This window comes from Ambystoma mexicanum, chromosome 7q, assembly GCF_040938575.1.
Source record: "Ambystoma mexicanum isolate Mex_15411 chromosome 7q, UKY_AmexF1_1, whole genome shotgun sequence".
Lineage (NCBI taxonomy): Eukaryota > Metazoa > Chordata > Amphibia > Caudata > Ambystomatidae > Ambystoma > Ambystoma mexicanum.
The window spans coordinates 442,960,719-443,032,807 of record NC_090941.1 but is presented as its reverse complement, the minus strand read 5'-3'; the positions used below and the strand labels follow the sequence as shown (position 1 = coordinate 443,032,807).

Here is a 72,089-nt window from a genome sequence, read left to right as displayed (position 1 = left end):
TTGCAATACATTACATGTGAAACTGGCTACATCTACCTTTGGCACCATATGTCAAGGGACATGGAGATAGATGCAAGCCAATTATTTCCATGCATCACACAGAAGCCAAATAATTCTAAAAATAAAGTTTTATTATATCATTTCACTAATAAAATCAACGCATCTAAATACATATAAAAAAACCTTGTGCAAAATAAGTCAATGTACAGCACATTACTACAAGTGTAAATAGTGCAGATGGGGTTAGTATAAAGTGCCAAATAAAGTGCAACAATCACTTTTTCATATAGCTCAGATTCATTTTCATAACATTAGAGATCAGGACTGCCCCCACTTCAGTTCATTTAAAGTGCATAATCATATTCTGAATGTTCTTGGTTACAATAAATCAACTTGTCATTGTCAAGTTTTTGGCCAGGGAAATGCCCTCTATTCCATCTAATAATTTTCAAATTAAAAAAAATATATTTTGTACAGAAATTTCAGGTCAAAACATATTGGTCACCACACTGTGTTTCGGGCTTTTTATTAGGATATGGGCATCTGACACTGTTTCTCAGGAAGTTTAAACACAGGAATTCATCAGGACAAATGTCGTTCTCACACAGGACAATCCAATCACTATCACGTGTACTTTCATGAATTGCTATAAATCAAATACAAAAAACATGAAAATATAATAAAATTAGGGCTTGGAACATCTTCACTCAGTTTGGTTTATTTATGCCAGTGTCCCATGCCCCATCTGACTTTGGTGCTTTAAGTTGCCAGGGCACACAACCTTATTTGTTCTTCATATCAATCAGATCCATTTAGACTGCTCACATCTAGTGCATACTATCCCTTATTCTAAATCTGCAATGAAAGAGTGGCAACTATATATTTGAACGATTCAAATATTCAACATTCTCAATTGATATCTCACATTGTTTAGTTTGTGATTATTAATTGACCTGCACATAATTTTCAGCAAGCTCAGCAGTTTGTGTGGGTATGGACCATGGGATTCCATCATGACTAAAACCTGTGAAAACATAACAGAGCAAACTACTGGTACTCTATTTTTATAGTTGTAATGTGCCAGAAAAACTCATTGCTGTCCATATAATGGCTCACTCTGCCATGCTTCTGCAAACCCTACACCAAGAACCGCTTATATTGCATATTGTGGTCACCACAAGGATGCAACTATTTCGAAACACATCTGTACTCTTATTCAGTCCGATTACTAACTGTTACTGGATAAAATTCCTGTCTGTGTGGTCGCTTCTATGCTTACCAGGTAAATGTGTCACACACATAAACTTCTGCTGGCTGACAGTGTGTTGCAGCCAAAAACACCAACTGTATAAGAGAGACATTGTAATTGTCTTCTACTCAACCCAGCTGAATGAAGTATCGCTCCTGGGCCTAACCAAACTTAGATTCGTTTCTGCAGGTGGCCATCTTGGAAACTGACCGAGGGCGACAGTAGTAGGTTCCTTAGGGAAATGCTCATCGGAGCCTTTCATCCTTCTTCATTCATCTGGATTGACGCTGACATTCTCTGGACAGTGATGTCAAAACTAATCTGATGATCTCTTCTTTTTCCTTCTCCTGCACTGCGACACTACTGTACCCAACGCGTCCCGCTGCCCGACTCACCCCGCAGTGCAGGAGAAGGAAAAAGAAAAGATCGTCAGAACAGCATTTCCCTAAGGAACCTACTACTGTCGCCCTCGGTCACTCACTGCTTAGGATTGGCCATGTGATACACACTAAGATTCTGTGCAGCTCCAAAACCCAGTAAGGATCTCTACATATGGGAGAAGAAACATCACCTCTGGAAATGAAAGCAGGAACCCAGGAGTGACAGATGCCACAGTCATTATATCCTTGCCTGTAAATCCTGATGCTGTCCCAATACAATATTGACACTATGGCTACTAGCACGTGATGATATGCCTGAAAACCAGAGAATATATAACAAAGATTAAGTACCCTGAAGACAGCACCAACAGGAGATACTATGTGGATTGATTTCTATGTGTATTCTTTTGATCAAGATTTATGTTGGTTCTAGAAACATATTTTTGACATGTTGGCACAGTCTCTTGCCCGTACAAATCAGGAGGGGCAATATTAACAACAGTGGTGGTCAAGATAGATACACACCCTATAGTTAGACACAGAAAGGGTTTGAAGTGTTCTTTTGTCAGGTGGACAATATATATACACATAGATATGTGTTTCAGAATGTGTTCCGATTATAACGTCAAGCTTTTTTAGAGAGATATATTGTAATGTGTAATGTGTGTTTGATGAATATTAAAATATGTATATTTTTGATAATTACATGGTTATTCGCCCCTTTTTTTGGTTAGGGGGTGAACATGACGAAGTGCATATGCATCTATAACTACTCACTCTGAGCAGAAAGGGAAGGAAGCTGTTTTGTGGGATTTTGTAGTTTTTGATCTCCTGCATGGTTCCATGTGCACTGCCATACTGTGAAGTATCCAGGAATGGGGCACTCTGACCATGCATGGTCAAAGCCTGGTCCTCATTGGTTAGGGCCACTCGCAATAGGGATGCATGCATGAGTGCTCCAATGGCAACAAGGTCCTGATGATTGTTTTTGCGAATGGACAAAATGTCAGCCTGCATGCTGACCATTGAGGCCTCCATCTGCATGTTGGGATATTCCCTCAAGGCTGTAATCTCTTGGCGGTCGATGTCTCTTTATGCATGCATCAACATGATGAGATTGTCAAGGTGGAAATCTTTTGGCAGTGGATGTCCCTTGAGGGACATTGGTCCGTTTCCATAACATCTATGTTAAGGCCTGCATGTGAACAACCCTTCAAATAATGAGACTTTATTGCTGGGCAAGATGTCAGAACGTGTCGTTGGCACACTATTTTATTCTTGCAAAGTCTAAATTTCAGATCCTCAGCTCCTATATATTCTCTGGTAGGTAGCAGATTTAGACCAAGGCACAATATGAAGCGTTGTAGATCGAGAGAGCTATATTTGGTCAAGTATCCACAAGGAGACCTAGCTACAAAGCTCTGGTGTGAGTATTCTCTATATTTAGATGTCATGTTTAGCTTGCCCACGTTGTAGGACTTGTCTTGTCCTTAGCCTTATCTTTTATCAGCATTTGAAATTAGGTTTATCCAGAAGCGTGTCTATATTGAGGTTTAACAGGGTTGCGATTTCATGTATGTCCTGACACAGATCTACCAGATAAGAGTTTGTGTCACCTAGTGGCATCTTCACACCCAATAGATTCAAGATATAATGTGTTTTGTAGTGTGTAGGCATACGTTTGATGTAAAGCAATACATGCTGTACCACCCCAGGAAGTAATGAGTGAGCATTTGCCATATTTAAGTCTTAGCACTTCGACTATGATGGAAAGGGGAAGATTAATTATGGCTTGAAGTATTTTTGCCTCTAACTTATCGAGGCATCCCACAAAGCAAAATGGGAGGGCAAGGAGTCTGTATGTTATGCTCGGGACTATACTGGTATGATAAATCTCCAGTAAAACTTGCATGTTTTAGCCTCCTCTTTTCACTATAAAATGTTTTGCCACCATCCATTTTTTCCATGCCTTAATTAAGTTTGCATCAACGTAATGGTTTTTCGTCTGGTGTAATCTTATCGAAAAACATAAATAACTATATTCTGTCACCGTCTTCAATCTTTGGTTGCCAAGTCACCAGGCAAATTAGTTTTTCCTGTTAATTTTTCCCCACAGACACATGATCTTTGTTTTCCCTATATGTATTTGCATTTGGTTTGTGCTTGCATAGTCTGAGATGGCATTTATGGATCGTTGAAGGCCAATCAGGGTCTTGTTTAATAAGAATGTGTCGTTAGCATATGTGACACAGGCAATTGCCTCTTCATTTATTTTTGGTGAAAAATTTCTGACCATTCCTATTTGGCTTGGAATATCCATGATGTATACATTGTAAAGTAGGCTAATGGGCATCCCTGTTTTAAACCCCTCATGTCTAAATGTATCTAGAGTAGATTCCCGATTGGCTCAGGCGAATAGTTACCATGGTGTCAGTGTATAACTGCTGAATATGTGCAATAAGAGTGGATCAATCCCCCGTTTACAGAAATGTTCCCATAATAGAGGTTGTGAAATCATGTCAAAAGCCTTACTAAAGTCGACATAGCAGCAATAAGATGGTTGTTTCCCCTTTTTAATTTCTGCCTTAAGATATTGAACAGGGCATACATTTGTGACAGAGTTGTACCCTTTCCTACATCCTTACAATTATTTAAGTGCACAGTATTTAGTGCCAAAACATCAATGTCAAATGGAACCAGTGAAATCAAGCATCCAACTTCTACACTGCACACAATCTAATTACAATTAGCGTGGATACTTTACTGGATCAATTAGGGCTGGAAGAGAAGGACCCCAAGAAACAGTACTGCACCATTTCTGCGCATATTATGTGGTGGAGAAAGCATATATATCATGCACACATGTCACTCAACTGATGTGGCAGCATAGGTGTCCATGCCTCCCACACCAACCACCTATTCACTTGTGATGAGGTCACTGGTGATCTCTTCGAAGGGAGCCTGCTCCTTAACATGTGGTGGCCCACCAACAGCAGCCCGGGCATATGCCCCATTGCCACAAGATTCTCTGTTGAGTGTGTGGTGAGATCACTCATCCTTTTATCCACCTCGCCTGCAGTGCACATCTCCACCCCACAGGCATTTATCATATCTGTGACCTCCTGCCACAGCCTCCTCCGCTGGGTCGTAGAAAGGTTACTGCCAGCCCAAAGGTACAGGTCTCCCTGATGTTCATCTACATATTCTGTGAGATTTGCAACTGGATGGCCCCAGTGGCGTAACAGGGGCCTCTGCAGACCCCGCGGTGCGGGGGCCCCGTGATCACATGTCCTGGGAGGGGGCCCCACTTGGATTAAAAAAAAAGAAAAAAATAATTTTCCGTTTTTTTTTTTTTTAATGTTTCTTTTTGAATTCACTCTACATTTATAAAGAAATAATTTCTGTAACAGAAATAATTTCTTTATGAAGGCGGAGTGAATACAAAAAGAAACTTTTTTTGAACTCCGGGCGCTACCTCCACCCCTTGACATGAAGACCCTAGGCTGGAGGACTCTATATGATCGGGTGGGGGAAACCCTATGACTTCAGAAATAAATTGTTTATTTTTTAAGTCACTCTGACTTCATAAAGAAATTATTTCCGTCCTTAACAGTCAGAGTGACTTAAAAAATAAACAATTTATTTTTGAAGTATTATGGCTCCCCTCAACCCTATGACGTGTGCGTGTGTGAGTGTATGGTGAAAGAGCGCACACAAATGTATGGGTGGCTGGATATGTGTGTGTGCGCGTATGGTGAAAGGGTGCACACTTAAATGCATGGTTGGCTGCCTGGGTGTGCCTGTGTGGTGAAAGGGTGCACACTTTAATGTATAGGTGGTTGCCTGTGTGAGTGTATGGTGAAAGGGTGCCCACTTAAATGAATAGGTGGCTGCCTATGTGAGTGTATGGTGAAAGGGTGCACACAAATGTATGGGTGGCTGGGTGTACGTGCACGGTGAAAGGATGCACACTTAAATGTATGGGTGGCTTTCTAGGTGTGCATGGATGGTGAAAGGGTGCACACCTAAATGTGTATGTGGGTGCCTGGGTGTGTGTGCCTGTATGGTGAAAGGTTGCACACTTAAATGTATGGGTGGCTGCCTGGGTGTGCCTGTATGGTGAAAGAGTACACACTTAAATGTATGGATGGCTGGGTGTGCGTGTGTATATATGGTGAATGGCGTGTGCTTGTGTTCATTGGCGCAACAAACTTACATTTCAGGGGACTAACCCTTCAAATGTTGGAAGAGGCGCTAACTTCATGTGTGGTGGAGAGGAGCAAACTTATTTGTGTGGGGGCATCTAACTTCTTTACGCATTTTAATGAGACTATTCTAGTGCAGTTTCAAAGTTACAAGCAGTTAACTCTCTCCTTGAAGTCTGAAAGCACCCACTTATGGACTGATGTGAGAATGACTGGTCTCCTGTTCCCTCTCTACCCTTCCAATCACTCCCCTGGCATGCAAGTACTAAACCCACATCATAATTTCAATTGCCTAAAAAAATTGGCATTTGAATGCAGGTACTAACAGTGAAACACAGGTGCTGCTTAACATCTGTGTCCTTTTCTGTCCGGCAACTGCTCTGTAGGTCAGCCAGGTCAAGTCAACATAGGCCACAATTTCGGGGGGGGGGTGCTGAAGCCTAGTCAGCTCAATGTTGTTGCACCACGACTTGATTACTTAATTACTTATTGGTAATCTTCATTACTCCTAGCCGTTTTCTTCCTCATCCCAGTAGTTGTGTATGAGGCAGTACTTGTGTATGAGGCACTATGCTTCATACACAAGTACTGGGATGAGGTAGAGGTACATGAAGGTAATGCCTGATTTAGATACCTGTAATCTTCATTATTCCTAGTCCCACCCTTCCTCATCCCATTACTTACCTATGAGGCAAGGAGCCTCATACGTAAGCACTGGGACAAGGAAGCGGGACATGGAGGTAATTCTGGGCCAATGAGCTGATTTTGGAGGTTGGGGTAGGGGATGGGAGGGAGAGGGGATGTGTGTGTGGGTTGGGATTGTGCAATAAATCATAATGGCCGTCCATGTCCATTCTACGCAGGCATGATATATGATACTAGTGGCTAGAGAGGCATTTTGGTGCAGCCAGTCTAGTCATTCCTCAGCTTGATATGACTTTTTTAACTGGGCATTTCTAATAAAGCAGTCCTGCTAAGTGTAACTACCTGGCTAGACTGGTATTTGGGTTATGCCAGTCTAGCCATTTCTTATTGCAGCATTGTATATTTTTCTGGGCTTCTGTGATAAAATTATATGATATGATAAGTCACATATAACACGCCTGTTCACAAGTGTTTTTTAGGCGTGACAAGAGAAGGGAAGGAATACAGACAAATGATCTTACTAAGCCTTGTGTCATTCAGAACGTGCAAGTGGAAGGATGAGAAGTGCAAGGGGAAAGGGAGGTGGGAATTGCATGGAAGAGGGGAGGGGAAAACAGGGCAGCAATGCTCTGAGTAAGTGCAGCCAATGCAGCACGGCTCTGGGTAGTGCAAGGAGAACAAGGGACTGTAGGGTTACAGTTACAGCCCCTAACTGCGTGGTAGCCCGGATGCAGTGCAAGGGTGACTGATCAAGAAAGAGCCTGGACTCAGTGAGACTGAGGATAGCCAAGCAACCCGTTGGTACAGCAGACAGGTAGGTCAGGTAGGTCAGCAGGGGAGGGAGAGAGAAAAAGCAGAGAAGAGGAACATGCTGGTCCGGCTTAAGTTTGGGAGGGGCAGGGAGGCCATTCCAGAGGGAGGCACCTGCAGAGGAGAGAGATCTATCCCCCAGTCTCTGCCTGGAGAAGCATCTAACCCTTAGGGCTCGAGAAGGAAGTTATTTTGGAAGAGAGTGTTGGATGTAGTGCGGATCCCAGCCCCCGAAAGCCTTGTGCACAATGCAAAGGGTCTTGAACTTGATCCTTGCTGCCACCGGGAGCCAGTGGAGAGATTTCATGGCTGGAGAGATGCAGTCCTCGGGCTTGAGGCCAAGGATAAGTCTTGCAGTCCTGATCTGGATTAGCTGCAGAGAGCGGAGAGTAGAGAAAGGCAAATTGAGAAAGTGGCTGTTGCAGTAGTCCAACCTAGAGAGAACCAGGGCTCTGGAGACAGTGAGCTTCTAGGGGAAATTGAGAAAGGGAAGAGTCCCTCTGAGAAGGTGCAGATGGTAATTGGACTTCTTGGCAATGTCCGAGATGTGAGGAGAGAAAGAGAGAGTGGAGTTGAAGATGACACCAGGAATGAGCGAGAGATGAGAGTAGGCTGAGGGGAGCCCGAAGGAAAGTTGAGTGTCATCCACACAACACTGAAAGTTAGAGGAGAAGGTAGAGATCAGATGGGCCAAAGGGGCCAAGTAGAGGTTGAAAACCAGGGTGAAAGGTTAGAGCCACGTGGAACGCCACAGGTAGAGAGAGGTGGTGGAGTGAAAGGGACCAAGTTGGACCTGGGAGGGGTGGTCCAAGAGGGAGGAGGTCAGACACTCCAGGGCCTGATCCATGATGCCCAAGTTCTCACAGAGTCAATTGATCAGGATGGCGTGGTTGACCGTGTCAAAAGCAAAGGAAAGTTTAAGTAGGATGTGGAAAGAAGGAATGCTGGAATCGAGGTTAGGGATCAGATCTTCACAGGTGTTCAGGAGAGCAGTTTCCGTGCCTCTGGCAGATTTTAAGACAGACTGATGGTCATGGAGACAACCAACAGATTCAGTGTGGAGAGTAAGCTGGGAGATTGCCAGCTTTACCAAGAGTATGGGAGAGGGGAAAGATTCAGTGGGGAAAGAATGATTACAGAAATCGGCCAAGGCTGGAGCAAGGGTGTCAATATGGTCCTTGATGGTTCTGGAGGAGTGGGCGAGCACCTGTTTCAACTACACTTCCATAGATGGAACTTGTCTAGAAACCTTGTCAGGTGTTAGAGAAAAAGAAGAGAGAGGGGGAGGAGAGAGAGAGATGGCCAAAGGGGGAAGCGGGAGAGGAAGAGGAGATAGTGGACAGGATGTTCTGAGTTTTAGCAGAAAAGCGAGAGGCCAAAGCCATAATGAAGGCCTGTTGAAGTAACAAAAGAGGTAGAGACCGCAAGAGGATTGGCCAGTTCCATGCAGATTTTAAAGAGTTTGGCCATGTTATTAGTGGCTGCAGAGACACAGGCTTGAATGTGTGCTCTCCTCTTGATGAGTCTTATTAATTTGACTGGCATTTTGGTGCAACCAGTCTAGGTATGTCAAAATGTGGCCTGGCATGCTTTATTGTAATGTTATTACGTGTCTACACTGGTCTACATTGTGCAGCCATTTGGACATGTTTTCATTGTGACATGGCATTTTTAATAGCAACAAATGAATGTTCATGTGCACTGTTGGTGACTTGCCTGTATTGGATTGGTGTTACCCTACAAAACAATAGCAAACACTGAGCCAATTTTTCTCAGGAATTGTGATGTATATTGCATTAAACACATATTTATATCTTTCTCGTAGTGCGGTGTGCAGGATACGACTTCAGCAGCACATTCGTGCATATTGCGCAAGTGTGGTAATCTAGGCCAGCCCAGTGTGTGGTGCGACCCGTGATCTGTTGCTGAGTCGGGGGAGCCCACAGCATGGCTCGCAGGGGCCCCAGATCTTTTGTTACGCCACTGGATGGCCCCTTCTGTCAAACCTGTGCCTGTTCCAAGGTACCTGGCTGTGCATGCTCTGTATGCTGGCGCCTTTTAGCCCTAGTGACCCTTAATGGTACTGGGGCACCTGTAGCCTTAATAGACACATTTTGCGCAGGTGGTCCCTTTTTCTTCCCATGTCTCCGACCTATCTGTGAATCCCTCTCACTCAAATATTAATGTTGCAAAAAGTTCAGGGTAATTTGTGTTTGTGCTTCATAGCCCTTAATCGCTCCGCGCCTCTGCCTGTTAAGAAAACACCACACACGTGCAATGTGCACCCTATTCTTAGCATTATGCAGCAGATTTGCACAGGTGCGGTGTTTGTGGCATGAGGTGCAGAACTTACACTCATAGGGCCATTTCTCTAATTTACTCACTCTGCTGACTCATGAAGTCATTGGAGACACCTGTGCCTCGCTTGTCTTCCAGACTTCAGCCATTGTGTGCCTCCTCCTGCTATGTTTTGACTTCTCTCATCAACATCTTCTGCTGCCTGGAAGTCTGTTACTGGTTGCTGACACGTGCACTGCCTTGGAGTGCCTGATTTTCAACCATAGCCTATTCTTCTGTGGGTCCCATGAAAGGCTCTGTGGCTACCTCATCAGCCTCATTAGGACACCTACCTGGTACCATTGCAGCTCAACTGTTCAGGGACAGCCAGGAACCCAGTTCATCCCACCAGCCTCCCGTGCGCCATGTCAACAACATATTCCTGCACACCCAAGGTGGAGAGGCTGAGGGCTGTCACCTTCTCTGCTGCTGACGTTTGCATCCTGGGTGAACATGTCCTGACCCATTATGAGTCGCACTTCAATCCGGAGAAGCATCTTCGGGCCGCTGGCTGGCGTAGTATCTGGGTAGACATCCCGGCTGCCATCAAAGCATAGGCGTAGCAGTCAGCACTCTCAACAAGACCAAGAAACCCTGGGACAACCTAAGAATACAAAATCAGATGTGGGCAAGGGCAGCCATTGAGGGGGTGCACTCTGAAGGCCCCCATCGAGTGACACCACTTCTGCTCGGAATATTGGAGCAGGTAATTCCAGTGCTTCATGTCCAGGTCCTTAACCTAGAGGCCTTTAACCAAGCTTCTCATAGGTTTTCACAGTGTGAGCAGTGCAGCTGTATTACAATGTCCTGGATGAGAATGCATGGAGTGAGCACACCAGTACTTTTCACAGCAGTGTATGCCAAAGTGCTGACTAGCATGCTGCCCCATTCACACATTGTAGGAAAAATAGGTGAAGCAAACACATTAAGACGTTTTGTTAGGCAGCTTTGGGTGACAGCAAAGCGTTATGTGCATGCAATGAGAAATGAGGATGGCAAAACCACGTAGATGGACAGAACACAGATTGTGAGTTAGAGGCCATGTAGTATATATTCATTGAAAGTTAATGCTTCTGTTTGTGATATGAATGCGATCAGACAAGATCAACATCACACTTATCTTACAAATTTGATTCCACAGAGATGTGTGGTCCATTTGTGACACTGATCTGGCCAAATGGACAAATGCTGTCATGTGTGAATGATGAGAAAATCAGGCCCATTAATCCATAGCCACTTGTATTTTGCAAGACCATGCATGTGTACCCATTTTGCACTGTTTGGCCACCTAGTGCCCTGAACCTCTAGCATAATGTTCTGCAAATAACACAAAGGTAGCATGCAAAGGTCCTTTTAGGGAAAAACACGTATATCACCAGTAGGATTCCTGTTCAATGTGCCAATCCTGATGGCTGGATGTCAGAGCTTACAGTCTGAGGCACTTCCATGACCATTTGTATTGCATGCCATGTACTCACAGATGCAGGTATCAATGTTGACAATTATTATTAAGGACTTACGGAATTGAAATCCTCCCTCTCTCCAGCTCCTTTCACAACAGGGCCATGCTTCCAAATGATGCAGACAGAGGGCCTAGTCCATGTTTACATCATCACATGACTACGATCCTCATGTTCTCTTCCAATATGTGAGGATTCATCCCGTTATGTTGAGTGGTGAGCCTTTGTAGTACACAGAACTGTGCAATTGCTCTTATAGAGTTCCTGTATGTGATGTTGATTTATGGAATGCAATGTACATCATATCCACTGAGCAAAAGGGACAAAACATGTTTGGAATTTTCTTGACATGCTTATTTGACTAACTGGACACACTGATCCACCATCCAGGCCAGTGAGGCCACTGAATGAGGGGACATACATGGTTTGTCATCCAAAAATAATGTGGGTTTAGGACCCGCTGAATGCAGCTTGATCCTCAGAAATGGTTGCTCCCCCATTGACCCTGTGTGCCCATACACTGCTTCTCCACCTATTTATTATAATGACACACATGTATCCAGAGCTGCGTATATTCAACACATGTCATGTGTAACCCGTTATTCTCAAGTGTCAACAGTGCAACATTTTAGCACAATTTTGTACTCTTTGCACATCCTATGCAGCCACTTGACAGTGAGACATGTAGTTGCATACTTTCATATAGGCCTGTCAGCGATGCATGCCACAAGATGTGGTGGGATCAAGCTGTTACTTTGATGCCAACAGCACATGGGGACATGTGCCCCTTGTATGAGTCTGCCTGCAAGAAACACTTAGGTTACTGCTTCACTGCAAATTAAACGTCAATGGACTAATTGGCATGGGTATTTTGGCACAGGTTAATGTGCCATGATCACTTGCGAATATTTCAACATTATAACCTTTAATTTACCTTTGACTTGCGAGCACAATCTCTTCCTGACTTTCAAAAGTGGGCCTGTGTGTGTGTGAGGCATTTGCATTTTGACTAATGATTACTGCGTGCTACTTAGACAGTTGAAATTAAATGATATTTTATTTATTTTGCGCACGTACACAAGTGTTTCAGAGCGTGAGAGTTGAAGGAAGCACACATGCATAGGTACTTATGACTGATTCCTTGTGTTCCCTCTTCCCTTTAACACAGTGGCTGCAGCTGCAGAAAAGGGAACGAGATCTGCTGGGAAGATGCCTGCCAGAGCGAAGGCCTACAGACAACATTGCAGACACCAGGCACACCCATTCTCAACCACCTCCTCTGAGGATCATGTGTCTGGGGGAGCGGCATCGTCTGACGTTATTTCTGCTGAGGAAGAGGGCCTGCGTCACAACGTCGTTGTGTACAACTCAGCAGCAGAGGGAGAGGGTACTGCTGACAGCAGCAAAGAAGGGCCACACAGCATGGCGATCTCAGTTTTGGAGTCAAGGTTGATGGGGGAGGAGGTCATTGCAGGCCAGCCCTCTGTGTCCGGTGGGAGCACAAAGAGGGATGTGCAGGTTGCACACCTAGCCCTACGGCCTGAGCAGGCAATTGTGGAGGGGTCAGCACATCTTCCTGTCCCAGGGCCATCTGCTGCAGCACTACCCATTTTTCAATTGTGGCCTCCGTCCAGACATAAACACACTTCCTGCTGATGAGGCCATCCGTCATGCAGTGCTATCACTGCTGGTGCGTCGATTGAAGCAACAGGAATCTCACTGTGATGCAATTGAATCGACTAATGAGCTGGTTGAACTGCATCATGGTCAAGTAGTCCACCTCTTTACACAACTCGCAACTGCACTGCTTGGCCATGGCCTTTCTGGGCAGGCCACTTCAATGGTGCCCCCCTCCTCATCTGTGCTCCAGTATACCTCAACTGAGGCCTCCATGGGAGCCAATGCCATGGCCTCCTCTGCCCCTTTCCTGCCGTTTGAGAATCTGAATTTGCCTTGGTCTCTGGTGGAGGTATCAGTCACTACACATGCAAATGAGGCCGTCCCAGAGCCTGGCCAAGCACTGAAAAAAAATGAAACAGGCAGTTCAGGAAAGCAAGCAAGTGAAGTCAGTGCAAGTGTGGTACTCCACTAATGCAGACATTGATCGAATCAGATGGAGTACCTGCACCACAGATGCATTGCCAAGCAGCAGAAGATGTTGCAGCTGAGGAGGCAAATCCATGGAAGGATAACTTCCAGGAGGAGGCACCATAGTTTTAATATCCAGCAGGCAAGCCAGGAGGCTAGAGAGTTAGTACATGCCCTGGTGTTGGGCCAGCTCCAATTCCTAAAGCAGCAGGATGAGAAGAGGCAGCAGGGCATGTGAGGTGACAATTGCCAGAGGCGAGGCTGCTGAGAGGATGGTTCAGGTTGGGGCTTACATTCTAAAAGAGTCTTGTAGGACAGCAGAGGGGATTGAGGCCACGATGAGGGAAGCTGCAAGCCCTCCACAAAACAACAGAAGCCCACCTGCAAGAGGCTGATGCTGTGGGGGAATTAGCCTGGGCATTGGCTGACATTCCTATTGACTAACTCACTGCCTCCTTTATATAGCTCTGTTGTTTTAGGTATCCATGTATTCTGTTATTATATTTTCATATGAGTTACTTTCCTGTTCATATTTTTACATAGCTTGCTATCATGTTTATGAGAATATATTTTAAATGTATTTTTCTGTACTACATTTAGCAGTCTCTTTGTGCCATGCGCAGCATGCTTTGGCTTGGTGCTGTATGTTTGCTTTTGTGGTTCTTTGTGCATGTGCACCTATGGATATCACATGACCTCCAACTGAGGATACCCTGTGCATGTCAGGAGATTAGATGGCACACTCTGTGGCTCATAGTGGTAATAGCCTATTTGCAAGGGCGAATGTATGCATGCTTGAGGTCTATGTGATACTATGTAAAATGGATTTGTGTCAGCGGTCTTCCAAAGCCAGTAAAAACGGAAACACCAAAGTAATCCAAGAAAGAGTGTACACCAAGCAAGAAGTAATGCAATTCACTTAGGCCTAGATAACAGCTGGGGTAGTCCTGTGGAACTAAATTGAATGAAGCGAGCTGACAAAATAATGCCACAGCAGGCAAAGTTTTTATACATAAACAATGTAATATGCATACACGACATTTCAAACATTTTAGAACACCTTACGAGATCTGATTGGTTGTACTGCATCAGTCCCCTGTATCCAGATATAATTGAATGTTTGTAATTGGTTCATGCCTTCCTTGCCCCACTGTACGCCACCACCCCTTGTGATGTCACAGACCTTCCCACACGGCCCTACAATTATGTTACTAAGCATTACATGATTGTGCTGACCACTGGAACTTTATTAATCTGCCATTGGTCAGTTCTCATCGAAAGACACAAGACAACTTGATTTTGTCAAAGGGGGGAAATTCACACAGAGTCCGACCAATAGGGTACCCCACAGACATCAGTAAGGGCAAAAAGCACTGTTGCACCCTAGGGATACTGAATCATCTCCTGTTGATTAGTTCCCCATTGCTTGTTCCCTCACCCCTTATCTCTCTAACCATGCTCATCTGCCAAGGGTGATTTGAAACCCCGCAACCCACCATGGTTTGAATTTGATTGAATTTGATTTGCCTGTATTTAATTTCAAATTCCCTACACATTCCCAGCGGGCACGCAGCCACTTTCTCCAGCAAACCACCTTAAGCGGAGTGCTCGAGACATCCATGTCCACCCAGCACATGGGGCATGTAGCTGCAAAAAGAGAGATGATTTACATGTGTGAGGCCTATATTAAAAGAAATATTATTCTATTGTTCACAGCATGCTACACTACCCTGTGTACATGCTACCCCTATCCCTCATGCCTATCCCCTATGTGCCCCCTCTCCCCATGCCTCTTCCCCATGGACTTCTCCTGCTGCACCTGCGCATAGGTTACACAGTACAGTTAAACAGTACAGCGGTCAATGATGTCCTCACACCCAGAAATTGCCCCTCTTTTCCCCGTTGCATCCACCCATCACTTACGTAATTGAGAGGCGCACCCCCCGTTGGCAGCGCTGTATTTTCACCTTTACCATAGCTTCATGGTCATTATACATATATGGACAGTGATTAATCTAGTTGACATGTGTTTAGTATGATGAATCTGGCAGAGTCCTCCCAAAATCCCAGCCTGAATTATCTTCTCATGTTGCCTGGGGAAGGCAGCTGCTACCTGATCCTATCCTGGGTTTTGGCTTAGGTATGGCAGAGGACTGGGGGTAACTACGAGCTCACCGTCTCCGTTCCCAGGGGCCAACAACCCTACCCCAATAAATGAATGGAGGACTAAGCCAAGGGCAAGTTAGAACTGTTGTTTATTACACACATTGTCAGGGATCATACAGGACATTTGAAAATTCCCAGAATCACCGCTCTCGAGCCAGTGTTGGGCCATTTTGTTTCCCCTCAACGTCAGAGAATGGGGCTTCCCCAAAAACCTAACGGTCTGCTTGGTTGGGTGATCGGTGTGGTATCACATATGGACTGCACCTATAGATATTGTGTTATTGGTCCTGGTGGCTGGCCTGTCCCCTCCCCAAGAAACTATCTATTGCATTGTTGCAGGGTCACAGAATTACCATTGGCCCTTGTCCTCTGCCATCCACTCCTGTATTTCTGTTCTCTGATTTGCTGGAGCTGATCTCCCCAGGACTGGGACCCAGCTCTGTTTTCAGCATTCTGTGCACCATCTCAAGTTGATGAGAATGACTATGTGTTCCCAATGTAACTGTTAGTAGTACCACTTCTGCCTGTGAGAGTGTCCTCTGTGTTGCAACGTTGTTAAAAAGTCCATGTTTCACTTCATGTCTGTGTTGCTGAGAACCATTCATCATCCCAGCATGGGTGAATAACCATTTTCTAGCTCAGCTGCATTGCGTGGTTGAGGAGCACAACATCAAGCTCTTCTAGTCTTTAATGTATGAGGATTTATTCAGTTTTACTGCAGATGGCTTCTTGTTGTCTATATGACCTTGGCTGTGTGACCTGGTCTGCTGTTCTTTGCAGCCTAGTTCTGCTTTCCTTTGTCTCTCCTCCTGTGGCTTGTGGTCTCATGTAAATTTATTAAAATTATACTATGATTTCTACATATGTATAACATGCTATGTTTTCCATCGGTTAGTCATCTTTGGTCCTTACAGGCTCCTTACGTTACATAGGGTTAGTTGCAATACGCCTCTGCAAACTGGCTCTGCACCTCTTTGTTTTGCCTTGTGTTCTGCACTTGGTTATTGAGAAAAAAAAGGTTTTGATACTATGTATATGTATCTGTCCTCTACTTACAGATTGTGTAAGTATGTTGTGTGTGTGTGCATGTGTATGTTCGTGTAACTTCGTGCATGGCTGCAAGTTTACTTCATGACTAACATGGCTATGTTGTGGTGTCACTGATGGCATCAGCATATTGGTTTCTTGGAATTAGTCAATGTCATCCATCGAGGCATTTGGGTCCATGACCAGTATGGAGGCACATGTATCTAAAAACATATTCACTGGTTAAGGTTTGAATGGTTACCTATGAGGATATCTGTCTACATACATGGATGCTACTGCCCCCCCTGGTGGCTGTCTAAATATTGAGTTGATTTGCGAATTCTTAACTCTTCAGGCCGTCATGTTCCTGGTGGTGAGGAGGGGCATTCCAGGGGCCCTCTCTTCAGTCCCCCCTCTGGTCGGCTTGTCAACCAAACCGCCACACTTCGCGACTGTTGCTTTTGGCAGACATATCTTCATTACTCCTCCAAGATGTCCATAGTAAGTTGCATGGTCATCGAAACTCCAGGTCATATAACTGCAGTCTCCTTCCGGGTTGCACCATACCCATTTCACTCAGTATCTTTTGTTGTCAAAGTGATTGTCGACTGTCATCATCTCATTCGGGAACAGTTGGCATTCCTTTATCTTCCCTCTCAGGTAATTTCTTTCTTTTACTATCTTGCCCTTTTCTTCTTCATGTTTACATCCACTAACACTTTCATCCCTATAATTTTCTCAGTGTTTTGGCACATTGTGTTATGCAGATCTTGATCACACACAGTCCTACTAGTTCTAATATTAGTGCTCCTAGCAATACCTTTAGTCCGTCTGCCAGCCATGCTGGCATCCAAGACCATATGTATGACAACCAACTCTGGTCTTTTCCTGTTGCTTTGACTTCTTCCTCCATTTTGGTGTGCATATTTGACCGTTTTGTCACTGCTTCTGTCAGTGTGCCATTATCTGTCATTTGCAGGCACGAATATGCAACAGGAACTCCAGATGTTGGTGCAAACTCCTCCTTCCATTGCTGTGAGAAGGTCTAGAACATGTCTGCTCTGGATCTGGAGAGCCATCAACCTTACTGCTCAGAGCACTTCTTTTATTGTATTGACGCCATTTACTGTTGAGTTTATTATCTGCCCATCTTGTTATCTGCAACCATTTTGCGTTTGTGTACATTGGCACAGCTGGAACTACTGATGCAAAAATAATTTTGGTCCTACTGAACAGCTAATGTTCAGGTGGGACATCGTCCAATGATGCTTCTGATGAGAAATAGTTGTCTTCTTTCACTCGACTCACTTCTACTGACCTCTCCTTCCTTTCCTTTTTTTCCATTTCCACTGATCTCCTTTTCCTCTTGTTACTATCTATTTTACGGAAGTCGTCCATCTTCATGTCCTTTTTTGGCACCACCAGTGCTGGCATTTTGATGTGTACCTATGAGCAAACTCCTCCCCAGTTGGGTGGCAGCATTTTGTATGCCTAGGATCCACACTCATAATAGTGACCCATTAGCACTGCCGTCCCAACCTTCTTTGCTGGATTGCATTGGTGTATCTACACTTTGTGTTCTCTCTGAACCATACTGCACTGTCCTTCTGGAAACATAATGCTGGTTTCTTCAGTGATATTATGGGCATTGGTCCAGCTTCATTGTCCACCCACACTCGTAACTTGGTGCTCGCATTCCATTCTTTCAGGCACTTGTCATGTTCTACCTGGACTGTGTTTACTGGTGCTTGTACTAGGGTGTTTGCCTTGATACCTGCTACTCCCTCCTTCCATCCTTCAGCTGTGTATACTTGACCATACACAAGCATTTGTGGTCTCTCCCAACATCCCGTTTCTCCCTCTATTTCCTTGAATCCCCTTCTTGGTCCATGGTAGCTCCTTCAGTGTATTGTTTTTGTCTTTCTTTTTTGTGGGCCTTAATTTATGTATTGGTCTAGTTGCCAGTAATTGTTCATCATGTCGAGAGTCTTTATGTGCCTTTATTCATAGGGAAATGTTGCTTTGTTCATCCTTTTCAATGTTGCAGTTTTCCCATTTGAATATTCCTTGGGTTGTAACCATGGATAGGTACATAAGGCATTGTGCTCTTTCTGCTGGTATTTCTCTTGCTCTAAACATTCTGGAGGCACTCACGGCATAGGGGATTCGTGAGCAGACATAGCAGCTCTCCCCAGTGCTTGTATCACATGTTGTTAGATACTCAAACTGCATCAGTGAGATATAAGACCAGCCCCCTCACATGTCAGTATCAGCACTGCGCTTACCTCACCTTAATGGGTTTACAGTGCTTCCCTGTCTACCTGCCATGGTTGTTCCACCTGCTAAATTTGGGGCAATGGTAGTAGAGGATACAGAGGTAGCGATAGATACAAGGGATATTCACTAAAAAATGAAAGCAAAAACATCACTTGGAATTAAGAGACAAGCCATGATGAGCACTTTTTTAATTTTAATGACTGTTTCCAAAACTTCCACTGCTTGGATCCTGATGCAGCTTTAAGATATCAGTTGCTCACCTGAAATGCACAAAAGAATTGTTATTTGGTTAATATTGTATTAGTTTAAGGTCCGCGGACAAAGTAATCATCCACAACAAGAAGGAATTGCTATTCCCAAAGCGCCTTAATTCTAGGGTTTTGGAGGACTGCAAGGACTGATGGATTAATGTGTGGATAGACTTGGACACAATATGCTATGAAGACACGGAAATACATATTAGGATGATGTCTCCATGTGGTGGTGGATCTCCTAACAAATTGGCCAAATTGGCCTTCGAAGGTTTAGGCATGAGGATCACAGGGAATTATGGAACAAAATGCAATAAAACAGTTGCACTTTCACAATGAATGTGTGTAAAAAAAAAATAGCAAAGAGACAGTGTACCCTGACTCTGGTTGTGTAGGAAGTCCTTTTCCTCTCTCTCCTACCTGTAAGCGAGTACCCATTTGTTGTCCTCCTCTGTGCTGTGCTTATTCCAGGTTATTATTTCGCTCTTCTGGTTGAGAATCATTGGCCCTGTTGATGTTGATGCTAGGAGAGGCCACCGCTTTGTAGGGCTTGATGCCAATGAGGTGGTTCCAAGTGTTCTTCATGACCAATTTGACAGCTCGCTCAGTTACCAGTTCAACCACGTCCAGGCTTGTGAACCGCGGAGTATCCTATTTGTAGAGAGAATTATGCAAAAGTACCTTATGCCCTGGATTCAAAGATGGCTGCTTAAGTAATTCCTCCAGGTTTCGGTGCTGTCTCTCTCTTTTCTGGCTTCAGGCCTCTCCTGTTATCTCTGCAGTTGGCGAGAAATAAAAGAGAGTCTAATAATCAAGGAAGTTGTATACTTGTACATTTCCTGAGCCAATACAGCAGATACAATTTCAGCATATTTGATTGCCCTAGTGGGAGGAGGCAGGGGAAGTCACATGCACTGTCCTGTCACCACCTCATGTGTGGTTAAATGGTGGTTAGACCCAGACTTATTGGGCAGTGCAAACATGGCTAAGGGAAGGCAATGGAGCCTGTTTTTGTTCAACGTCATTTTAGTTTTGTTTATGGCTTCCTTAAGCAAGCCATTGAGGTGCTCACACTACCCGTTTACCTGCAGGTGATAGGCAACAGAGAATCTTTGTTGGATTTCTGACAGGGTCGTGATATGCTGGAACATCTCATTGGCGAAGTGAGGGCCATTTTCAGACCGCAGAACTTCACACACACCCCATTGTGGGAATATCTCACATACCAAAAATGTTGCTGCTCTTCGGGTGTCAGCATGGGAACAAGGACTGGCCTGGATTCAATGGGAAAATGGATACACAACCACTATCATGTAGCAGTAACCTTGGCAAACTTGGATCATGCCAATGTAGTCGACGTGCAGGTGTTGGAATGGACCCACTGAGTGAGATATGGCTCCTCTCACTACCCTTAATGTATGACCTGCATAATATTGTTTACACACTAGACAATTAGTCATGAATTCAGCCACGTGTTTCGCCAAGTTAGGAAAGAACCATGTTTCTCCAATATGAGCAGAAAGCCCCTCCTTCCCTGTATAGGTCAGATAGAGTAATTGTGTCAGTGCAGTGTGCAATAATGAGAATGGCATTACCACTTTCCCTGTATTGATTTGCCACCATAAGGCACCTGTAAGAGATAATGTACATCACCTCTTTATCCACAGCTCTTTTTCTCCCCTGGTTGCACCCTTCTTTTAGTATCATTTTTTGTGCATAATCGCAGATGGGGACAATGCCTCCATTTCTAAAATGTCCCCAAAATAAGCAGCGTTTTTTGCTTCCTCGTCTGCCTCTTCATTTCCCCTGGAGATAGGGTCTGCCCCCCTCGTGTTGCTTGGCACTTCCCTATTACTATGCATGCTGGGAGGTTTATTACTTGGACCAATCTGCCCAATAGGATTTTGTGCTGCACTGGTGGCCCATCAGCATACCTGAAGCCCCTACTCATCCAATGTGACAGCTCAGAATGCACTATGGGTGTCACTTAGGTTGAATCCAAGTAAATTGTCACTTCCTTCTCCCTGATGTGGTCCAATGCCAGTATTAAGGCCACTAATTCTGCTACTTGTGCTGAATAATGTGACAGCAGATGTACACCTGTCACTACCTTGCTTGTCCTGTCCTCTCTCAGTCTCATGATTGCAGTCCCAGTATGCCTTTCCCCAGTAATTTGGTCAATTGTTGATGACCCATCATGTAAAGTATGTCTCCCCCCTCAAGTGCATCCTCCTGTACCTCGCAAGTGTCACTGAATTCTTCTATGTTTGCTGTGCAGTCATGTGCATAGTCACCCTTCTGTAAGACGTCAGCGAGGAAAGTAGCCGGGTTAACAAGTCTGCATCTCACTATCATGAGAGCCGGGTTGGACAATAACACCTTGTACCCTGAAGCTCTCTATGCTGTCAATGTGCTTTTGGTCTTTCAGTATTACAAGGAACACATGTTCCACATAGAGAGTCTTGCTGCACCCCATAGTAATACTTGCTGATTTGTCCACTGCGAATGTGTGAATCCTTCACGACTGGGTCTAATTTCACACTATAATATGCTAAAGGCTAAAGGCTTGTGCCCCAGGCTTTTCTTCATTGTCAGTACTGCAGTCAAAAACAGTCCATTTGAGTGTGAGAATAGGAGAAATTCCTTGTGATAATCTTGGATCCTTAACGCTGGAACTGTGTATATTGCTTCTTTCAGCTCATCAAATGCCTCCCATCTTTGTGCTTCCTTCAGCATGCTCAGTAAAGGTCTGGTGTAAGTACTGTAGTCAAATACCCATGCCCTGCAATAGTTACATAGTCCTAAGAACTGCAGCATCTCTCTAACCATTGTGGGCTTTGTTGTCCTGCGTATCACCTCTGCCCTTTCTGGTGTTACTTGTCTGCCATTTTGAGATATCATCTGCCCAATGTACAACACGTCTGTCTGGCAATATTGTAGCTTGGCTTTTTTCCCAACTGGTACCCTTTTTCTGTTAGGACTGTCAACATGTTTACTGAGTCTTTTCTACACTGTTCTTCGTTCCTCTGGCTTGCTGCAAATCAAAATGTCATCTCCATACTATATAACCATGCTCTCCGTCTGTACATTGCCTAGGTTAATTTAGAGTACCATATTGAATATGGAAGGTGATTCACAGTGCCCTTGAGGAAGTCTTGTATATTCCCATTTCTTATTTATATATAGAAATAAAGTCAGGTCCTGTGAGTCTGGGTGTTGTGGTATAGAGAATAATGCATTCTTCAAATGTATGACCATGAAGTAGGCAGCTTCTTTGGGGATGCTACACAAAATTGTAGCTGGATTTGGAACCAAAGGAAATTCTTCTTCTACAATTTGGTTAAGAGGACGCACGTCCTATATAAAAGGCCATGACCACCTCTGGCCTTTTTTACAGGGTACAGAGCCATGTTGCATGGTGATTCTGATGACACTAGGATGCCCTGTTTCACTAGTGCTGCAATGGTCTCATAAATGCCTTTGGCTGCCTCTCTCAAAAGTGGATACTGCTTTACTTGTGGTAAAATGGCTCCTGCTTCAGCTTTATTTTCCCTGTTCCTATCCCCTTCATCATGCCCTACATCATTATCTCGGGAGGATAACTCAGGGGCAAAGCGTTGCCTTGGAAGGAAGATGACACAGAGCAACACAGGTTCGATCCCTTGGTCCAGGCTTGGAAACCTCTGGGTATTAAGTGTGTGACAAATAACCAATTACAATAGAGACTTGTGGTCCATAAGATGCTTGGGACCTTTCCCAAATCCTCCTTGAAAATGGTTGTTGGTGCTTTCAGCACCATCGCCATTCTCTTTGGTACCTCTCTGTAGTGTATCCTCACACAATATGTGATGCTCATTTCGAACACCATCTCGTGGTCTGTTCTGTTGTCTTTGAATAGTTTGTTCTCTGTAACTGTAGTCAGCCTGTACCCATCTGCCACGGTGCTCACTGTTTGCCCTGTGTTGCCTGTCCCATAAACTGCTATCAAGTCATCCCCCACTATTATTGCCTCTATTTCCAGTGGCATTATTGTCCCTTCCTTCTCATCTAGTGATAGTTCTGGCTTGAATAGGTACTCATTTGGAATGTGCCACATTGTTCTCTAAATCCCTGGGAGCTATGCTATTATTATTTCAGTCCAATACTCAAACAGTTCCTTGTCTACTGGCACCCCCTTCTGTACCTTCTGCAGACAATAGGCTTGAATGATCTCCCTCGTATTTAGAAGGTGTATCCCTTGTGTGGAACACACTATCCCCTGGTCAGTGAATGAGATGGTCATGATAAGTCTCTCATGATGTCTCTCCCCAGTATATTTACAGGTGTCTGTCAAAAATAAAGTAGGAGCAAAGCTATGTTTTGCTCCGATATGGAAAGTGCAACATCCTCTGTAAAAGGAAACACTTCTGTCACCCCAGAAAACCCTTGAGCATTCATGGCATCCACTGACATACTATATTTCCCCTACCGAATGCAGGATATAGTGACTCATGTGTCTATAAAAAAAGAAAAAGTGTTGTCACATATTGTCACCCCTATATGGGGTTCCTCCGCCGGGTTTGATGTAATCGATAGGATGGAACACATCAAATCTGTCTGTGGGCTGTCCTATTGAGTGTATAATGACATTCCGTTTCCCAAGAATAGGTTGCCCCTCACTACAGTGACCCTGCCTAGTTTGTGTTATGCTCAGCTGGTCTCTGCGTAGGTGGTGGGGCACAGTTACAACCCTCCCGGGGGTGAGGTGGCTCAGGTCTGACTTTGCCCTCTGCGATTATGTGGTGACTGGCGGTAATAGGTGTTGCTGCTCCAGACTGTTCCTGCATGGACAATAGGGGGCATGAGTATGCCAGCTTGTGCACCTGATCCCGTGCCAGACCCTTTCTCCAAACTGTGGTACCCGTGGGATGCAATGTCCCTGGAAAACTCACCTGTTGATTAGTTTTGGCAAGCACTCCGTCCTGCTGCTTCTGGCAGGGGCGCTTCTATGATCTGGACCGAGTTCCTTCACTGGTCCCTTGCACATGGTAATCCAGTCTTGCTGCAACTAAGCCACTATACTTCAGGTAAGTGTTCCTGTTTGCCTTTGTCTTTCCTTGTATATTTTTGTTATATTGTAAAGTTACTTGTCTTGTACTGCTGTCCGTTCCACTTTTGATGTTTGCTCTTTTGCTTTCTTCCCTTGCAGGTGATGTTGCCGGCCCGGCAGAAGCTGGGGAGCTTGAGGTGGCAGCCGGAGGGAATGAGGAATGAAGCTGCAGTGGTACAGTAGCTGGTAAATTGTTAACTAGGGGGCGCGCGGTGTACAAATGCAGCGCAGCACTAGGACAGATGTTCTAACCTTGTCTTTCTTCTTCTTCACAGGGTCTGAGTTTGTGGATGCAGAGTGCGGTGATGTGGCGTCAGAATCAAGATCACTGGATGTCAGGAGATGAGTCTGCAGATGAAGCGATGAAGCACCGGTTTCCTGGAGGTGAGTATGCAGGAGAACACCTTGTTTCAAAGGTAAGTAAACTGGTCCAAGCGGCGGTGAGCGTCATGTTGCACACGAGTGCACAGTAACGCGAAGAACCTGCCTTAAGGATGGAGCAGCTTATATAGCTAAGCTTCCGAAGCCACGCCCACCAGATTCATCCTGCCTGCCACACCCTGCCACACCCGATGAGTCAGCACATGAAAACCAGGTCTAAGGAGCCACACCCAATGAGTCAGCACATGAGGATGTTCTCTGAAATAAAGGCTTCCAGCTCCTGGAAAGTTCTTGTAAAATAAAAGCACTTCTGCAGTGAAATAAAGTAAAAGTACTCCTGCACTGAAATAAAGTGTTCCTGCTCACATCTCTATATGAGCCTGGCACCAAAGGCGCCCGGACTGAGTCCAGCCAGGGCCCCTGTGTTTATGGGTCCCAAAGGGACATAAGTGAGTCAAGTGACCCATTGCCCCATCACTCGATGGTGTTGTTTTTGTGTTCTGGGACAGTGGCCATGACAGCTTGCTTATGGGAGTCGGTTTCATGGAGTCTGTGTGTGCCACTGTCCCATCGTTTGGTTGCGTGTTGTTCTGCATCTGCATCATTTGATGTGTGTGTATGTATGTTGTGTTTTACATTGCATCTGCAGTATTTGTGGGTCCTGCGAATACTGCTAGATAGGTGCCTGCATCTGTGGTGTCTGTGTCATGGGCTGGCGTGTTTGCAGGAATGCATTTGATGTTTGCCTCCGTTGTTGTAGCTGGTCCTGGAACTCATTCTGTTCTCCTTGATGTGCTGGCTGGTATTTCATTCCCCCATTTTGTTGCATCCCTGCCCTGCCTCGTAAAACCCTCCGAATAGGCCCTATCTGTCCACACACCCAGCACTCAGGTGGTTCTCTCACTTGCATCTGAAACCTACAGAAAACCCTTCTGGGCCCTGCTGCATGTGTTGCCCATGTCTCCGAAACCCCACTAAAATACCACCATGGTTCTGTTGCATCTGGTGCCCATACCTGTGTCCCCTTGGTGTCCCCCCTCTTTCTCAAAAGCTGTGGTGTCCATCCCCCCATGAACCCACCTCCCACAGGTGGTGGTGGTACTGCATCTGTGGTGCCCCTTGCCTTCCTGTGCCTGTTAATACTGCCCCTTACATGGCATATTTATATAGCTTATTCTGTACTAACTTCACGTCCTTCTGCTTTCTTTCCTCACGCTTTTTCCTTGCGCTCTCTTGTATTGACCTACAGTGATGCACTATCATGAGTTTTATTTCTGACCAAGGCTTTCTTTCCATACCCACCAACTTCTTCAGTTCCTGTTTCACCTTGAATACTCTGAATATAGGGTCTTGGTCTTCCTCTTCTGTGAGCCATGATCACACTAAAGTCTAACGTGCCTGGGTACTGTGTCCGTAGAGCTTACTATCTGGCTGCTCGGCAGTTAGCAAATGGTGCGCCATCATGCGCCATATCCTGGGTGGTTACGCCGGTGCGCCCCACCCTTTCCCATAAGTCATCAGCGGCTTCACAGAGGATCACCACCAGTAGCCTTTTACGTCTCCCACTGCTAATATCTGTCCCGCTCTCATCCTTTCCATTTTATAAATCTGTTTCCCCACACCCACTGGTAAAGACGGTAGCCTACACGTCAAGTGTTCCTTATATATATATTTGCACGGTATGTATCGGCCACCTCCCTTCTCTAGTAAGAGCATATGTGTGACCCGGATCTCACATTCTGGTCTTCTTGTCAGCCTGATCTGCCTATCCGGTCTCTCTGCGTCTTTAGTGTAAGTAAATGCCTTTGTCGGTTCTGAAATCCTTTGTCCAGGAAGGTCTTTGAGCCTCTGAACATATGGGATAAGGTTGTCCATACTGAGTGAGGCATCCCTGGACTGTTGTGATCTTTCACCTTTTTCACCCATAGATCTCCCTGTGTCTTTCCCTGTTTTCCATTTTACGCTTCTATCTGCACTTCTCCTTGTCAATTTCTGCCTGGTTCATCCCTTTCCTTTGTCCTCACTTTTGCCTGTGTCCTTGTCCGATACGGTGTCCCCCATGTCACTGTCGATATTGTATGCAAAACTTAGCCATCTTGAGATTGTGTCATGTGCAGCACTGTGGTCTTGCTCTATTCGCCTATCATCTTCCAATTTGTCATCTATCATGCCCATTCATCACTTTATTCTTATTTCTCTTAATGCACGCTCCTCCTCCTTGCGTGTGTGCTGTTTTACGAGTCGCTCTATGTCCCACATTCTCCTTTCCCTTCATACCAAAACTTGCTTTTCCTTCTCGTCTTCCTACCTTTGCCTTTCTAACTCTTTTCAAGCTCCCTCCTTCTCCTCATCTCTTGCTGCTCCCTCTCCTTCTCTTCTTCCTGTTGCTTGTCTCTTCGCACTCTCTCACGTTCTTCATTTTCTTCCCTCTCTTGCCTTTCTACTTCAACCATCATCTCTGCCCATTCCTGTGCTTCGCTGCTCCCCTTATGACCCGCTACTTCTTTACTCGCCCCTGCTGGTTCTGTCAGTGTCTTCCCATCCATCATCAGAAGTATCTGCCCTCCTAGCCACTCATTCGATGCTATGCCCTCTGGCCCCTCCTTGGTCATCATCAGGGCCTCACTGAGTGCTCCCTTCCCCCATCTGCCTGTCTGACCCCTTTCTGTTTCTCCTCCCTGGTATATGGTGGAGGTTGAAATATGTTATTTGTGTAACCCTCCACTGCCTTCAGCTCCTGTATAGGTTATAACCACTGTGATCCTGCTTCAGCCCCTTCTTTCTCAAGCTCATGAGGAGATGGGAGAGCAGGGGCCGAGGGTGCTGCGTTCGGTGTCTCCTGCTGGCTTAGCATCCATTGACGTCTTGCTATTTCCACAACGTCCTCCTGGAACATCTTCCAGAGTTCAAATATCAACGTGCAATTCCTCAACTTCTTCTTATAGGTGCCTTGTATGTGTGTCTGTAATGATTGCTGCAAATCTTTGGGGAAATGTCCACATTGTGGTCAGAGCTTAGTCAATATACCTTCTTTGCTTTTTGTCCATTTCACGTTATATTTACAAATCTTGTCCTTATATGGCAGAAGGGCCTTACATAGGAGCTATATGGGTGTGTCTCCCACACTTCCCCTGATACATTGATTTAAAATTACTTGACCTCAAGTCAAGGCTTTAAATTCTTCGGTTATTATACACACACAAAGAATACGTTCAATTTAGTTTTCTTAATTTCACAAATACCAGTTCATGTCAATTCTTCCCGAGCCTCTCTGGCTCCCAATCAACCTGTCTGACGTGCTCCGAGCACTGCCCTTCTACAACTCTCTGTCTCGTCAGGCACACCCGCAACTCCCGTGAATGCGCCTTCAGCGCACCGCCTTGTGCACTCCGAGTCCTATGCACAGACCTGATGGGTGACGTCACCACTTCACTAAATAAGGGAGTGCTAGAGATCATTCACAACGCTCGCAATGCTAATGTCCTGCCAAGCCTTAGCGGGGATACCATTATCCATGTCCCAAGCTAAAATGCCCAATCCACAGGGAATCCAATATTAACACAACTTCTGTCATCCACACTGTAAAGTCAATAGTCTACGTTATTCACCAGAACATTTTACCTCAAGACCGAATGTTCCCTAAACACAAAACCAACATCTACATCCACTCCTTGCCCTGCTATACTTTACAATACTTTTGACACTACTAAAAAATACTCAACAATACTTCAAAGGTACTCAACTACACTCATTACAACCCTGCACCTAACATTACTTTATCACCCCCCCTTAGTTGCCCTGTGGCTGAGTTAATACCTACACTCTGGAATCTGCTGACGCTGTTCAGCTACCGGTCATCCCAAAGCTGCCATGTTAGCCTTCTGGTCTGCTGGGTTCCTCATGGACCAGGTGCAGGATATTTCCAAGCTTGCTCCTGACGACCTTTGTGCAGGGTGCTCACCTTCTGTGAGGTGCCCTGCAGCCCTCCAGGCACTGAGGCGTAAGAGGTGGCTTAAGCTGAACAGGCGTAGCCAACTATACCTCTGCTACCAACTTGTTTGCTTGGTTATGCCTGAGCACTGGCGGTAATTACACGCTCACCATCTCAGCTCCCAAGGCCCAACAACCCTCCACCAGAATAGAAATGGAGCACTCAGCCAAGGTCAAGTTAGAACTGTTGTTTATTACACAAACTGACAGGGATCATACAGGACATTAAAAAATCACTGCTCCCGAGCCTGTATCGGGCCATTTTGTTTCCCCTTGACGTCACAACATGGGCCCTTCCCCAAAAACCTAACAGTTTGCCTGGCTGGGTGATCAGAGTAGTATCACATATGTACTCCACCTATAGATATTGTGTTATTGGTACTCACATGTCAGGTGGCTGGCCTGCCCCTTCTCCAGGAAATGATCTATTACATTGTTGCAGGGTCGCAGGATTACCATTGGCTTTTGCCCTCTGCCATCCACCCCTGGATTTCTGTTCCCTGATTGGCTGGAGCTGATTTCCCAAGGCCTGGGACCCAGCTCTGTACTCAGAGCTCTGTGCACCTTCTCAAGGTGATGGGAATGACTATGAGTTCCCAATGTAACTGTTAGTATTACCACTTCTGCCTGTGAGAGTGCCATCAGTGTGGCAATGTTGTTACAAGTCCATGTTTCACTTCATGCCTGTATTGCTGAGAATCTTCCCTCTGCAGGTGAATCACCATTGTCTAGCTCGGCTGCATCACGTGGTTGTGGACCACGAAAGCGAGCTCTTCTGCTCTGCAGTTTATGAGGATTTATTCTGTTTTTCTGCAGGTGCCTTCTTGTTGTCTTACGTTTGGAATGTGCTGCTTGTTTATGACCTTTGATGTGTGCCCTGGTCTTCTGTTCAGTGCAGACTAGTCCTGCTTTACCTCATCTCTCATCCTCTGGCTTGTGGTCTCATGTAAACTCATTATACATCTATACTGTTCTATGTTTTCCATAGTTTAGTCATCTTTGGTCCTTCAAGGCTCCTGCAGTTCCATAGGGCTAGTTGCAATACATGTCTGCAAGCTGGGTCTTATCTCTTTGTTTTGCCTTGCGTTTTGCATTTCTGCACTTGGCTAATGAGAACAATAATTGATAGTATGTATATGTATCTGTCCTCTATCGACAGAACTCTGTAAGCATGTTCTTCATATGTGCATGTGTATGCTCGTATAACTTTGTGCGTGGCTGCGAGTTTACTTCATGACTAACATGGCTATGTTGTGGTGTTACTAATGACGTCAGCACATTGGTTTTTTGGCATTAATCAACATCATCCATTGAGGCATTTGGGTCCATGACCAGTGTTGAGCACCTATGTCTAAAAACACACTCACTGGATAAGGGTTGAATGGTTGCCTAAGAGGATATCTGTCTGCATATGTGAATATCACTGGCCCTCCTTGGGGCTGTCTGAATATTGAGTTGGCCGTCATGCTCCTGGGAGTGAGGAGGGCATTCCAGGGACCCTCTATTTGTGGGGGATGGTATTAGCTGTCTGGATCCCCTGAGAGGAACAGGCCACCAAGGGAATAGGGTGACTCCATTAGGAGAGACAGATTATTTCTCTTCTTCAGAGGATGTTTTCCTAATACTTAATACCTAATGCCTTGTTTTCATTGAGTAAGAGTATTTTATTTGTGGGAGTTTCAATAATTCTATTTAACAATGTTATTCACATTATTCACACTCCTCCAAAGAGTGAAGAGAAGAAGACTAGCTTGAATTTTCTAGTAAAAGTACAATTTGATTTGCTTCTAAAAGAACAATCTCTGTTGAAAAACCTGATGTGATGCTTTGTACTGGGGAGAAAAATAATGAAACTGAGAGAGTGGGTTTACCAGAACATCTATTGGCCATACTGATTGAGGTGTACAGAGATACAGAATTGCAGGTCAGACTTGCTCGATCTGGTCTTCTCTCCAAGTCCATTATTAAAACAAGGGGGGTCAGGCAAGGATGCCTAGTGGCACCATTTCTATTCAATCTTCATTTGACCGATCTAGTTAATTGGATGATGGAGTCGGGTTGGCCAGCCCAAAACTGGGGTCATCGAAAAATTGAATGGATGGCTTACGCCAGAGACATTGTGTTTCTTAACTTTACTCAGATTGGCCTACAGATGTTATTGACTTCCTTTCAGAAATATGCAGAACTGTACGGGTTGAAAACAAATCTGGAAAAATCAAAAATTCAGATTTTCATAAACCCATTAACGCATACTAAACCTTTCACTTGTTTCTTGGATAATCAGGTGGTTCCCATTGTGAAGGACATTTTTTAACTAGTATCAGTGGTAAGATCTTACCCGACAAAGGGGTCAGTGATGGCTGCTTTGGATGTAAAAAGCTTTCGCCTAGGGTCGCAGATGAAAAAGATCATGAATAATTGTTTCACATTTTCTATTCTGCTGCTTATCAGCTATTACATAGGCAAGGTAATACCTGCTATTCTTTTTGGTTTTGATGCAAACCTGTATTCATTCTCACTACTTGACTGGGAAATAATAGAGGGTATGCTCTGGAGATGAGTTTTGGACCTCCCGAATGGTGTGGCAGTTGCCAGCTTGAAGTACGAATTGGGTATACCCTCACTGAGATCATGTGTGGAATGGAAGCTAATGACAGTACACCGATTGATTCTTTCCCCTCCACAACTCTCATTGTATGAAGATACTTTGGCAGGATACAATGAGTCATCTAATCTGTATCTAAAGAATTTAAAAATGGCCTATGCTAATATACTTTCTGAAGCCAAATGCTCGGAAGAGATATTAACTAAAAATCCAATGAAGGCCAAAGAACTCATTAGGAGAATGGATTGGATCCGCACAATAACTGCTATGAGAAAATCAAGGGGTCTATGCCTCGTTCACAAATATAGACAAACCGAGAGGTATGAGGCCGAGGGATTTGGCTAGATTTCCAGACCCATCCATAAGAGCAGACTTCCGGAGGTTTCGGTTAAACCTACTTCCTACATTGGAAATTCAGAACATCAGGGATGCAGACAGGATTGTGAGCCCAAATTGCCAAAGTTGTGATGTAAATGAAAAACAAACTTTAAGACACTTGATGACTGATTGCCCTGGTACCATTGAATTAATAAGGCAAAGGTTGGCAAGATTTGCCCACTAGCCCTGGTGGATAGAGACCTACTGTTTTGGGATTAGATTGTCTTCAGGAAATTAGGTCTTTCTTACCACTGAGGTGGTAAAGGAACTGAGAGATATGAACCTGTTGAAATCATTTGTATGATCAAAAACATTTTTATTATTGGAAAAATGAAATTGGAATGCATTTGTGTGTTGTTTTAAGGTCTATTATATTGTTTACGAAAAGTACAATTTTATTTTATGGTTTTGACTATAACACAATACTAACAAAAAATATATATATATCGTTGTAGTGCAGTGGAAAACCATCAGGGCCCAATTGGACACAAGGCGTAGAGGGTCTGCTGTGAAAGCTTCCATTGCTCCTGCAAAATGGAAAGTATTACGACAAATAAATATGGGTTGTGTTCACGGACAGGATAAAGGACATCCCTTAACCAAGTGTGAAGTTGAGGAAGGAAACATCATTATTAGTGACAGTAATACCAACCTTCCCATGTACATGATTTTGGGTAGTGATGTTTTCTTTTTGATGAATGGATCCTCTGAGTAGTTCATTTGAAATTGAAAACCATTGATTATCTCGGTGAAAAGAAGAATATGATGTTTTCATCTACTTCTCCCGAAAATGTTTGGGTACAAGAAAATAAATGTTCAGAGGATCCAGTGTGAAACTGGGAAACAAAGAAACAATCTTTGAATGTGGGGAGACCGGTGAATTAGGGGGAGGAAATGAACCTGGAATGGGAGGTCAGGTCTTTAGGGGAAGGGTATGTGATGAATCCTGCATAATGTCCACAGAATCCCAGACAAAAGTCTCCTCATAGTTGGCCAGAGAAAGGCAGTCACAATCTGATCCTTACCCTGGAGGTGGTGGTAGCTGGGTGGATCACCTGGGAGGAGAAGGTCACCAAAGGAATAGGGAGACTCCATTAGGAGAGATGCAGCATTTATCTTCGGAGGATGTAATGTCCCTAATAACGGAATTCCTAATGGCTTGCTCTCATATTAAGGCTTCCCTTACTAAAATCATTCAAAGTGTCAGTGGTGAAAACCCTTACAACATGGGATTCATATGTATAAGAATCAGAGAATCAATACCATCACTTCTGATATTTATGATTCCTCCTTGGGTGTGAGTTATAAAACCAACAACCAACCAGTAATTCCTTTAAAACCCTCTCCTAAAGGTATATTTTAGAAAGACATTAAACAAAGTGAATTAAATGAGGTTAAAATAACTCAAAACAGTAGGGATTTCAGGTCCCATAATGCTATGGGTACTGAGATGAGGAAGAGCGGCTCAGAGGGCCAGAACAGCAATGTGCAGTCTAGTAGTTCTAATGACTCACAAATGAGCAGGATTTTTGAATATTTAAAGCTCCTTCAGGTACAGGCCATTAGAAGACAGCAGCAGAGGGAGCAGCAGAAACAGAAAGAAGATACTAAGACCACTGCTTTGTTTCTGGCAGGTTCCGGTGTTAAAAGAGTCATAGGAGTTAGGAATTGGAAATGCAGAGATTGCACAGCAGGAAGCAGTGTGGAAACTGGCTGTCCCATGAGGTGCTCTCCTAACTCTGTACTGTGCTCCGGTGGCTGGCGAGCACCGGAGTATGCGAGGAGTGAAGCAGGCTCCCTGTGCAGAAGGCACAAGCACCTGGTGTGTGACCGTAACGGTCAGATGCCCAAGTCCTGACAAAAGAAGAAGAGGCTGAAGCAGCACCGGGTCGAACGGCTGCACAGGGAATGAGCAGTGAGTAGGTCTGTGTGAGGTAATCCCGAAAGACTCTGTAAAAGACTGCTCTGTAAGTAATTTCAATCCAGCATTCCAACTTAGTCAATGCCTAGTATGGGATGCCCAATGGAAACCCTTATTTATATATTTTTATGTCAAAAGTTCTTTTAATACTGGATGATGTACCCTTATATAACGCCCCTCTCTTTGAATCCCCCCGGCCTCACTGAGCCAAGAAGTAGGTTTGTTTTGCAATTTAAGAGATTTATTTGAAGAATTGAACGATATATAGATGACACTTTTATGAACATGAATAATAGCTGAATATCACACTTATGAATATGAACAATGATCAGCAATGGGCAATATGACAATATCAACAATCACTTTAATCAATTAGGAGTAGGAATAGGAAGAATAATGTAGTAGAGAATAACTTTGTGGGTTCAAGGAGATGCAATGATAGGAAAGAATGCAACACAGAAAGAAACTTGATAGGAATTCAACCAAAGACAATATAATCACTCTTTCCCCCTGTTGTTACTCACTCCCCCCAATATGCAATATGAAGAGATGAATGAGGGCACACAGGTTTCAGGAATAACAATCAACAATGCAGTTCAATCCCAATTCCCCCAGCAAGCTTACAGAGAACAGATATGATTTTAAAACAGGTCAATTGCTTTTAAATGTGGTTTGAATTGGATGGTAAAAATGCTAAAAATGATATTAATTCGCTAAATTGAATCAGAACAAGTGAGGGTTGCTTTGGATAAGTTCAGGGAAACACTAGCAATGATTGTTGAATGGTAAGCAGATGGAAAATGAAATTCAGAAGTTGAAAACAAGAAATAGCTGTTTTTACAGGTGGTGAAATTGAGCCAAATGCAAATTCACTGCAACTTTTCCGCATTTGGGAAACGCGATTACGGAAAAACTATAAGGAATTGGAATTTCGTTTCTATGACGTACAGTTCAAAAGTTGCAGAGGTTTTAGTAAAGGTCGATTATTCTCAAAAGGAGTCAACATTTCAAATGAAATTGCGCTTTGAATTACAAACAGGTTGGCTTAAACTAACAATTATCACAGGATTAGATGGATGAGAAAGGATTCAGAATGGACAAAAGAGATTCTACAATGCCGTTTGGATATGTTGGAATGGGTTGGATGGATTACTTTAAACTAAGAAATGACTATGCACAGTTCTATGCTAAATACTCACTACTATGGCTTTGGAATGGAATGGACCCGTCAAAGATCTGGTCAAAGGTTTGGCTTGGACTCTGCTCACCACCGGACAGGATCAGGGCACCAGGACTCTATTCTCAGCAAGGCCTTCTGGTCTGCACGGACTCTTGGACTGGATCTAATGGGTTATGGGTTACAGCTCTGCTGGACTGGTCTGGATCTTGGGTTCTAGCACGGGTTCTTGGCCAGAAGCAAAACAGCTCAGCCAGGCTGTTGAATGGTTTAGTAACGCCCCGTGGAAGTTAGGGGTTAAATCAGGTTTGCAAGATTTTTAAAGGCCTGCTGAAAAGGGTTCAGCTTTTTGGATTAGGCCTCTGCTTCAGGGTTCTAGAGTCTGGTTCTAGAGTCTGGATCTGGAGTCTGGTTCTGGAGTCTGGAGTCTGGATCTGGAGTCTGGATCTTCCTGCAGGGTGCTTCACCAGAGGATCAGTTGATGAGAGACAAATTGTGTTTTGCTTGTCCTCAGCAGTCCCTATTTATCCATTTTCCAAAGTGGGTGGGGAGACTGATTGTCTATGCCCAACCCTCTAAGGATCTGATAGGTCAAAGAATTCCCTGTCCCCTGATTTGAGAATGGAACAGTTTGTCATGAGGTGTCATCATGTGTCAGAGTGATGCTTCCATTTAGAATCTAGGGAAGACCCTCCCCTTTGCTTTTACCCAGAAAATCTATTTTTCCCAAAAAACATATTTTCAATTTGCACAACTTGTTAATAATACATATACACATCACAGATTGACCAAGGTACGTTCTGTCCAAGTTTCATATTCCTACGAGTTTTGGTTCATAAATGACAATTTTTCGCACTTTTGGTTGATTACACATTTTCGGATCTGTACAATTTTTTATATATACATGCACATACCCTATGGGCATATTTCTGTAATTCTTCATGTTCCTAGCATAATCACAATAGCTACAATATTAAAAATGTTGTGGTTGTGTCTGTGAATGTCGCACAGATTCCAGATTAGTTTTAAACTGTGAGTGAATTTTTCATTTTAATAATCTCTCTGTTTCATATTTTTGTCAGTTTGGTACCATATTTTATAAGTCTTTTCCTTAAACATATATTTAGTCCAATTTAAAATCCACATTTTCAGTCTGACCCGCCTCCAAATCTTGGGTGAGTCAGAGAGTCACATGGCTTGTCTTTCTGCCAGGGCCGTTGATGTCAGTTACACCCGAATTAGCATTTCCATTCAGTTCAATGACTCCATTGTCTCTTTCCCAGAACAGCAGAGGAAGTCTCCTCCCCTTCTCATTAGCATCCCAATGCAATATCCTCTCCTTTTGGTGGGAAGGAACAGGGTGGGGTGTTCTCAGGGGAAGAAAGCCTCTTTGAAGTTTTAGCTGAATCAGATTACCTTAAAGTCCATTTTAACATTGTCCCTTGTGCAAAATGACAGTTACAAATTTAAAATAAGCAAACATAACTTCAATTCCAGTCTTTTTCAACATGAAAATCAATGTGTGGCACCCTATATCGCATTTGATGGAAATACCTTCTTTGGCATATTTCGCTTTTGAGACACAGTTTCTCCTGTCAGATTTAGAGATCGCCAGCGTCTGACTGAAGCAAGTAATGGTATTATACCCATTTTTGACAGATTTCTTCCCAGCAACCATCTTCCAAAGTGGACTTTGTTCAGACAACATATACTTCTGCTGACATTATATTTATGTGGATTCTTGAAGTAGAATGATGTTCAACACCCAACAGGAGGTTGGATCTTTTGGGTGGTTTGTGAGCCATGATTTTAGCAAATTTGACAACCAAGAAAAAACTGATTTTCACATAGCTCTGTGTTTCTTTTGCAATCAGCCTTGCTCTGTGGGCAGCCAAGTGATGGGTTTTGGCAGTGGTCTCCTGTGTTACCACTGACCTAGGCAAAAGTGGATGGCGGCCTATTTTTCAGATTTTTACTGTGCCCTTCTGGATGATTTTTAGCAAGCAAAATGCTCTCCGGCGGCCATTCTGATGTTACTGATGCAAGCAATGCACAGTAATGTTGCAGGGCCTGGACTAGTGGGTTCAAACATCCCACAGCTGACTGGAAATAAGACTTTTGAAGATCAAACTAATGAATTAAAGCATTTTTGGAGTAATACTTATATTGAGAGCCACCGAATGAAGAAAGAGTATCACCATCATTGCCAACGTAAAGAGAGGATAATATTTGAACAAGATTGTAACCATCATTGCCAAAGTAAAGAGGGGGCAATATTTGGACAAGACAAAAATCAGCATTGTCTAAGCCAAAGAAAGGCAATTATAAATAAAAGAGGATATTGTTTCCCTAGTAGTCTACAAAGAAGGAAACTACCTGAAAGGCAAGATGACAACCAGCGTTGCCTAAGCCACAGAAGGGCAATTATAACTAAAAGGGGAACCAGCTTTCCTAAAGAGAGAAACTTGAAGCAGACACATTACCAGCAGTTAACTGGTGGAGTAGAGGAAATGAAGTGGGATGGAGAGAAGTACTCCTTGTAGCAATTATCAAGGGGGAAAGGAATATAACCAGCATTGCGTATGGCAAACAAAACCGTGACAATATGTGTTGTACCCTTCTGAAAGAAGTTGTGAACTTCAATTCTGGTGAAAGTTAAAGACTTTGCTAGATTTTTAAAGGAAGTCTGTTGTTATGCTCACCTTGTATCCACGGGGACACCACTCAGCCTGGTTGGATGATATGTGCCTCAAACCAGCTACCCGATACCCGGGTGGTGCCTCCGATGGAAGTTGAGCCTTGTTTCTGTATAAGGCGTGCTCTCTGTCCTGCTCTCTTGGGCCGGGGTGCGTAGTCTCAAGTGGGCGTGGGCGACTGAGTTACTTCACTGGTGCGAGCCCTTTCAAGTGTCTTTAAGGTAGGTCTTGCTGTTTGCAGTCTTTGTATTCAATACTGTTTGTGGTTAATGTCTTTTCTCTTCTCTTTAGGTGTCCAAAGAGATTTGGCGTTTTCGTGCAGGCTGGGTTGAGCACCTGCCGGTAATGGATGGCACAGAGTGCACGATGCTGTCCGGTAAGTAATGCGCAATGCACGGCACTGCTTCACCTTGTATATGCTAACCTGTGTCTTCCTCTTTCTTTTGCAGGACGCAATGCACTTTTCCAGTGGGCGTGATGTTCCGGGACGATGCTGACCAAGAGGCGACTAACCAGGTGAGATTCTTGTGATGTCCACAGGTAAGCAGAAACATGAGTTAACGATGGGATGAAGACAGGATGGTGTTCACAGGTAAGATTCCTATAACGTTGTTCTTTTTCCCCTCTGCAGGTTTGCTGTTCCAAGAGTTGCTGGTATCAAGGACACTGGAGACCGGACTGGACACAGTGAGCATTATGCTGCAAACTGCAGAATAATGTGAAGCGTGTTGCTGCTTGGGTGTGGTTTAAATAGCCTTCCAGTAAAGTAGTCCAGGTAAAGTAGTCCCAGGCCACCATACCCAAAACACTATACCACATAGCTCAGTTCTTGGGAACTGGGCTATGTGAGTGCCTCCATGTTAACTGCAGGCTCAAAGAAAGTAGTCCCAAGTAAATAGTTCCAATTTAAAGATGTTCTCCATCATGAATATGAGCCTGGCGCAAAAAGGCGCCAGGACTGCCTCCACAAGAGTCTCAGATGAGGTTGTAAGGCCTCTGAGGCCAGAATGGAATCCGGAAACCTGGCCCTACCTGGCAGGTTGACTTGCCAGTGGGGGTCTGGGATAAGGGTCATGACATCACTCCCCCCCAAGGCCCCTCTCATGGTGGTTCTTCTGCCTGGTCCTGGCCTGGTTGGAAAATTCTGATGGAATTACTTAATCAGACGGGGTGCATGGATGTTCTCGCTGGGTTCCCAGGATCTGTCTTGAGGGCTGTATCCTTTCCAATTGATTAGGTAATATAACTTGGACCTGGTGTATTTGGAGTCCAGGATATCCTTTACTTCAAACTCAGGTTGTCTGTCAACCATCAAAGATTCTGGTGGTGTCGTAACCAGTGTACCGGGTTGTACCGGTTTCATAGTGACATGTGGAACACAGGGTGAATTTGCATGTTGGATGGTAATGCTAATTTGACAGCTACCAGGTTGATTATAGATTTGATGGAGTAAGGTCCCAGATACCGAGGACGAAAGGTCTGGGTTCCTTTTATGGGTACGTATTTTGATGCTAACCAAACCTTGTCTCCAACTTGATAGTCGGGGGCCTTTCTTCAATGTTGGTCAGCGAATTTCTTTTGTCTGTGCTTGGCTTGAATTAGATGTTCTGCTACCTTTTTAAAGGCCTAGGAGATGATCATATGAAGGTTTTTACCTCTGGCATTTCCAAAGTGGTTGGAAGGTCTTATTCAGAAGTACGTGGTTGTCTACCGTATAGGACGTAGAAAGGGGTTTGTCCCGTGCTGGAATGTAACAAACTATTGTAAGCATATTCTGCTATCCATAACAAGTCTTTCCAATTTCCTTCCACTTGATGCAGTATGCAATGCAACTATTGCTCCAGTGTTTGATTAGTTCTTTCTGTTTGGCCATCCATTTGAGGATGGTGACTGGTGGATAGTCGGATGTTGATTTGAGCCATTGAGCAACACTTTTTCCAGAAGTTCGACACAAACTGACTACCTCGATCAGAGACCAGAACTGATGGGAAGCCATGTAACCGAACAATATTTTCCAGGAACACCTTTGCTAAACTGGATGCATCAGGAAGACCTTTAAAAGGAATTAAGTGTGCCATTTTTGAGAATAAGTCTACAACCACTAAAATAGTGTTGAATCCCTGACTGGGAGGTAGGTCTGTAATGAAGTCGAGGGAAAGTGTGTTCCATGGTGCGGGAGGGATTTCCAATGGTTGAAGAAGAGCAGCTGGTTTCTGCTTTTGTGATTTGTTTTTTGCACACACACACTGCACGACTGGATAAATTGGATAATGTCTTTACGCCAAGTACGCCATCACTAGTTCCGCTTTACCTTGGCTAGGGTCTTGGCAATCCCAGGGTGACCTTCCATCAAGGAATCGTGATAATCTGAAATGACTTGCTGTTGTAGATCCTTATTGGGCAAATATAAATGGTCCCTAAAATATGGTAGTTGATCTTTAACAGTGAATTGTCCCCCTTGAGTACACCATTCTAGCAAGGTGTTAGGACCCATTACATGCTGGATCTTGTCATGGAGTTCGGTTTGTGTCAAAGCTGTCGTGAGGCCTAAGAGTTTGTCCTCGGGAATAATGGCTACTGGATCTGGAGTTGTATATACCTTTTCATCAATGCCCATGCGGGACAAGGGGTCCGCCTTTCCATTGCAGACTCCTGCTGGATATGTGATTACATAATCATATTCTGCAAAGAAAAGGTCCCACCGCAGTTGTCGTGAAGATTGAGCCTTTGCTGTTTTTAGGTATTGCAGGTTTCGATGATCTGTGATTACTGTGACGGTATGTCTGGCTCCCAGGAGATAATGTCGCCATGCTTTAAAAGCGGATTTAATAGCCAAGAGTTCTTTGTTTGTGATAGCATAGTTGAGCTCTGGAGGTGAAAATGTTCACGACCTGAAGGCCACGGGATGTAACTGGCCAGTTTCAGGGTCCCTTTGTGAGAGAACAGCTCCCATAGCCATACTGGAGGCATCTGTTTCCACGATGTAAGGGAGATCTGGACAAGGGTGACATAGGACTGGGGCAGAAGTGAATTTTTTCTTAAGCTCTTGGAAGGCCCTCTCTGCTTCTTCGTTCCAAATGAACTTCTTATTGTTTTTTCGCAGTAGTAGTGTAATCAGATGCACAATTTGAGAGAAGTCTGGGATGAATCAGAGGTAGAAGTTTGCAAAACCCAGCATGCTCTGGATTCCCTTTGGTGAAGTTGGTGATGGGCAATTTAAAATGGCATCTACCTTGTGCATATCCATTCTGATTACTTTCGGAGTGAGGATGAAACCAAGGAATTCCACTTCGGTTACATGAAAAAAGCATTTTTCGGGCTTAGCATACAGTTGATGTTGGCGGAGCTTGGTGAGAACGGAGCGGACGTGCTTAACATGGTCTTGTTTCGAGGCTGAAAACACTAAGATGTCATCTATGTAGATCAAGGCACAAACATCGATTAATTCCTGCAAGCCATCGTTCATGAAGTACTGGCATGCAGCAGGAGCATTGCAAAGTCCAAAAGGCATTACCTGGTATTCATACAAGCCATATTTGGTACGAAAGGTGGTTTTCCATTCATCTCCTTTCTTTACTCGGACCAGGTGGTACGCTCCTCTAAGGTCTAATTTGGTATACATTTTGGCATCCTTGACTTGGTCTAACAATTCGGGAATGAGTGGCAGTGGATAGCGATTCTTTACGGTGATCTGGTTTAGTGCGCGGTAATCGATGCAGGTCCTCAAATGTCCTTCCTTCTTTGATATGAAGAATAAGGGACTGGCTGCCGGTGATTTAGACAGGTGGATAAACCCATTTGCCAGGTACTGGTCTAGATAGGATTTCAAATTAAGGTTCTCTGGTTCTGTGAGTGCATAGTTTCTGCCACAAGGAATTTGTGTACCAGGTATGAGGTCAATATGGCAGTCATAGGGCCTGGGCGGCGGTAGCGTGTTAGCTTGTTCTTTCTGGAACACATCCTGGAAATCTTGGTATTCGCTCGGTAAAGTACTAGTCACACCAAGTGTCAATGCCACTGTTCTGGGAGTCGCAGATTTGGATATGTCGGGTTCCTCTTCTTCTTGATAGTAGCAGGTAGGAGCGCAGTCATCGGGAAAAGCCAGCTTCCTTGCACGCCAATCTATCTGAGGATTGTGAGCTACTAACCATGGCATCCCTAATATTAGCCGGAACTGAGCCGCCTTGATGAGATCAAAGGCAATAGATTATCAGTGTCCATCCTGGCACAGTAGGGTTAATCCTGCTGCACATCGGGTTACTGGTCCGGAAGCTATTTCTGTCCCATCCACGGTGGAAACCTTTTCAGTGGTCAACTTTGAACATAAGGGAAGCCTCATCTCTGCTGCCAGTTCTTGATCTATATAATTCCCAACTGCTCTGCTGTCTATGTATGCCTCAACGGCGTTCATCCGAGACAGTGTTGGTGATTGATTAGGATCACTGGTATTGCAAAGTGTGAGGTCGGTGGCTCTTTCTTCTCACTCGACAAACTGACCTCTACGTTTGTCGAGCTTTGTAGTTTTCCGACTCCTTGCTATCGTCCTTCTCTGTGACCCCTACAATTCTACTTGGAAGTTTCACTGGGCAATCTTTGAGGAAGTGCCCTGATTTTCCGCAGTACAAACCTGGCTGCTGTTGCCTTCTCTTGTCTCTTTCAGTTTTTGTTAATGGGGGTCACACACCTCCGATTTGCATGGGTTCTACAGTGTTCTCTGACACGCATGAGACATTGTCCTTTGACCGAACATAAATGGCCTGAGTGTCTGATCTAGTCTGATCTGTCTTTCGATCTTGTAATCTGTGATCTAGTTGCACAACCAGATTGATGAATTAGTTACAGTCTCTGGGCGGGTCAACCACCTGAGCTAGAATGTCCTTCAATTCTGCCCGTAAACCTCGATGAAACAATGTGGTCCTTTTGTTTACTGGCCACCCAGCTTCAACAACTAATCTTTTAAAGGTTGCTATATACGTTAACAAGTCTTGATTCCCCTGCCGGAGTGACAAAAGTTTGTTGTCTACTGCTTGTTCTTGGGTATGACGAGCAAAGAGTTTCTCCATTTCCCTCTGGAACCTCCCAAAGTCATGTAACAGTGGATCATCATGGTTCACAAGTGGTACGGACCAATTCGCCGCGCTACCGCTCAGGTATGACAAAACAAAAGCAACCCGTGCCTGGTCGTTGGGAAATGCACCAGGTCTGCAAAGAAAATGAAGACAACATTGATTCATGAATGTAGCATACTTCCTGGGATCTCCAGAGAATTGTTCAGGTTATGCTAAAGGAACTTCCCTTGGAAGAGTTATTTGTACTGGAGTGGTTGATGAGGTTGGTGCTTTTACCGGCGGGTTATTTCCAGGCAATGGAGTCTGTCCTGCCTGCGATTGGAGTAATTGTCTACTGATTTCCTCGGTACGATCTTTGATTACAAATAGATCCCTCCAGAGAGCATTGGTCTCTTGCCTGGCTGAATGAACTTTGGCACGTAACTGTCCCAATAACTGAACTAATTGGTCGATTTCTGATGTCTCCATGGTGCCCAGGTGGATTATGTTATTGTAGGCTTCGTGTTCTGTTACGCTCACCTGGTATCCACGGGGATGCCACTCAGCCCTGGTTGGATGATATGCGCCTCAAACCCTCTTCCCGATCTCGGGTGGTGCCTCCGATGGAAGTTGAGCCTTGTTTCTGTATAAGGCGTGCTCTCCGTCCTGCTCTCTTGAGCAGGGGTGCGTAGTCTCAAGTGGGCGTGGGCGACCGAGTTACTTCACTGGTGCAAGCCCTTTCAAGTGTCTTTAAGGTAGGTCTTGCTGCCGTGCAGTCTTTGTATTCAATACTGTTCATGGTTAATGTCTTTTCTATTCTCTTTAGGTGTGCAAGAGATTTGGCAATTTCGTGCAGGCTGGGTTGAGCACCTGCGGTAATGGATGGCGCAGAGTGCGAGATGCTGTCCGGTAAGTAATGCGCAATGCGTGGCGCTGCTTCGCCTCGTACATGCTAACCTGTGTCTTCCTCTTTCTTTTGCAGGCCGCAATGTTCTTTTCCGGCGGGCGTGATGTTCCGGGACGATGGTGACCAATAGGCAACTAACCAGTTGAGATTCTTGTGATGTCCGTTGTTCGTGTGAAGCCGTTAGTATGTATTCACTAATGCTGTCCTTCTCTCTCTCCTTTTCAGGTTGCTTCGTTCCAGAAAGCATGCAGTGCACAGAAGATGTAGTTCACTGTTTCGACTGTCCATAGGTAAGCAGAATCATGAGTTAACGATGGGCTGAAGACAGGATGGTGTTCACAGGTAAGATTCCTATAACAATGTTCTTTTTCCCATCTGCAGGTTCGCTGTTCCAAGGGTTGCTTGTATCAAGGACACTGGAGACAGGACTGGACACAGTGAGCGTTACGCTGCAAACTGCAGAATAACATGAAGGATGTTCTGTTGCTTGGGTGTGGTTTAAATAGCCTTCGAGGAAAGTAGTCCAGGTAAAGTAGTCCCAGGCCACCACACCCAAAACACTATACCGCATAGCTCAGTTCTTGGGAACTGGGCAATGTGAGTGCCTCCATGTTGACTGCAGGCCCAAAGAAAGTAGTCCCAAGTAAATAGTCCTGATTTAAAGATGTTCTCCATCATGAATATGAGCCTGGCGCCAAAGGCGCCAGGACTGACTCAAAGAGAGTCTCGGATGAGGTTGTAAGGCCTCTGAGGCCATAATGGAACCCCGAAACCTGGCCCTACCTGGCAGGTTGACTTACCAGTGGGGGTCTGGGATAAGGGTGATGACACCTGTCCACAAAGTAGTTGTAGTAGTGGTAGGAGTTTTATCCTGGCCGGCAAGTATATGAGGACATTGATTATTAGCGGTTAGTCCTGGCAGGTTAGTGGACTAGGAAGAAGACTTTAAAGTACTGTTTTGTGGTGGAAGGTTGTGGTGGAAAAGGGGCATGTCCACTAATGTTTTATGATGTGAACTGTGGTAAAACCATGCAGACAACACATTATTGTTTATGAAGAAGAAATGTGAAAGTGGTTGTTCTTCAAAGAAGAGAAGTTATATTGAAAGCTAACTAGAAGTTTGAAGCCATTTTGTTTTATTAAGAAAGAGCTTGTGGAAACTTTGAACAATCATAATTTTGAAGAGTGATACATCTTTTTTAGCAAATCCAAGTGCTAAGTGAAATACTTACAGAGTGAAGTGAACTTTGTATTGCATTTGGAGCAGAACTTGGATATTGAAAATAACTTTCTTGATTGAAACTTTGGTCTGGAAAATCCTGCATTAATCCTTGGAAAGGGGATCTAACCCAGCTTACAAGGATACATGTTTATAAAAATGTATATTTGAATATAACCTGTATTTCTTTGAGTCTGACTGGCCATGTGATACCTGTATGATTTTGTTGTATGTATAAATATGTGGGACAGAAACCTTTTGATATTATAGTTTTTTGCTTTAGTGTTAGTTTGACAGACAGGGAAGTCCTTGTTAGATTAGGAAAAGTGAGGCATTTTTCTCACCAGTATTATTTAATAAAATGGCTACTTGTGAAAAAACTCTATCTACTTGTCTACCTCGCATTTCTGACTCCCAGCACATATGTTGCTTAGCACATTCCATGATTTGGCCCAAGGAATGAAGTTCATTGATAGACATGGTGTGCGTAAGTGGGCATGTCAACTATGCAGGTTGTGCCATGGCATTTCATAAGTACATATTTTCATGGGCTTTGATTCATGACGGTGGTTAGTTGGCATAGTCAGGTGGCCTTACCGTCACTGACATTTCCATATTGCCACGGTCTTGTTAGCAAGCTGTCGATTGCTTTAGGCATTTATGGTGCAAGGGCAATGAATGTATGCTTTAGATATATCTGTGCTGGATGAGTAGGACTTCATTTTGTGTCTACTGGGGAGACGAAACGTGTAGCCATTTTGTACAAGGATATGTTTTAGGAAGATGTTTTCAGTTTCTTTTGTAAGAGGTGTAAGTGTGTTTGGGAATTGCTATGGTGAAGGTGTTTCTGGCTATGTTTGGCTTGACTGTGAAGAGCTGTATTCAAAGTATTCACACATGACAGTGTATTGTGGAAATATAGATATGTCCTTGCTTTGCCCGTATTGTAGGGATGATGGTATGGATGTGTTGTAACAAATGTGCTTTATGATCTTGAATGCAACAGCCTTGTAGATGTAACGTCCGATGTGGCTGATGAGCTGTGACAGAGGTGTGTGGCTATGCAGTTTTATGCGAGTTATTTGAAGGGAAGTTCACCTGTAGTGAAGTTTTCAATTGTGGAAGGGGATAAGATGCACTATGTTGTACTGCTATCAGTTGTATGCTGGAACGTCGATAAGGCCATTGAGAGTTATGTGGTGCACAGATGTGCATGTAGAGCTACATGTACCCTTGTGTATGCACACCCTGTATCCTTGCACTTCCGCAACCTGGATGTGTCCTCCTTTGCTATGGTGCCAAATGTAAAGTATGTATTACCATACAGGTGTCCTTCTGGTGATCATCTGGCAAACACATTGAAGTGGTGTCCAGTGGAGAGTGTCATTTTGTAAGAGGCCACAGTAGTGAACCAGTGCATCCAAGGTGTGTTCAAATTGAGACCACAACACTTATACAGTGTTTGAAGGAGTAGAGCGATTGCATGGGATTTTCATCAGTGTAGTGTCAGTTTTGTGTGACTCATCATGCACACAGCATCTATGTGAAGTGATGGGCAGATTATCCATGCTGTGCATCCTCCCTCCAACCATGCGCCTGACATTTCCACCTCCTGCAGTTGTCACTTAGGTGTCCTTCATCCACTGGTCCGTCACTTACTGCTTCTTTGCCTTAGCACTGATGCCTGGGCAAAGTTTTATTTGTCAAGTGACCAATAGATTACTAAAATGAGGTCTATCTAGACGTCTGTGTTGTATTATAAACATTATAGCAGTAGTTGGTTCACAGTTAAATACAGTTGAAGATGTCTGAGAGGACAGGGGTGAGGCTGAAGGAGCATGATAGTAGGGTTATGATACAAATGTTAAGTACTGTGGGGCTGGTGTCTCTGTATGGTGGCAGAGACAGTTTATGAATTCAGCGTGGTGCGTCCTGGGATACTGGCAGCACAGACAGGCACAGACATGATCTGTGGCCTTTTGTCAGCAGCCTTCTATCGAGAGGCCGGCTTCCGCCTGCCGGCGGTCCTGATTGGATAGAAGATAGAGCAGGACCCAATCACACAGTGGCTTTGCGGGTCGCTAGGCGACGAGTGCCCGAAGTTGTGACAGACATTTTGGGAAAGATCTTGGTGGCAAGATTCGTAAAATTCAAACTTCCCTCGCTGGAAGTTGTTGCACGTAGGGATGCCTCAATTCAAAGGTAACTCGGATAATTGTGGGAAGGCAGGCAAAAACAGTGCACGAGGTACCGCGGGATGAGCTGCTAGGACTCACCAGCCTGATATGGTGTGGAACGAAAAAGGATGGTCGTGCTTCTCCTGAAGCAGACGAGGGGATGGGCTGCTGCTCTCCCTCTGTGAACTGCAGCACAGAATGGATGGGGAGAACAGACAGACGATCCTAAGGCACAGTGCATTTAGATTGTGCAAGTGAACAGACGGCCACAGGGAGGGGGAGGTCAAATGCACCCGGTCAGTAGAGACTGGGGTAAGTACAGAGAGAGAGACACTCTCATGGGTTATTTCTCAAGTGCAGTGAGGGTGGGGTATAGTGCCCTGAGGCAAGTGCGAGGGAGGACTGGCGGCGGGGTAGCTGGGACCTGCAAGACCCTGACGTACACCAGGCAGCCAGTCAGCAAGCTGTAAGGAAGAGAAGGGAGAGAGGGGAAGAGCAGAGAGCTAGGTTAGCAGGGTAAAGGGAGAGAGAAGGAAGAGGAGAAGAGGAAGGTCTTGAGGAGTTTCCAGAGCTTAAGAAGATCAGGCTCAAGTGCCATGCAATGTTTTCCGTCTCACTAACACTTTTGCATGCTGTTAATGATTTTTCTGTAAATTATGGCCTGCGAGTATGATGTGTGTAAGTAAGGTTTGGGTGAGTGAGGGGTTTGATATGTGCCTGGGCAAACCTACTTATTTTGTGGGCAGTGGTTCTGATTTCTTTTGCCTATGAAAATTATGTTCTTTACATTGCACGTATCCCGCATGATACTTGATGCTTTCGTTACCACCTATAACACCAACACAAGTAAAGAAAATGAACAGGGCAAGGTGTTACCTTGCCTGTTGGGTAGGACTCATATTATGATTTTTTTCTTCTTTTTCCCTTGTTCCATGGCAAAAGCCACTAGAGCCCTATATTAATTGTGCCAAGGAAAATGCACGCCTGTATTTGTATCGTGGTTGGGCGAGCATAAGACATGATGATATGCATACCTTATTGTAGGGCTCTATTGGTTTCCGGCATGGAACAAAGGAAAAAGAAAAAAGAATCATAATATGAGTCCTGCTCAGAAGGGAAGGGAAGGAAACACCTGGCCATATTTATTTTCTTTCATTGTATATTGATTGGTAATTGAAGAACACAGTGTTATAATGTTGTGTATTAACACGAGTGCATGTCCTACTAACACCGAAGCCCATAAACTGCTGTACATATGCGATGCCACATGAATAATATCAAAACCCTTAACAGTTTGAGCACGAGCCATGCATTCCAGCAAAAACCAGATTAGCATTGCAACGAAATATAAAATGAAAAGAGAAACAGGATTTCAATGCTATCTTGAAAAAAAAAACAGCATTATAATGAAATCTATTAAATAACCGTGAAAAGCATACAGCTGTTAGCTACTGGAAAATCCAAAGATCCAATTTTGAAAATGTCAAATCTAATAGCAAAATATATTTTTTTCTGCATCTGGGTCACAGATTTTCTCACCATGGAGTCGGAAAATATAAATGTAAATGTGGTCCTAATGGCTTTAAATAAAACTGAAATAAAATAAGAAATCACTGGAATAGCGTACACTAACCAAACAAGAAATTATAACAAATAACAGCGTGTCAATGCTCCGGTGCAGTAATGATTTTAAATGAGTGTGGCAATATTTACCGGTCAGGGTGTTCGCTTAACATTTTTTTTTTCTTTTTTCTTTTTGGAAGTGTCAATACCATCACTGTTTATAGCGAACTGCTTACATATGCTGATTTAACACTTGAATTAATGTTAAAATATGCTTTAGTCATGCCATAAATGTTTTGCAAAATCTGGTATTTACACTGAAAGCAGCAAGCATGCTAAACACAGTAATGAAACAGTTCTGCTATGCTGGACGCATGGCATTTTACAATACATGCAATATACAACATGGCCCAATGTGTTCTGAAAATCAAACGCTGTTGTCAGAAAATAGGCAGAGAAGTAACAGATCTGCAGATGCCGATAGACTGCCGATGAGAAAGTGGGATAACCTTCAGGGGTGTCGCTCATTAAAATGCACTGTTTGATAGACACCATCACTGCTCTCGACACTTAACACAATTACGTTTTTAATGAGCTAGTCATGCTGAGTGGCCTGGGTATCAGATAAGACTTGGCAAAGGTTATCTAGTTGTCACTGGCTTGTGAGAACACTGTAGTTGTAAAATGTGTGGTTCCTGTGAATTAAGTGCTTGTCCTGAGCATCCTTGTAACCCACTGGGAATTGTTTAAAACCTATAACTAATGTATTGTAGACACGGAGGATAGGTGTGCACAGCGGAAAATACTGAAATGATTGCTCGGATAGTTGAGCAGAGAACAACCTGACACCAGAAATGTTAAAAAAAGAAAACTACAAGTATACTTTTTATGCGCAATGGCTTCCCTATTTGTTAAAAAAAAGCGCATGTCTTTCCGGACACACTAAAATCAATGCACAAAAGGAAATTGAAATATCTAAAGTGTGCATAGGCTTTGCAGGTGATGTTAGGCTGTTGAGTTTTCATTCTGCCATTTAATAGTCCCCGGCACTGCCGAGAGGAACTGCATGTTTACTATATGAGGTGTTGGGGTAGAGCTGTGGCATGGTAGTGCATGTCATAATGTTGCTTTGGTGTGGTAAGGCACGCTATGGAAAACATGATTTCTGAGACACAAGCATTCCCAATTATTTAATGTTGCTGGACTATGCAGCCATGCAACCATCCTTTAGAGCTATTTAAGTGTAACCCTCATCTGCATTTACCTTCCAAAACCCATGTGGTTTTACAGAAGGCCTGGACCAGTTGCCATGATAAAGCTACCTCCCTTGCTTTCCTTTTCTCTACTGCAGGGGTCTGCAAACTGTGGCTCTCCAGATGTTCTGGACTACGAGTACCAGGATCTCTCACCATTGATTATGCTGGCTAGAGGTGTTGGAAATTGTAGTCCCAAACATCAGAAGAGCCAAAGGTTGCAGCACCCCGCTGTACTGCATGAAGATCCCCAGTGAACTTTCTGCACTGAAGTGAAGAGCGTGATAGGCATGGTAGGGCTTGAGTTGGTTACTTAGAAAATCGGTGCATGGACCATAATGGACCCGATATGTGATACACATCACTTTTACTATTATACAGTGAGTCATTTGTAGCCAGTGGACAACCAGAAGAACAAGGGACATGTCTTAACATGTGTTAGTCCCTGCCAGCACATGGGATACAATGCTCTGAATGATCAACAGCTGTCTTGTAGCATAGACATTGACAAGGCTGACTGCAATGAACTTTACAGTGACTATAACTGATAATACTATTACCACTACTATTACTACTGATAATAATAATTAATAATAAATAATAATAATAATAATACTAATAATGATAATAATACAATAACACACATGATGATAATAATACTAATGATAATAATAATGATAATGCCATGTTTCATAAAACGCGCTATGCTGCATTCCTTCTAAGAGTTATGAAAATACCTTTCTTTGATATACAATTTAATGTTAATTGGCCTCAGATGAATGAAAGGCGGGACACATATGCAAGTCTTTTCGAAACACCTTTGGCCTGCAGTACATCAGAAAGGTCAATGTTAATGCTAAACCCAAGACTATGGGCCTCATTACGACCTAGGCGGTAGCCATGCCGCTATTGGCGGCATGGCTGCCACCGAAATCGCGTCCGGGTTCCCAGAATGGGGAATTACCGGGCCATTACGAGTTTGGAGGGCCCAGTAATTCCTCCCTCCAGGAACCCGGGTCCGGACCTTCCCCATTCCCATTTCAGCCCCCATAGGGCTGAATGTGAATGGGAGAGGGAGCAAGCAACGGGCCAATTACGAGTGGCCCGTTGTTTGCTCCCTCTTCCCCTCGCGGGACCCGGTAAGGACGCCTGCTTTTACCAGGCGTCCTTACCGGGTCCCGCAAGGGGACCTCATAATGTGGTGCAACGGGTTTAACGGGTCCGCCTCCTTTTGCAGAGCCCGTTAACCTGTTCTGCCATGGTCGTAATGAGGCCCTATGTACTGATGATACTGGAGATAAGCATACACCATTGATGTGAATGCAAAAATTGAGTTACATAACCTTCTTAGGATGCCCATCTCCACATTTTCCTTTTAGCTGGATTAAGTTTCTACCAATTAGAGCCCCTGTATGTGTACATGCCACAATGCAATCCTTGTATAGACAGCTGGTGAGGCAGACCCTGGTGCAAGTGAATATATTGATGACCAATAAAAAGGGACGGCCACAAGGGGGATGAGAGTATACCTACACATTAACTTAAGTTATAAATAATGGAGACAACAGAATGCCTGGAGACACCATTAGCAATTGGATAGAAATGGAAATAAGCAGGTTCATGCTACCTGAACTCCACCTGCTGGCAAGGATCAGCCAATGTCTAAGAAATCTCCTTTAAATACACACTTCTTGCAGATTACTGATGAGTGCATACAAGTCTTGAAACACGGTTGATGGTGTGGCTGTGGCCGGAGAGACCCATTATCATCCACCATCATCCACCATTGGCTATAGAAGGAAGTATGCTTGCAGGAAGAAACCCCTTTTCCTGTGAAACTAAAATGTCACCTTTGTCTTACATGCAGAGCTTCTTCAATCAAAGACAGACAGTGCTCACGGTTGCTGGATATTGGTTTCACCCTTATTAGGGATCACCAGTGCAGTATATTATAATAGTCTTATGGTTGGAGCATTGGGGCATGTGAATCAAACATTACTTCTAATTCAAGTAATATAACAATCTTCCCTTTTCAACGTTTAAAACTGTAAAGGTTAGCCTGCGTGCAAGCAGAATCAATACCCTTGGTTGCAATGTCTGTGTGCAATAGACAGGATACATTCCGTTTGCATTGTTTAAGAGTGGAAACGAAATTAAGCAAAGTTCAGTATCTGTGTATGTATTCTAAGCTAGCCTTTTCAAGGGTAGAGCAAAGTTATCACCACCTGCATTCTAGGTATGCAAGTGTGCGTCTCAGATCTGAAGTAGACAGGCATGGTGTATGTGGTTCTGCATGCTGGTTAATAAAGGTGTTGGTGCCATTGTTTCAAGGGAGCCATTTGTGTTGTTGTCTACAATGTGAACATCTAGGCTGAGCATGAGACTACTGTGCATTGAGTACAGACAGAAGCAACTGGTGAAGGAGTGGAACACATATTAGTGTGGGTCATCATTTGCTGAATTTCTATGGACCGTGTCGTTATTCTGGAATAGAAAGAACATTTCATTTACGTGAGGGAGTTCAATACATACTTGAATCTTTTTGCCATTAAACCTCTGGCTTTGTGGTCCACTAATGATTCGAGTAGAATGCACAGTTAACATGCTAACACAGTGACCTTGTCAATTGTAACATGTCCAATAGACTATTTTGAAGAGAAGGCACAGAAGTTGGAATTCCAGAAAATAGCCTTCTGGATGGAGCACCAATGTGGTGATGTGTTTTTGTGGGATGCAATATGTCAAATTAAGTGATTCACCTTTAGCTTTCAAGAAGTCCTGTGAAAATCAATCTGTTAGGAATCCCAAGAGATGAACAATTTAGAATCTAATAATAGTAACTTCCCTGCGACTCCATATTAAAATAATTACAATTAGGTCAGAATGAGAGTCAGTTATTGGTTTAAATTTAAAATACTCGTTTTGGCAGAAAAGCTGTTTAGCCCCTGATCAGTATGATTGGATACATAACTTTAAGCTCCTATTTTGGAAGTTAGTCTATCATAATTACTAACCTCCTGAAAAGGTCATGCATTCCTGACATTTTTTTAAAGATAAAAGATATTTATAATGAGATATATTGTTGACTGGCTAAATGTTTTTAGTGAATAATGTTAATTTGTGGCATCTTTTGTGAATTGCATTATGTACACAATGACCTTATAATTGGTTTAGACCAGACTTTTATGTTTTAAGTTTCTTATAATAGACCTGGATGTTCCTAGTTGATACTTGGTAGCACTGGAGTTATACTAAGCCATAGGATCACATGTCAATGTCACTCTTTCGGTAAAGGTGAATATACAATGGTTTCTCAGTTCAAGACCTATAGTGTATTTGGATTATGTGATGGGGCTGAAGGGGCCCAGTGTATTTTTATAGCGGGCCTTGGTGGTCATGAGGGAGAACATGTGTTTCAATGCCCTTCTTAAAAAGGTTGATTATCAAAGTACATAAATCACTTCAAACTGGATAGTTCTCTATGCCAATTGAACTTGTTTTCTTTGGGTATTCTGGCTGTATCTGCGTGTGGTCGCTACACTCGGTATCAGATTGTATTGCTTGTAACGGAAATATCCACTACAGGCAGTGGTTGGTAACAAGTGGGTAGGCCACAGGGAGGAATGCAGTTTTCAAATGTTGTTGTAAATCCATACCCTCCAAGTTCAGAAGATGATCCATTAGGAAGATAATTGTTAATGAAACCAACTTCTGTACAGGCTCATTGTGTAAGACCCAAGGCCCATTTTCTAAAACAATATACAACCCTGATGTTTCAATGTTCCGGGGCCACAATTTAGGGATGGGGGACACTCTTCTAGCCCCCCACCCACAATTTCGGAACTGCTATTTGCAACTAAATCCTATCTCTACCTGCGTTGTTTGTGATTGCTTGAATTAATTTACTTGGTGATTTATTTGGATTTCTACAATTTGATGCTATCGTGCATCAGATTTGCCATGCCCAGTTGCCACAATAATGGGAGTAACAGACAACTTCCTTTTGAAACCCTGTGTGCACACAAAGAATAGGTAAGATATCTTATTGAAAGCTCTATCAGGGTTTTTAAAGAAGGGCTACCCATGAAGAATGGTCTGTCTTTGGTTTTGCGTTACCTTGCATTATTTTGATAAAGAGGCAGATTGGTTAGACATAGAAATGGTAGGAAACATTTAATGGAGTATAATTAAAAGGGAAGTTTGAGGCAAAAGCAGAGTGAAGGATGGATGAACAAAATAATAATATTTGGCTACATAGGTAGGTGAGGAAATGATAGAAGTGAGCTGTGTGGAGAGAAAGAGAGGCAAATATGGGGAGGGCATGATAATCTAGAGGAAAGTGAATGTTGTTCTATTTTGATTTTGTCCCACAATGACAGAATACAAGCAAATCTAGAGTTGGATACTGAACGCTCGAATCTGGTAAACAGAAATATTCAAATATGCAAAGGCAAGTTTGGACGGTAATCAGGGAAGATTCAGTGAAAGTAGCATTGTGCCTCAAATAGAGCAATGACTGCATATTTTATGCCCATTCATTATCGACCTGAGACTTGTAAGTATTTAGAAGAATGGAGCTCCATCATAGTTTTAGAATAAGATCATTCATAGAAACAGAGGAAGGGACAATAAAGAGCAGTGAGCTCTAATTCGCCAACCTCAAATAGTCTGATTATGTCGCTATTGACAGATAAAGAAAAATATGTCGAGGATGATAAGTTAGTATAAGAGGAAGATATTATTGAGATGCTAGGTGCCTCAAGCTTACATCTCAATCTTAATGCCAGGCGAATGCTAGTGATACAAGTGCAAACACAGTCAAACTGCTTCCATCGAGTGCAGACTCAAAGTGCAGTGGGAGTGAATTTATGCCATAAGCTCCATGCTCAAACCCCAGCCAGGCAGGCAAAAATAACTTCAACCACTATACGTCAGGCAGATGTATTACTGGTGAGACAAATGTAAAATTGCAAACCTCACTGACACAGTTAACAGGAGTGGGTGTTAATGGATTTGATAGCCCGGTAATAGTGCATGTCGCATGGACACCTGGGCATTTGTGGAATTTATCCAAAGAGTTTCCAGATGTAAGGGAGGAGCCAGATATATTTACTGAGAAGTTAAATATAGTAATTCAGTGTTACAACCCCTCCTGAGCTCACATCACTCAGAGCATGCAATTGATAATGCCAGCCTAGGTGTACCAACGTTTGACACAAGAAAGTGATTAGCCAACTAAGGATGTGGAAACTGGTGTGAAAATGCTGCATGCTAGAGATGATTTGATACTGAAAATTGCAAAAGTGTGCCCAAGAAAGACAGATTTTCCAAAAATTAATGATTGATTATAAGCAAGGGAAAGATAAGTAACCTGCAGATTACCTTGATAGGTTGCATTTTATTTTCACACATTATTCTGTTATAAATAAACTCAGTGAACCAATGCAGGAGACCTAAGCACATGGGTCTGGAACCTGCAGATCTCAAGATGTTCTAAACTGCGACTCTGATGTCCCCTCTCCATTGAGTATGCTGGTTAAGGCTGATATGTATTGTAGTCTAGAACACCTGGAGAGCCAAAGATTATAGACCCCTTCCTTCTCAGAAGCTCTTGTTCAGGGGGTTTTAACAAAAATTCAGCAACAGTTGAAGAGTGTTTGTGTGTGTGGTGACAAACAAAGCCCCTCTCTAAAAAGCTTTAAATAGTGAATCTTGTTTCTTGTCAGGAACAAAAGAGAGGGTTGAGCGAATCTAAATTTTTGTTGCACCAATTAAAAAGGTTGCAACAGCAGGGGCGGGGACATGCAATGTATGTCAATGTGAGTGGTAGTGGGTTAGCTGTTTAGAGAGGAACTGGGCAACCAAGGGGAAGAGGTAAATAAAGGTCATGGAGAAAGTGCCCCTGAACCACAAATGAATCAAAAGGGGTGTGTGTATGTAACTATTGCAAGGGGGACAGGCATCACATGTTTGAGTGCCTGAATTAGATGCAAGTCCAAGCGATCGGGACACTTACACCTTTTACCCCCTACATTTCTACATGTGACGGCAAAACTAATTCATGCACATTTCAACTAAAAGAATAGCAGCTAGAAATGTGAAAGAGAAAATTACATCATCATATATGCATTGTCATGGTCTATTTATTGAATGTGAAATGAATAGGAAACGTGTGCCCTGATTAGTGGATGAAGTGGAAAATCGACCAGTAATCAAATCTGAAGATTTCCCAAGTGTTCCCCTGCCATCAGACACTGAAAAGCTGGAGGTACTAACAACAATCCAACATTTCATTCTATGAGCAAACCCCTAACAATACCTGTTGGCCCAATTTCAGACAGTTATATGATTTATTTTTAACGATTGTTACCAGTACTTTTTAGGATGTGACCTGTTGTGTAAACTACAATGCAGCTGTAAATTACTATCTACTGTACTTCCTTGGACATTTAAAATAAGAATGAGTGTGAGATGACGGCAATGCTGCAAACATAACCCTTAGGTGAACAAAAAGTCTGGGTATATGAAGCAAGGCAAGTCTATGAAGAAATGTCCCTGGCAAAAGTGGCACAAGAGCTATGGTCACAGCATGCAAATAGGTGAGACTGATACAGAATGTTGTTCCAGTGCATAGTTGCAGAGAAACAGAGTGTCCCTTAAAACTAGAGGCAGGTGAACATGTTTCAATAATACATTAATCCTTGATGGTTCAAGGGATATTTGTGCCAACTACAAACTATGTTATATAGCAATTCTATCTAAAAAGAAACTGGAAAGAAAAGTATAAAAATTTGTATAAGATCTATTAGCAGTTAACACAGATATTTTAGCTACATTCCATATAATCCATAATCTTGCAACTATATTGGCATGCATTGGACCAAATGACACATGTTTTACAGTTGCTGATGTATGTTCTCCATTCTATCCTATTCCCATACACTCAGACTTTGAGTATGTGTTTGCTTTTGCTCATTCTGGGCTCCAGTATTGGTTGTGTTGCCCCAACATGGCTACAAAAAACAGTTTCTCATATTACGCTTCATGCTTGACTACAGCGTCAAATTGCAGTACCAGCACAGGTTACCAAACCCATGCTGCTCAGTGTCGACTTGTGTAAAAGATCAGAGTGTTGCCCCACAGCTATCCTTCCAGGGTACACAGAGAGACAGTTTCTATTCGCCCACATTTTCAAAAAGGGTTTAAACAATGTTCAATTCCCCCAGTTTCCTGTACTAGTGCTATGCTCGCTCAATCTACTGATCACATTATCTTTGATCACATAGCTTTCATTTGAGGTGTGTAAACAAGACACATTAGTCATATCAACTACACTAGTGGAAAAGGCCATACATCATTCAAACTGAAATTGAAATTGAAATTATGTGAAGAGAAGGTGCTAATTTGGGGTGTTATTAAACGGAAGTCCAGCCAACGGACTATAACTATGTCACCTCCCGTCCCAATTGGAAAAAAACATGGTGACATGCACGCAAATGCGTCCCACCTAAGTTTCCCATAGCATTAGATAACTTCTAACTAAATTAGAGCATGAAAAGCAACTCACCCTTAGGCGGCTGCTCACAAATCCCACTAATTTAAGGCATTTCCATCCTGGTGATGTGCCTAGAGTGGGTAATGTAGAATTAACTGCACCACCCTCAACAGCGATGTACATAGGTCAGACTTGCCCAGTGACACAGGGCCGCTGTGTTCCAACTGCACATGTGTGTGCCATAAGAGCCACTGTGAGGGACAGAGAACCATTAAGATTAATTCATGGAGAAACCAGGAAAGGAAGTCCAACAAAAGAAAAAACAATGTTGCGCTGAAAAACACATAGCCGCTTTCCATTGCCCGTACCATGAGAGCTTTAGAAAATCCGGCACAAATGGAGCTTGTGCTGGTGCAGGAAAAGCATATAGCATGCTTTAATGTCGGTATGATTCTGACACTAATTAGGTTTCCCAAATCAGTCAGCATGCAATTCCGACCTGCGTGTAGGCATACCCTATACAGCAACCAGTCGCCCATTCAAGGTGGCAACTCATACAAAATGGTAGAAATGCTGTGCCTAAGGTATATTGAGGTCATAGCAACATAACGGTCAAAAAAGTGTGCGAAAACTCCCGCAGTTACTCCAAAAAAAATCCCATCACATCGAGCATCCCTTTAAGTTTAAATGTAAGAGATTGTTAACCCAGGGACGAAATGGAGTACTCGCCTGTAAATGCCTGAGGCTTACCTGCTTTACAAGATGTTCTGACGCGGCCAGAGGGAGACAACCGGAAATGACGAACTTGCATCCTCCAGAAACTCCCAAACATAAATACTCATGCTGGGCGTTTTACATATTGCGTCTTGCGTCACGCATGCGAGTCCAAAGCTGGACTGCTCACTCTGCCTCTAACGGCACAATCGTCTGGGAAAAATACAGGAATAAACAAAGCGGAACATTGCTAAAACGCTCATATCGTAAGTCATACGGCTTGAATATGCATGCAGGCATCATCTAAGCTACACAGATGGTGCCAATATAAAGAATACACACAGACAGTAATGTTCCAGTTGATTTGCAAAGCCTACCTGCTAAACAGGTAGTGCCAATGTGGAGAATAAATGCAGCCAATGATGTTCCAGAGAGTTAGCAAAGCCTATCTAAGTGTCATGTTAAACGTCAAACAGGTCCAAGGGGCTGCAGACCTAACCTCACATAGAAGGCAAGAGGCAAACTGACATTGGTCACGATGGCTGAAACATAAATCAACCTTATAGAGCCATAATGCATATTCAAAAGGCCAGGAGACCAGAAAAAAGATATAGGTGCGGAAAACACACCTTAATCCAACAAAAAGAGAAGAGCTGAGAAGCCGAGTAATCAAACCATCGAATCACCTCAGTACTGTATGGCAGATCAACGGTTGAGCAAAACTGGCAACACTGGCAAACTGACTCTAGGGGGGTCTATGTAACGCTGATAGCCATTCCTCTTGGGCATTCAAGCCAATCATGTGGCTTTGGGTGTTGTATATCCACCAGTGTTCGCGTGTGGCAAATCTGTTAGCCACAGCATATTGGTCCGGCCCCCCTATCCGTTCCAATGCCCATCACCGTAAGTCATCACAGCTATGGTAATGCTCTAGAAAATGAGCAACTAGAGGCGAGGAAAGGTTACGGGTCCTGATCCTGGACTTATGTTCTGTGATCCTTAATTTAATAGGTCTAGATGTTTTGCCTATATAAGTCATCTCACATGGACATGTCACAGCATACAAAACGTTCTTAGAGTTACATGTGGTGTGGTCCCTAAGCTTCCAGGCCCTATAGTTAATGGTGACGGTTTTGGTAGCAGTCGTCGACCTGCACTGGCAACAATAGCCAAATGGAAAGTGGCCAGTGACCTTCTCTATCCCCTACATTTCAGTGATTGTTTTTGGTGCCTTGTTGGCTTGAGACCTGTCTGCCTGGGATAGCCAGCTCTTTAAATTATTTTCCTTTTTTGAATGCGTACATGGGGCGCTCCAAGTCTGAGATATTCATTTGAAGTAAGTGCCAGTGTTTGCTGATAGCCTTCTTGATCTATGCATGATATGTGCTGTAAGTCATAGCACAAACCATGCGTGACTTATTCAAATTCTCGTGAGTGTTTTTTGCCAGTAACACCTCTCTGTGTTGATATTGTGCCCTTTTGCGGGACTGTCGCAGTATATGGTGTGGATAGCCTCTGTGGGACAGTCTATCCTCTATGGTGTTAGCCTGGGCCAGGAAATCTTTTCTGTCAGTGCAATTTCGTCTGGCCCTTAGAAATTGCCCATAGGGGTTGCTCTCCCTTAGGGATTGAGGATTAAAGCTGTCGAAGTGCAAGATTGTGTTATGGTCGGTAGTTTTTCAGTAAAGGTCTACTGCGATGACTCCATCCTTGGCCTTTAACAAGAGGTCCAAAAACGGAATAGACTGTTGTTAGCGGACATGGTAAACCGGAGATGTTCATTCAGGGAGTTAATCCATGTCAATAATTGCTCATGGTCTCCTTTGGTTTTGTCCCAAATAATGATGTTATGGTATATATATATCTTGTCAAAAGAAATGGATTGCAAAAAAGGATTAAAATCATCGAAGATGGAGACTTTCTCAAAGGCCCACATGAATAAGGTAGCATAATTCGGGGCGAAAGAAGCGCCCATGGCGGTTCCTTTAATTTGTAAGTAAAAATCTTCTTTGAACCTAAAATAGTTCCTAGTTAAAGCGATTTCCAGCAGGTCAACGATCAACTCACTGGAAACCAACTGTGGATAGCTTCTAAGGTCCAAGAAGAATTTGATGATGGGCAATGACTCTGACTGTGGAATGTTGGAATATAAAGATTCCATGTCTAGGGTAATGAACAAATTATTCATGAGGTCAAAGGGTAGACCTTCCAGATGCACGATCGCATTGGTAGTGTCGGCCAGATAGGTCAGAGTATCAGCAGCCAGGGGTTTTAGAAAATAGTCAATATATTTACCCAAGGGCTCCAAAATGGAGCCACAAAGAGACACAATAGGTCTACCTGGGGGGTTGAGCATACTCTTGTGGACTTTGGGGAGGATATAAAATAGGGAGACCCTCGTCCCTTTGATGGTCAGGTCAGGAATTCAAATTCTATAGAGCTCATCACCATGATGGAAATGCCTTAAATCAGTGGGATTTGAGAGCAGCCGCCTAAAGGTGAGTTGCTTTCCATGCTCTAATTTAGTTAGATGTTATATAATGTTATGGGAAACTTAGGTGGGACACATTTGCGTACATGTCACCATGTTTTTTCCCAATTGGGACGGGAGGTGGGGTAGGCTTTTGGATCCCCTCTTTTCATTCTATCTGGAGATATTCTTTCTGCCCTGCTCATTCATGGCTGTATAACATACATATTTAACCTCTACTTTTTCGGCACGACCCTATCATTAATTCCTTGATCTATATATAGGCCTCTGGGACCAGCTTTTGAGGGTTGAGATCACGGTTAATACCTTTTCTCCCTCATTATGTCTCATGACTTATCTGAACTTCAGAGAATGGGAGAAGTTCCTCGTTTTTCACACACAGATCATCAGTTTTGAACTTGAGATTGATTTTTTCATGTTTCTTTTCTTTTTCTCTTATTACATCTGTTTTAGGTGTGATTTTGACTTTTAATATACAAAACTGTATTGTTAGTTTTTATTGTTGGATGTGTAAACAAAGACACAGATGAAATATCATGAAACATGATGTTTACGGGAATGCTATGTCCGGTAGAAGATGAGCATCATCTGTATTAAAGTTAGATGTGTTTTTTTCCATCGAAAGTACTAATTGCCAACAGTGCCAGGCTCACTATATTGTATGTAATTTACTGCCTTGCCACTTTAGTGGTTGACACAAGGCATCCCATGGTTAGCTTTAGTGTGTATTTTGATTATTATGTGTTTGCTGCATTGTTTCATTTTTTGCTTAATTACTCATATTTGTCCAGATTGCTTTGTTGTCTTAATTTTTGTTTCATCATCTAAATATGCCCAAGTGACCGAAGGCCCCCGATCCGAGTGATCCCCTTCACTTGTTTGGGATATCTGATTCGGCACTTGTATACTAGCATTTAGGAGTAATCAGATGGTTTTTCCTCTTTTTTCTTTTTCTTCTAGTCAAATTGTGAAATAAGCGCTTCACACTATGCTTTTTACTATTTATGCACAAGTATACATTAGATATGAGCTCTAGATGGTTTAATAAGTATTTTAATCAAAACATTTAAATAACAACAGTATTTTAAAATTATTTCTTGTTTTTTGTAGAGGTGATCTGTGGTGTGGATTAGGGGGTTCCTCTTGTCCCTCTTTCTTGTCGGATTAAGTCCCTTTGATCGAACATAGTTATATTCCGTTGGCAGGACTTCCGTTTAATATTATCTATTGCTTCCCCTCTGCCAGCGAGGAAGGGGTAACCCATCCATTGTCTTGTTGTGCTAATTTGGGGTGTATCATAGCTGCAGGGACTAGAAGTATTACATATTCCAAAATATATTTTCTTTTAGTAGTTCTCAAGCTAACTCTGATTAGTTTATCGAGATTTTTATTTTGTTTCAAAAGGGTACTGCCATCAATAGATGTTCGGATAGCATACATGGTGGGTCGGTTATAAGAAATGACTTATTGACACACACCCAAACTGTTGCAGTGGCAGAGAAAGCATTTGTCGAAGTATAAAATGGTGTTGCAAATGCACCCTGCATTGGGTTGACCAATTGTGAAACCCTGTTTCTCCTTGATTGTCAGGAAAAAGAAGAATATTCTCAAGCAGTATTAACATAAAAGCATGGTGACAAGCATCAACCACCAGAGTGTTATATCCCATCACACAAGGTTGATTCCTTGTTTGTGTTCAATACAAGCAGCTGCACTGGTGGTGCAGAGTTATGAAAATGTAGTGTTATTATCACCAGTTATTATTGCAGTACCTCAAAACATAGACACAACAATTATCTGAGCCTCAATAAATAGGGGATATTTTTGTCTAATTCAGCCAGTGTAAACCTTTTTAAGAAGTTCATTTTATATCCATCCTCATTACTGCAATGCCAGGCAGATGGAGCTCCTCATGATTGAAATGAATTATCATGGAGCTCATCAAACAGTGCAAGGATGTGTTAGCATCCCTTGATACAATTCTGATGAAGAGAACTACCTTGATGGGTCTTGTTTGAGAAATGAAAGCAGAGGGATGAAATCAGGAAATCAGGAAGTTTAATATGCATTATATCCACAAATAGCAGAACTTGTTACATTTAAACAAGATTTAACTATACTAAAAGACAATTTTCACTGACTCCACCTACACATTTGGGACAGTGCATGACTATGGAAGATTAAGGAAGAAAAGAGGTCTATTGACTGCCACAGACCCATGGCTAAACAATGAACAGTAGCGAAGATCCCTTCTTAAATCATTGCTGTTGCCCAGAGAATTAGCGATAGTAAAATTTGTATTGAACCAAGTCATGACATATGACATAAACTGAGGAAATGCACTTGTAGGCCAAGTGATAAGCGAGGCTGCCATTACTCTGCTCCCTTTGTAGAGAACAAAATGTCACAAAGAGAAGTTCAATTTATTCTTTCACCACGTTGCATACTTTATTAGCTAGCAGAAATCAGACGTGCTACAGATAATGAGAACAATGCATTGAGCAGAGCATGGCAATTTCTAGACAGCAATCAGCAGTCACGTTCACGTGGAGGTGATTAAGTGGTTTCCAAAACACTTATGAATCATTTCATAGGCGTACTCAATGGTGTTGCACATGTTTTCAAAGGGTGGATGATGGCTCAGTTACAAAACAAATTGCATGCCTCAGGTTTTTCCTAACTGGTGGAACATGTATGCCATCAGTGTTTAGTCTGTTAGCATCAGAATATTGGCAAAAGTGTACATTTGGAGTGGGAAGCACATCCAGCCCCATGGACTCCGTTTCTCTCAAATGCAGTGTGATGTCATACAGTTGCCATAAGTTTCAGGCAGGCAAACCATCTTATTGTGATCCATATATTTACCAAGTTTATGTACAATAGAGACTTCAAAAATCCAACATCTTGGCCATGTGTTCCACCCATCAGGCCTTTTCAAGGCTAAAGCATTATGACAGTTCTGTGAAAAGTTAATACATCAATGAATTAGTGCATTTCGTTTGCATTCTAATTTCAATTTGATAAGTGATACATCTTTTCTGATGTTATGCAACAAAATAAAATACATCCACAAGAGTAACAATGCAACATACAGATACACATAGAATGGAATGGAGGACAAAATACATTTAAAAAAAAATGTGAGTTCATATTGTGTATGCAGAGCAATGTTCCAAAATGTGATTACATATGTGTAGCAATGTTTTAAATTATTAAAGAATAATTTTTGCGATCATTCATCTGGTCACCTGTATTAGTCTATTAGAAATGTATAATGGGTTTGTTGAGCAGGGATGTCAAAACAAGAAATCTGCATGATCTCATTGCTTGTCTTAAATTGGTGGCATATATTTACCTGGCTAGCTGAAAGATATCTATATATATATATAAAACAAAGTTGTGTTTGTTTGTGGGTATGTGTGTTTTTATGTGGCATTCTCATTCTTGGGCACGTAACTCCTCATGAACGGTGAGTTCTGGTGTCATAAATTTTACATAGAATATTCTCTAATTCATTGCCGAATGAATGCAACTATTTCTGGCTCAGTATGTCATCCCATTCTCGAGACAATTAATCTTTTTTTGTTTCGGCTTTGTTTTTCGGCATTACATTTTGTGGTGTTATACCACCAACTACAGGTCATTTGTAGAAAGTGTTCATCATCGCAATCAAAGCTGAAACTTGATCAACAGCTGATTAATTTCTATCTCAAAATATTGTAAAGGACAGGTACTTCACCCGCATGACATCAAATGGAATTTTGCTACAATTTGAAGATGAGATAGTTGAATCTGTTGATTTGAATAAGGTGCTATGTTTAACAAAAATACTTCTTTCTTCTGTATTCTCTCCTTTCATTAATGATTTAATACCACAAATACATTTTTACAGAAATGCCATGAAAAAAGACAGCAGCATTTAATCCCACTCGAATAAAAACAAAACATCAAAAACTGAAACATGGTTAACATTCTGAAGAACAAAGATCTCAAGACCATGAAGCTGATAGAATTCAAAATGCTTTTAGACAGAACAATGAAGTGCTCAAAAACCTGAAGCAAGACTTACTAATCAGAGAATTTGTGCTGCTAAAAAAACAAAGCAATGAAACTGCTGGCGAAACTGAAACATGACTTGCTGTTAAGAGAATTAGTGCTGCTGAACAATGAAGGGATGAAACTGCTGAAGAAACTCCAGAGAGATTACTAATCTGAGAATTTGTGCTGCTAAAAAACAAAGCAATGAAACATCTGAAGAAACTGAAGTGAGACTTACCGATCTTAGATTTTAAAATCTAAGAATTGAAATCCCGGGCAAAGTCAGGTAGTTAAACTAGTATAGATATATATTCAAGGAAATAACTTTAGTTGCAGGGACGTTAAAGTGAGCAATACATTGAAACACGACTTTGAAATTCAAGGAAAAAGCTTTAGTTGCAGGGAAGTTAAGGTGAGCAATACATTGTAACAAAACCTTTAAAATTAGAGGAAGAAACTTTAGTTGCTCGAACGTTAAGGTGAGAACTTAAAACAACAAAACCCCTGAAACTCAGTCTAGAAGGTAAATTAAAAAGAAAGTGTACAACCACATTCCCCCTGATTAAACCTGTTGTTAAAAAACCTTGTCTGCATGTATAATTAACTTTTTAAAATATTTACATTGTTATGTACTGTTGATAAATAGAAAGATATTTTTTTTAATTTTGTATTATGCCGCGTTACAAAGAGTTCTACAATGGCATTTCAACACAAGTACAAGAGGAAACACAACATAAAACATACCAAATACCATTAGGGTTCTGCCTGATGATTAAAGGTTTCCAACAAACACACAACCTTTTTCCATATTAAAATGTTCCCAGACAGCCTTGTCAAGACAAAAATTGTTTATAGCAGCGCCAAGCATGGCCACGGTCCATTTAGCCTTCAGTGATTCGCACAAAATGAGCATGTGCTGCACAGGATCTAAGGAGTATGGCCACATAGCCTAAACAAGTGCAGAGGCACAGGTATATGTGCCCACGCTCATGTCACCTCCAGAGTTTTTACAGAACGTTTACAGAATTTGCTTTTATTTTAATATAATCTCATATCTCATATCAGGGAATTACCTACAAATTGCTCTATGTACTTCGGAATGCAATCCTGAGCAAGAAAATACTCCAAAAATAATCTGCTGTTATTCTTGGTTACCAAGTGCATAATTTACTGTTCACGGAAGTGTGTATAAACCACCTCTTGCAAGGCTATGTTGTACCGAAGATAAGAGCATTGGAATGTAAATCCAGAGGCCAATGTCAGCCATCGTTACGCTGGCTCCACAATACAGTGTAAAACACAGCCACGCATATAGACAAACTTACTCAGTGCAGCCTTCAAAATAATAGAATTCAATGTGTTGTCTTCTGCATTGGCCAAATGCCAAAAAAGATTCACCAAAGACAACTGTTGCCTCACCTTACAGGAGAAAATGCCAAATTCTAGGTAGATTGCCTGCACCGGAGTACAAGTAGGCACCGGGAACAGTCTTTTAAGCAGACATGACTCCAGTGCTGCTACTTTCAATTCATTGCAAGTGTAACCATATTCATAAGTACAAGAGCCCAGATGCCTAAGAGTTAGGTGAGCTATACACATTTAATAAATAAATAAATACATTGGCGAAATGCCAGCTTTCGGCCCCATACATGATGATGGGGCTAATCATTGCAAAGAAAAACTGGGGCAACATTTCAGCTGAGTATCCCCCACCAATGTGGGCCAATTTTCCTGCAGATCCTATGGCCTGCAAGCATCTGACCTTAACATGATCAAGATGAGAGGTCCCACACAGGCCTTCCTCAAGGTTATTCCCCAAGTGTGTGTATTCCTTTACTACCTCAAGGGGGACTCCCTCCAAATCCCAAGGTGCTGTAATCCAGCAGCCACCAGGTGGATGGAACACCATAACCTTGGTTTTCTGAATATTAACCACAAGGTCTAAGGCATCCAAAAGTCTCTTCAAGGAATCAAGAGATGCTAGTAAGGTCAAGGAGAATGATACCATTAGCATATCCTAACCATTGAAGAGGGAAATCACCCAATTTGGGAGGAATCGAAGGGGGATTTGATAGTGCGGTCCCCATATCTGTGAGATATAAAATAAACAGAGGGGGAGCAAGATTGTAGCCCCGTTTTAGGCCCCACACCATCTGGATCCAGGAAGAGAAAGACCCAGATTGGTTCAAACTAGCCTTCACCCTTTTTCCACAGTGTAGTTGGCTGCTCATCGACCAAAGACCAGGAGATACATTCCAGGCAGATAGCTTTTGCAAGAGATTATTTTGCATTACTGTGTCAAACGCTGCACTGTAATCTATAAAAGCCACATACACAGGGCACTGGCTAATCAGCCATACCTGCTGAATGACAGTGTAAAGTGCAAGACAGTTGGTCGCCCTGCTTAGGCCACGTTAGAATCCAATCTGCTATATCCATGAGGAGGGAAAAAGCTGTGACTTGCCAATCCGCTGGAACAGGCAGTCAAGAACCGATGCCTAGGTATCAGCATCTATATCAGTGCAAATGACATCTGGGCCCGGGCCACGTGAGAAATTAGAGCTCGTAATAATCCTCATGATGTCTACTGCAGTGGAGTTATAATGCTATGCTATCGTTATTATTGTTTGTTTATTGAATGTAGCTGAAAAATCAACTTTTTAAATATTTAACAAATTCATAAACATCCTAAAAATTACAAACATCAAATATGGCAATAAATATATGATAAAAAAATATAAAAATACACTGAAGTTAGTTGATCATAAAAGAAAACAAAAGAAGAATTAAAATTGTGAAATTGCAGAAGGGATCACAATTAAGCAAAACTTAATCCAGAACAAAGAGAAGATTAAAACAATTAGAATACCACCCAATTGGTAATTAGACAGATACACAATTCAGTTCAAGGTTGAATTTCCTAGAGCATTATAGAGCAAATGATGGACCTAGAAAGTTCTTATAATTCTGATCCCAAGCAGGAAACAAAATTCACATTCAATTTAATCGCAGCCAGAAAATTGTGAATAGCAATTTGAATGCTGGTTGAGCTGATTGAAAGCAATACTGACCATCGGGTGTTAGCGCGTATCGCACTAATATAAGACATATGCAACTCAAAATATTTCCGTCTCTGGACCTCTACGGCCGGGCTTTCAGCTATAATATGTTTGAGAGTTTCCTTAACAGCCACATTCCGACAGAAGAAGCAGTAATTTTCAGTCGAGGGCGAGAGCCTTCTTCTGGCCAAAATTTCACGCGTAGGGAACAAATTGAAACAAAGATGTAGGATAGTTGTTCTTACTTGTGGTGAAGGAGACTGGTTTAAGTAAGAGGCCAGAACATTAAGTTTTTTATCTTTGTAGACTAATGCTTGATAATCATTATAAGAGAGGCACTCTGTTCTCGTATCAATCCAGTCATGTCTAAAGATTTTTTCTTTTGCTCGAGTGGGATTGGCGATGAGAACTTCCAAGGTCAAATCAGCTTTAGCCATGATGTTATAAATAGATGATACGCAAGTTTTAACAAATGAATGTCCAGTGGTCAACATGTATGCTGATAAAATGGTAAGTATATTGTCATATCTTCAAAAAGTCAGACATTTACGAAACAGGACACATAGTCTCCAATGATACTCCGCACTCAAGGAAGTAAGGCGCAGTTTGTGTCTTAACCAAGGACCAGGTACACATTGAGTATTTAGCCTCTAGTTGGTGTAGAATATCAGAAGAGATAATATTCTTGGTCTCAAGACCATACAATAGGGTAGGCAGAACCTTTTTGTCTCCAGTAGGAGATAGCAGGTCTGATTGTGAATTTACCAAATTTATATAAAATAATTTTGGTTTGAGAAATAGCGGTTGGGATCTTATGGTCTAGTGTCCTTGAGTGCGAATCAATGGAAGGAGAGCCATCGAATAGGATCCCTAAATAGAGATACGTCGGCACTACATCCACTATCCTATTATCAATTTTTCAATCAAATTGCGTTCTTCTTGATGGTCTTGGGGCATACACAACAACTTAAGTTTTGTTTAAATTAATTACTAGCTCATTTTGTTTCAAATATGCATGTAACACAGACAATAACTTCTGAAGTCCTACTGACGTTTTAGAGACCCGTACCAGGTCGTCCATAATGCTATCTATCCAACAAAGATACACCGCCACAGCTTTTTTTTCAACTCCTCCCAAAGTTTTTTTCCACATCTTCAACATAAGCCGACAGAGGCACCCAAGAGATTACACTCAGGATGATCAACAATAATCAGTTTCCAAAATGTCCGTACATCCTTGTTGACAGCTGCATCCACCAAACAGCGCTGTTTTCGATATGCCAACTTGGCTGTGTTCAAACACAACACAAGCACACTAGGCAGAAATCGCCTGCCACAATGTTGCTCAGTTCCCTTCGCAGATCCCTCCTCCTGGAAACTAAGGTGACATCATAGTGGTGCTGGTGCTTGTACAGGAGGGATGTGGGTCTCTTTTTTCTGCAAACTCTCCTTCTAAAGGCAAGATCGACAACGGTGCAAATGACCTCGCCAAAGTCCTGAATCACATTGGGGGCACTAAGTCTATGACCATCTATGCCCTCGAGTGAAGAGCGACTAACAAAGGAGTTCAGTACAACACAAAGATGCACAGAGGCCTCTCAAGTCTGTTCTCATTCCAGGAAATGTAGTTTAAAGAGGAGTTCACCATTAAGTCACTGGCAGCCTATATAACCAAAGCACAATCTTCAAGATATAAAGACATCACCAGGCAATATTGGTCACCCTCTAACCGAGGAAACATGTCCATGTCAACCACAGTACCAACGTTATGGGCCAAAAAACATACTCTATAACCCTACCTGAGTTGGGACCAAAATGAGTGCATTTGGGTGGACAGTCTGATGGAGTAGCACCATTAATCATCAAGAAACCAAAAGAATAGAGAGGAGTAGCGATCTCCAAAACCCTGCCACAAGAGCATGCAAGCGGACTATCATCAGCAGGCAAGGACAACAATTGGCCCTCACAATTTGAAACACTTTGAATTGCAGGAATGTCGGAGTTAAAATCCCCACAAATGATACAAGCAAAACAAGAGCTCATGTTGCCGATGATAGTCTCAATCTCAAATAGAACCAATCTATGAGGATATCTATTAGGAGGGTCATAGATATTAACAATGACAAATTCCCTGCTTAATCTTGGCCATTAAGATATTCAATGATCAGGTTGGTCTTTCCACCATTCTGAGAGAGTTCCTAATGCCTATTAACAAGCCTCCCTTAGGTCACCCATGGGAGCCTTTAACGGCCGGTTTATGGATAATATGCCACCTTCAACCACAATTGGTTCCACCAGCCAAGATTCCATAAGTGCCATTATAGAATAAGGCTCCAGGTCGTCAAACAGTCTGCCCTCTTCAAATAGATGAGTGTGCCCAAGAGTGTGCCAACTAATAAGTTTCACTGGTGCATGGGCAGCCAAGACAAAAGGTCAAGTGCTCATCTTTGGGCGGCCAGCTTGGTCAGCCATGCCCAATGACATTCCTCCCCCATCTGTATCACCCACGCTCTTGCCCCAGAAAGCAAGCTAGGAGCTGTGGTGGGCGGGCGGCTGTAAGTCGAATTAGACAGAGTGCCAACATTCAAATCCACAGAGCAGTATCTTCTACCATATTTGGAGTAAATTAACATGCACTTGAATGCGGGTCCATTAAAAGAGGCAACATATTCTAAAATACAATCTGATGTTTCCCTAGAGTAGCAATAAACCACTGGTGTTGCACTAGTGAAACAAATCAAGCAGCTGAGAGTGATTTATTAAAGTAAATGTAACTGTGTACAAAGGCTGCACTCAATATATCTTAAAATAAATCTTGATAAGACAAGTGCCCTTATATATATGAAGATATGTTTTTTTTAAAAAATGTTTTTTTATGGCCACAATGTCAAAATATATGTGCAGCTAAAAGCACCAACAACTGGGGAGGTCTACACGTGGCTACCACATAGAATAACTGTGCATATAATAAAATACATAACGATATGTCATTTTTTGAACACACTGCACCTCATTACAAGTATGCCAGTCTGGTAATAACGGTGCCGGTAAGCCTATCGGCACCATTGTTACCGGACTGGCGCACTACGAGTCTGCAGGCGGGTGCAGTCCTGCCCACCAGGGTCAGACCTGGCGGGCGGAACAGCACCCACCCGCAGAGTTACACAGAAGCACCGGCACCTTTATTAACGGTGCCGGTGCTTCGGTGGCCCCCATTCCCATTGAGTCCTATGAGACACAAATTGGAATGGGGACTAACAATTCCTGGTGCCTGACTTCCCGGAACACGGGGGTTGTAAACACCCAGATTTTCCGGCAAGCCAGGCACTGATAAAATTTGCAGGTCTGATGGCAACCTGCCGGTTTTACATGCACGGTTACCGCTGGACTTATAATGCGGCCCATTGTAATGAAAGGATCTGTTCAAGGTCTTTGATTGATATTTACAGTATGTGTTTTTATTGTCTATTTTTAAAACTGAAAAGTTGGCCCTGAAAACAAACTCTTTGGGGATAAGGAAAAAAGAGTTAGGAACTGGGAAGGGAAAAGACTATGATTCATACATATAACAAAAGTTTTTTTTGCATTTAAAATGTACTTTTTTAATGTTTCTTTTTCTAAAGAATGGGGTAAAAAATGGGGTAAAAAAATATTGACACTTAACAATATACCTAGCATTGCCAATTGGCTGTTTCTTTTAAAAGAGCCTTGCCCAAAGTGCCTAGGATGCCACCTCCCACCTCAATCATACTGTAACAGGTTTTGCACATGACAAAAAACAGGATGGACTGAGGTTCGGTGTTACTTGGTGGAAAAAAGTTGGTAATAAAATCAAATTGGAAGTCTGTGTTTCACAGATGAAAAAATACTTGTGTGCTGGTCTTGCTCCATCTGCTTTAACCTTATGTTTCACATGAGCTTTCCTACAGGAGTCATCCACTTAACCCCAATGAACACGGACAAGATGTTCAAATAATGTTGATGTCTGCAAGCTTTGCAACGGCTTGTGTGAAGATCCTATCTGCAAAACCCTACCGCAGAAATTCCACATTAGCTCTTCAATCTCCTTGGTGCTGTGTTCGTCCTTTATGCTGTAATATTGCCAACTGTCAGCTACATATTTTTGTGCACATTGCTTCTTCCGTGGCAGTAAAGCTGAAGCCAACCACACCACCTCATCATCACCGCTGGTCATAGACATATTGATGTGCAGGACCGTGGAGGAAAAATAAAAACTGTAAAAATACACTACACAAAATGGACAGCAACTGAATATCAAACAACTTTAAAACAAATACATAACAAACTAAAATGTCAAACTACATAGCACAAGACAAAGGACAAAGGTATAGGAAGAAGGCAGGTAAAAAGGAATGGATAATTCAAGGTACTGTTTTTAAAAGATCCTGAAGGCTCACAATGAAGTTCATTCACCAAGAGACCAAAAGCAATGACAAAAAACATGAAAAAGGTGTTTGGGGGAGGATTATAACTGCTGTTAGGTGATATAGCAAACCAGAGTGTCGTGTTCGTATGCCTGGGTACATGCAAGTGTAATGACTTGTTTGCACCTAAATTAGTGACCGATCACATCACCCAATGAAGAGTTGTGCCTGCACGTGGCAGTAGCTACATCCATAGAAGGCCCAATCACTTTGAAAGTTACGTTTATGTGGCTACACAGCTTCATGTCTGTTTTTAACAGCCATTAGCATCATGGGCTGCAGAATCTTCTAGCCGCATCAATGAACAAGCCAACGACACACTGTGGTGCATTGACGTGATTACACCCATGCGGGTTAATGAAATCAGAACATGGAAAATGACCCAATAGTTCCTTCATCGCAGCTACAAATCTTTGCGCCTCAAGCACCAGGGAATCATATCACGCCCTATTATGTGTTAACAAATGGTCTAATCACACATTGCGATTTTTTTGACCCAGCTACCTTTTATATGCCCATACCGTATGAGGACATCTGCACGTACGAAAA

At 42.9% G+C, this 72,089-nt stretch overlaps 1 long non-coding RNA gene across 1 annotated transcript; it reads right to left on the bottom strand.

Annotated features, from left to right (window-relative positions):
• Positions 1-18,767: 18,767 nt before the first annotated feature.
• LOC138528267 (uncharacterized) lies at positions 18,768-57,587 on the bottom strand. The gene is made up of 3 exons (XR_011284107.1): positions 57,544-57,587; positions 19,315-19,670; positions 18,768-18,903 (listed from the first exon to the last, which is right to left on the bottom strand). It is a non-coding gene; the product is annotated as an uncharacterized lncRNA (long non-coding RNA).
• Between the last annotated feature and the right edge of the window lie 14,502 nt (positions 57,588-72,089).